Genomic DNA, 71,738 nt, shown 5'->3' with positions numbered 1-71,738 from the left:
TCCGTCATGGGCACAGCATACCGTCTGTTTCCTCCAGACAGGGGAACTTCCTGAGGAGCAGGAAGAAGCGGAAAAATTAGCCCGTCGGTCTGCCTTGTACCAGTTCGTCGATGATGTCCTGTATAGAAAAAGACCGAACGCTATGAAATTGAAGTGCATCCCCCGGGAGGAAGGACCGGAGCTGTTGGCAGAGATACATGGAGGCATATGTGGCTCCCACATAGGGTCAAGGGCCCTTGCCGGCAAGGCATTCCGGCAAGGCTTCTTCTGGCCCACCGCCCTCCAGGATGCGACAGCACTAGTAACCAGGTGTGAAGCGTGCCTGTTCCATTCGAAGGAGCTTCATCAACGAGCTCAAGCCCTTCAAACAATCCCTCTCTCCTGGCCGTTTTTGGTCTGGGGGCTCGACATACTGGGCCCTTTCCCTCGCGCTGTCCGGGGCTTTAAGTACTTGTACGTTGCAATCGACAAGTTCACAAAGTGGCCGGGGGTGTTGGCAGTGAGGAAGGTTACAGCACAGTCAGCCGTCAAGTTCTTCAAGGGGCTAGTCTGCCGTTTTGGTGTACCAAACAGGGTCATCACTGACAACGGCACGCAGTTCACAAGCCACACCTTCATGCAATACATCCAAGACCTCGGCAGCAAGGTCTGTTTTGCTTCCGTGGCACCCCCCCCCCCCGGAGCAATGACCAAGCAGAGAGGGCAAATGCTGAAGTGTTGCGAGGCCTGAGAACGAAGACTTTTGACAGGCTGCACAAGAGCGGAAGGCGCTGGATTGATGAGTTGCCGGCGGTTCTTTGGTCGATCAGGACGACACCAAATCGAGCCACCGGCCAGACACCCTTTGCCCTAGTATATGGGGCAGAAGTTGTTCTCCCCACGGAACTCATATATGGGTCACCTCGAGTGCTCGCATATGACGATCTTGAGCAAGAGTAGTTGCGGCAAGATGACGCAACGCTCCTTGAGGAAGATCGTCTTCGGGCGGCTGTGAGAGCAGCGCTGCTACCATAGCCGCAAGATTCATGCCCGAAGCTTTGAGGATGGCGACCTTGTTCTTCGGCGTGCTCAGTCGGCCAAGAATTCCAATAAGTTGACGCCGAAGTGGGAAGGCCCTTATCGGGTAATACGAGTCACTAGGCCCGGCGCAGTCCGCCTGGAGACCGAAGATGTTGTCCCAGTGAGCAACTCCTGGAACATCAAGCAACTTCGCAAGTTTTACCCATAAGGCGCGGCTTGCCGGGCTCCCCGGCAAGCTACCTTTTGTACAAGCTTTGCCGACAAGGCATGTAACCCTCTGTACAAAGCCAGGCGCACACCCTGAGCATAAATAAACGAAGCGCTTGCGCCCTAAGTTATAGCATGCATGCTAGGTTAAGTCTCTCCCTCGGTTAGGGTTGATAGTGCTTAGCGGTGACTAACCCCTAGCCTAGAGGTCGAGTGTGCGTCTTTCTGTTCTCTTTGGTTCGCAGGGAACGCGGACACTTCTGCTGAGCCGCTTGGGAAAAAGAGAACTTGAAGATACAAGGATCCAACCACGGCAAGCCAAGGTTGCCGGGGGTTGCGGATTCAGATAAGTCTTTCATCCCCCTGTTATGCGCTTCCGTATAGAACTAGGATATGTGAAACCTCGTTTATGTTCTTAGAACCACCGTGCTCCCCCTTTCCTGTACCCAAGAGCTACCTCTTGGGTCTGAATCTGGTAGTAGTCGTTGTGGCGAGGAGATGAACGAGGGGCCTAAGTCTACTTCGCCCCTGCCTCCGCCAAGAGCGCGAGAATGGTCGACTGAAGTGGGGGAACGGCAAGGCCTGTTACCGGGCGACCATGTTTATCTTAGAAATAACAAGGATTCATCCTTGGCATGGGCCTCGCTCACGCACAAAGAACCCGGAAAGCACCCTCTTCATTAAAAACATCCCATACAGGTACAGTTCGTACGGAATTAAAAACATGAGCAAGGGGATTACAGGTGTTAAAATTAACAAGTGCCCGCAGGCTTACAAACTGAAAAGAAATAAGGTGCCCGTAATCCCTTTCTTGTCCCTCTCCACAAAAGGTGGAACAAGGCAGCAGGAGGGCAAAGAGAGCGCCTAGGCAAGGTATGAGGAGCAGAAGGCACCAAGAGAACATCTTGGTGCCGGGAAAGGAACTGGAAGACGAGGCAGCGGTCCGGCAATACGCGACGAAGGCGTCGGTGCCCGCGTACTCCAATTTGACGGCCGCCACCCGCCTTCTTCGCCTTCTCCGGCCCTCCTACGCCAGCCGCCCAAGGAGATGACGGGGAGCACCCCGATGGAGAGCTTGGCGAGGATGGCCCTCGGCAGGGAGCGTGGCCGAGGGAGTGGCGGCGCGGTCAGTCAAAGTCGGAATCGGCATCCTGCCGCTCGACTCCCTTGTCGCCGCTGTCACTGTCCTCCTCGTCACTCCCGCTTGAGGAGGAATCTTCATCGTCGGACGAGCTCTCCATGTAGCACTTCAGGCGAGTGCCAAGATCTCGGAAGACCTTGACGGAGAGCAGGCCGCCCTCCATTAACTTGAAGTAGAGGACGAGCCCCACCGTCAGGCTATGGATACGAGCAAATGTCTTCCATCCGCGACGGAGATACATAACATGAGGAGCGGGGAAGTCGACGTCGACCCGCGTGCCGCCGGTCCCACAGCCCCTCATGTGCAATCTGAGGGTCTGGGGCGGATCGAGCTCCTTCTCCTGAGCGAAGGGGGTGGGGAGACGGAGACGACGACGCGGTGGCCGGCGCAGCCTGATGAAGAACTCGCGGGGCTGGTCCCCGACGTGACCCTTCGTCGCGGGAGGCACCGCTGGCGGAGGCACGGCCATCGCGCCGCCTCATCCCCCTCTCCCCCGACCGCCGCGGCGACCTCGGCCACGCCCCCTCCCCTTCCTCTCGTGGCCCGCTCCGCCGCCGCGGGCTCATGGGAAGGGGGGACGCGCTGACGAGCAGCAACCCTCGCCACCACCGACGAAGGCCCAGCACCTCCTCTCGCCATGGCAGGTGGAAGAAAGGAGCGAAGATGAAGGAGGATGGATACTGAAGGAATGTGGGACGACGCCCCCTCCCCCTCCTTATAAAGGGGCGGGGTCGAGGCTCGGCTGCCCCACTCAGCCAATCCAGCCATCGGGGGCGCAGGGAATCAGGACCAACCCGCTGCCCCAATCAGCGACGGCCCGGTTTCCCGCCTCCACCGCCTGCCACTTGCATGGAGGGCGCGTGGCGAGCGAACAGGACCGAAAGGACGGGTGAGGCGACCTTTCCCCGCCCCGTGATAACGTGGCGTGGGCGCCTTGAAGACTGTGACCAGAGTCCACCTAGTAAATGAGTCGCGCCTCCACGCCTCCCTCTTTTTATGGGGAAGGCGCGAGCCGCCTCTTTACCATGATGTGACGCATGCATGCGGAAACCACCCCACGCATGACCCCCACGTCACGCACGACCCTCCACGTCGCGCGCAGATCATGGGGAAGTGCAGCGGTAGAAGAGTTACTACGGTAAAAATCCCGCCCCGACTGCCCGCGCGCCGTTTTAGGCCTGGCCCAACAACGTGTCGCGCTTATGTGTGGCCCAGGCCCGGGGGCTCCTGTCGGTGTACAAAAGTAGGGGCGCTCCTTTTTACCCCTTTACTTGTGCACGGACGGTCGGAGCCGCGCCGGCGACCACACTAAGCTGGGCAGGGGAGGGAAGCCAGAGAAAAGCCAAAGGCACAAGACGATCAGAGGCAACGCCAAGACCAGAAAACGAAAAGAGCAAAGGGGGCAAGGTGGACTCCCCCGGCAAGACCCTTGCCGAGGCGGTCTCCACGGCCCCGGCAAGAGCCTTGCCGGGGCAACTTGCCCAAACACCAACAGAGCGAGCCACCCTTGAGCCCATAGGTTCCAACACAACCAGCTACATTGGGACCAGGGCTAGGGAGGCACCTCCGTGGTGGCATGCAGATCTTCGTCAAGATCATAAATACACAAGATCAGATGAGGATCAAAAGATGACAACCCACGGCGAGATCCTCACCAAGGAAATCCAAAAGACCCCCGGCAAGCGTCTTGCCGGGGACGACTGCAATGCCACGGCAAGGCCCTTGACGAGGGCGTCAGTGGGGCCACTGCCAGGCCCACACCAACCAAGACTCCGACGCCGTTCGCATGCAGCTGCCAGCCCAACCAGCTTGGCAGGCACCTGCGTGGCAACATGCAACTTCCAGGCCAAATCAGCAAGCACCTGCGTGGTGGCATGTAGATCTTCGTGAAGACCCTACCACCACGCCACCTCAGCTGCCTGCCCGCCTACATGGCGCTGCATGCATTGCTGGCCAGGGCGCGTGTCGAAGCGAGGAGGAGTGGCGACGGACGGGACGGGCCTCGTTCCCGTCCCCGATAAAGCTAATGGACACCTAAGTAGTGCATTTAATGCGCCTTGTCTCGTAACACCGAGCGACAAGCTTGCGCACTGTACCCCTTTCCACCTCTTGTGTGCCATTGTGGCAACCCCTTTTGGACTATAAAAGGAGGCCCGACGCCTACTGCAGGGGGATTCGGCTTTTTGGAACTACACAGCCACCATAGCTAGTTTGAGAGCTCAAGAACACTCAATACATCCACCAAAGCAGGACTGGGGTTTTACGCGTCCTCGCGGCCCGAACCTGGGTAAACGATCCGTGTGCTTGCTCCTAAACCTGCTCTTCTCACGACCCCGCGCCCGCCGACCGTAGAAGGGGTCCCGGTGATCCCATAGGTGTCGTTCGCACCGAAACAAGTTGACAGAAATCCTGTGTTCACAAATGCTCTGTTTCCCATGTGCATTCCTATCCTATTCCGCTGTTTTCCTATCCCAACGTTTTTAGAATCATGCAAGCCAAATGAGCCCTTATAGAATTACTTCAGTTACAGGTAGGTGTCGAAGAAAACTTTGTGTGGTTTGTCCTGCTCCTGCCACGATGTCGTCCACCTCACCAGAGCTGCTCCATCGACAGAAGCATCCACCAAACCAGACATCACGACTCCTGACCATCTTTCGCCGCCTCAGATCTCCTTCCCTGCCGCCGGCACCCACCGCAATGGCATCACCATCATCGACTCAGCAGATGAACCTGAGGAGTACACAGGTCCACAAGAGAGGTCGCACTCTTTTGTTTCTGCTTATGTTATGCATTGCTTAATATTACCTGCTACTTTATTGTCCTGTTCACCTCTTAGACTCCAAGTCAGGTCCAAATTGATGTTCAAACTTGAGTTCGAAATTAGTAGTGGGGCACATATCGAGGCAGCAATGAATAGTATCTTTGTCTAATATCTGGTTCACCTAGGGTATGCCTATGTTGTTCATCTTGGGTGGGAAACAAATAGTAAAAAAATCATCATCTGTTTTTTATTAAATTAAAGCGATCATCAGCCTGCTACCATTATTTTCGGATCCATCCACTAGTTGTTACCATTACTCTAGATTTCTGCATGCTCTCCTTACATAATCTCACTATATTTTTTTTGTATGTATGTCAGATATTGTACACAATCATGCTGAACATGTAGAGAAAAAGAGAAGAGTTTTGCGCGGCAATACAATGTCATGCAGACATCGCTCCATGGTGGGTTCAATGGAAAACCCTCCCCCCCTCTCCAGATTGTAATCCAGAGGAACATATCTGTTCTGAGGCGGATTCATACGTAGCTGACCACTCCTATTTACCCCCCCCCCCAAGGTGTTTGCTCTAACTTGGCATGATGATGTTAGTCATATCATGCATATGTTGCCTTGCGGTGCCTACTTTCGACATCATATATGTCATCTTCTTAGTTTAGACATGTTCTGTAATGCCACCTGTTTAGTTTCAATATCATATATGATAATTATGCAGTCTCATGTCTTTTAGCCTCCCATAATATATGTGAAATGTGCAATGCCATCTTGTTTAACCAGGCATCATATATTTGAATGATATCTTGCCCATCCTTTTCTTCATTACATTTCCATTTGTCGACAATGTTTGTACATTAAACTACTCTTCCTGTGAATCAGCCATTTGAGCGGGTGATGGAAAAATCTGGAGTGAAAACAAGGCCTTCAGAGCACACAATGCTACATGTCGAAGCAGATCTCTTGTTGGGTCCCGATAGCTCCTCAGAGATGGATTCAGAGACAGATGACAAGTCCTATTCCCCCACTGAGGTGTATGCTCTAACTTGGCACGGTTATACTGCTCATATCATGCATATGGTGTCTTGCATTGCATAGTTTAGACATCATATACACAATATTCAACACCATGTTCTTAGTTCAGACATCATATATGCGAATGCCCTCTGCTTAGCATATAAATCACATATGTGAATTAAATCATGCGATCCTGATTACTTAGATAACATGTATGTCAATAATATCATGCGAACCTGTTTAGTTAGTCATCATATCTTTGAATTATGTTATGCTATGTTATCCAGTTTAGATAGACATCATGTATGTGAAATTATGTCATGCTATCCATTTAAGTTAAACAATATTCATGTCAACTATTTCATGCCCTCTTTTTCCACACTATTTATTGCATCTGTCTCTCATACAATGTTAGTACATTCAACTATGTTTCCTGTTTATCAGCCATTTGAATTAGAGCGGACGATGGCAGTATCTAGCGGAGTAAAAACACGGTCTTCAAATAAAACAGTGCTACCTCTTGGTGGAGATAGCACCCCGGTTGTACATGCACGAGAAGCAGCCCTACCACACATAACCCAGACTCTCGCAGATTTTACACCTACTGCGATGGACAGAGAACCAGCTTCACCCAATCTAACCCCAACCCCAGCAGATAGTAACCCAGTCCCTATTGACACAGCACCATCTCCACCACAGAGCTCCCAAACAAGAGTAGTTAGTAAGGCAGCTCCAGTGCCCAAAGCGCCAGTACTACCACGGCGAACCCCAACTCCACCAGTTAGTACACCTATTCCTGTGGAGGAAGCACAACCAGCCATTCATAGTTTAGCATCTATCGCATTTGATGTTGTTAAATCCTATGTGCGTATCTTCCCATCATGGAAATATTATACTGAGGATAAAGGAAAATGTCAGTTGTAGGTGTTTGTCCAAGAGTTATGTGTAAGTAATGTTATTCATGGCAATTACTTTGCTTTGTCCCATACATTCTACCTCCATGATGGTTATAATATAGCAAATTTTTCCCATTTTTCTCTATAGAGAAGGACCGATTTGGAAACTCGGGATGAGGTAACCTGTGCTAATACCTCTGCTATCTTCAAGAATGCTTGGTGGCAGTATCGGAATTACCTGAAGAAAACGTACTTCACTAGCAAAGAAACTCATCAAATTCCCTTACGTTCTCCTGAGACACATTTACTGGACGATGACTGGGAACGCCTTCTTCTTTACTGGTCCTGAACCAAGAATGTGGTAAGGTCTATGAGCTCATTTTATTTTAAGTACTATATGCTTGCGTCTTACTGTACTTTGTTCATGTAGAACAAGTGATTAAACGTGAAGAACAACTGTTCTCATTTCAGATTCCATTGCTATCGTGCATACTGCTTTACTCTTGTATCACTGTATTTACTCATACAAACTTAATTTTAAATTGAACGATCCAATGGAAACTCCAATGGCACAACAGGTATGTTTACGCATGTTTCTTTAATAGGTTTGCTCTTATAAATAGCTTTGTTGATTTCAATTCCAATTGTGTACACAGTTGACTTCTCATATCATGCACATTACTAGCATCACAACAGGGCCAATAGTGTTGTTGTACATGTAGACCCGTGGTACCCATCTGAAATCTTGTTGTGTCGTGTAGTTTCCCACGCTTTATATTCTTTCAGTGCTGCTTTCTCTTGAACTGATATGATTTCAATCATGTCTCTATTTTGATTTGGCAAGACAATGCAGTGACCATAGGACATAGATATATGTTTGATTGATGCTTTTATAATGTACTACTTGGCAATAGAAGACTTGGTAGTTTAATATTGTCCACCTTACTAATGAACAGGTTCACCGAAATGAGTTTCATATACTAGTACGTGCTAAACCTGTTATGTGTCTGCTTGTTTCTTCTTTTAGAATGCTGACAGAATATTGGGGAACAAGGCCTTATTAAGCAACGGTAAAGGAAGTAATGCAGATAAGGTTCAGGATAGTGAGACATCCTTGTTGGTCTCCAACAAAGCTGATAAAACAGCTAAGGAAAACTATCTTGAAGACAGTGAGACAACCCCAAAGTCCTGTCTTGGTTTAGTGTTCGAGTTACTGGCCACTACCGCTGGCACAAGCTATTCAAACTCACTGTCTGAATTAGTTCGGTTTCTTGAGTCTCAACTACAAGCTGAAAGACATCTATCAGTTGTGTTGCGACAAGAAGCGGAAGGACTGCGAAAGTCCCTGGAGCATTCAGATGCAAACTTTCTGGTGCAACAGCAAGCATTGGAGGATTTTAACGCCAAACAGGACAAAGCTAATAAGCTTGATAAGCTTATTGCCAGCATGGTGGATACCCGAGATAATGTTTCTTGAGCTCTTCTGAAGTTGTTTCAGTTATGGACTTGTTTTGTTGTCGCATGTATTTGCACTGGTGGCCAATTTTCACGGCCAGTTTATGTAATATGTTGCTTTGTTCCTTATATTCGCACTGGTGGCGAACTTTGATGCCCAGTGGATGTAATATGTGTAATAGCTGTAATAGGCTAGCGTTAGTTGCTTGCTTATTTATTTCCTTATTGTATTGTTTAGTTGTTTGTTTGTAGTCACTGCAGTTCTTTTTTCGCGTTTTCCTAGTGGCCACATTAACCTATTTTTGGTAACTAGGTCACAATAATCATGGCAAAACACGGACTGTTGTAACCATGGGCCTCCTGCGGGACGTAGGATCCACGGGCCTTCTACAGGTTGTACGATCCATGGGCCTTCTACGGGCCGTATGATCCATGGGCCTTCTACGGGCTGTATGACCTATGGGCCTTCTACGAGCTGTAGGATCCATGGGCCTTCTACGAGCCGTAGGATCCATGGGCCTTCTACGGGCCGTAGGATCCATGGGCCTTCTACGAGGCGTATAATATTTTCGCCAAACATGGGCCTTACTATTCATGGACCATAACGGGCCGTTAATAGGCCGTATTTGATAACGCTATGAAAACAGCCCAACGTGTTAACGGGCCACAAACGGGCCGAATGTAACCACGGGCTGAATTTGGCCCACAAACGGAACATGCGAGTAACGGACCGTAACTAACCGAATTCTAGAAATGAGCCCAAGAATAAATGGGCCCTTAGAAGGCCGAAAGTTAACACGAGCTGGAAACGGCCGACGGAATAATGGGTCGTTAATGGGTATAAAGCGATACACTGTTCATTATGGGCCAGTTTTATCTTGGGCCTTTAATGGCCCAGAGTTACAAAGGGCCTCATATGGGCTGAAAGACATCATGGGCCATACATGGGATGGAAGTCACAACGGGCTGGAATCATATTGGACGGCCCAGATGAAGCTACTGGGCTTAATTCTGATAGGCCGTAACGGGCCGGGAGTTAGTGGGCCATAAATGGGCTATATATGAACAGGCCGTTAACACGCTTTCCGTGGGCCGGCCCGTTACCTTTTGACCAAGTCAAACGGGCCGGCCTTTTCACCGGAATGGGCCTCTGCTGAGCTGTGCCATGTGTCGACGTATCATAGGCGCCTCCTGTCCAATGAGTGGATGACATCTGTCCCAACGGTGAGCCAACACGTGTGTCCTCTGGCCAATGAGAATTTTACACGTGGAAAATCCCCATTGGTTTGGGCTATTAATGGGTTATCGGATCCAAAACCAGACCCATAGCTTAACGGCGACCCGTTATGGTGGATGCCACATGTCGGTCACCGTTGACGAAAACACTTCCATGACGCGCCATTTATCGTCATGGAAGTGGACACTTCCGTGATGATAATTTTGGTAATGTCATGGAACACTTCTACAATAGCACAGGTATGACTATCTTGATTTTGTCATAAAATCGTCATGGATGTACATGCATGACAGAAAACGTGACCTACTGTGACAAACACGTATCATCACGGAAGTGTATTTTTTTTGTAGTGACATGACACTTCACCATATTTGGGCCTAAGGGAATGCATTGTGGAGTAGCAATTAGATGGTGGGTTGCGAGAGTGACAGAAGCTTAAACCCCAGTTTATGCGCTATTTCGTAAGGGAACGATTGGATCCAAAAGTTTAATGTTATGGTTAGAATTTATTCTTAAAACTTTTCTCATAGTTGCAGATGCTTGCGGGAGGGTTAATCATAAGTAGGAGGTTTGTTCAAGTAAGAACAGCACCTAAGCACCGGTCCACCCACATATGAAAGTAGCGAACACAAATCAAACCAAGATGATGAAAGTGACTAGATGAAATTCCCGTGTACCCTCAAGAACGCTTTGATTATCATAAGAGACTGTTTTGGACTGTCCTTTGCCTCAAAAGGATTGGGCTACCTTACTGCACTTTTGTTACTATTATCGTTACTTGCTCGTCACAAATTATCTTGCTATCAAACTACTCCGTTACTTACAATTTCAGCACTTGCAGACATTACCTTACTGAAAACTACTTGTCATTTCCTTCTGCTCCTCGTTGGGTTCGACACTCTTACTTATCGAAAAGAGCTACAATTGATCCCCTATACTTGTGGGTCATCACAAGCCCCTAGAGCTTGGTACAAATGCATAACGAAGTTTCTTCTTGAGAAAGGCTTTAAAACCGGGAAAATTGGTTCAACCTTATTCACTAAGAGAGTTAAGGGTGAACTATTTATATGCCAAATATAAGTTGATGATATCATATTTGGATCTACTTCCCTCTCTTTAGTGAAAAGTTTGGAAGGTTGATGTCAGAGAAGTATGAGATGTCTATGATGTGTGAACTCAAATTCTTCCTTGGTTTGCAAATCCAGCAAACTAAATATGGTACCTTTGTTTCTCAAGCAAAGTATACCAAGGACTTATTCAAGAAGTTCAACATGCAAGAGAGTAAAGGTATGAAAACTCCCATGCCTACTACTGGACATCTTGACTTGACAAAGGATGGCAAACACGTTGATCAAAAGGTTTATCGATCCATGATTGGTTCATGGCTATATTTATGTGCCTCCCGTCCCGGCATTATGATAACTGTGTGCATGTGTGCACGTTACCAAGTGTAAGTGCATCAAGTGCCCCCTTAGTGGTTTTGGAGTATTGAAGACAAATAGGTTAAGGGACTAATGTGTTTGTGAGTGTTCATAGGTGTTATAGTCCCTGAAGATTTGGTTTAACACATGGAAGATGACCCCTAAAAATGTATTTCTTCAACTAAAGAAATTGATGATGAAATTGGTACGACCTTCGGCGAAATTGATGTGAAAACTTTCAAGCTTGATGAATTTTGTTTTCGCAGTTTCATTCTTCTTATTTGGGTCATAGGAAAAACCATACTATTAAAGGGGGTCTAGGTGAAACATATTTCACATTTCCAAAGTGATGCTCAAACATGCTCAAAACCTATAGACACACACCGCTTCGAGTGAAGCCTTTAGAAATCTCCGAGTCAGCTGATGCATTTGTCGAGTGGCAATGACGAATTTCATCTGGTCATTCGTGTATTCATAGGGATCAATATGAATGTCCACGGTTCCGCTATTGGTCATTGAACGAAAGGGAGTTTCATTCATGTCTATGTTTTACCGAACCTACATGGTCACGGGGTTAAGGGAATCACAATCTGTTGAGTGTTAGTGGAGTAAGAGTTATGAAAAAATATTCAAGAAATAGTTTTGAGAGAAACCGAAGGCATTTCGGGGTTATGGAAGAGTTTCGGAGAATACCGAGAAATGATATATAGCTTGTCATTGTTCTCCAAAATCTCTCAACTAAAACAACAACTAACTTTTATATTTTTATTCCGGCAAAGTACTTCTAGTTTTATTCTCGCAAAGTAGTTTTACTCTTGTTCTCACTAGTGCAGAACCTGGCATTATCACCGGTTCGTAAGGCCCTTTAGTGTCGGTTCTGTAACTGGCACTAAAGGGTGGGGACTAAAGGTCCCCCCCCTTTAGTACTGGTTCAACATGAATCGCCACTAAAGGGCCACCACGTGGCACGAGCCAGCATCGGGGGCGGGGAGACCTTTAGTACCGGTTTGTAACACCAATCGGTACTAAAAGGTTTGGGGGTTTTGGTTTTATTATTTATTTTTCCTTTAATTTTGTGTTTTCCATTTAATTTAGAGATTGTTTTTATATTATAATGAGTTATTAAATCACTAGGTGAAAGAACCGCGGATTAGTTTTAAGTGGATGGATCCTAAGTGATCAAGTAATATGGATTATTGATAATCCATATTACTTGATCACTTAGCTAGGATCCATCCAGTTGAAACTAATCCGCGGTTCTTTCATAAATGATATAATAACTCATCATCATCATATTAATATAAAAACTCTTGCACCATATCATCACCAACAACACTAGCTAATGATCATCATAGTCATTACCACTATTTAATCATCATAGTCGTTACCGCTATCTAATCACCACCAACACCAGATTAAAGAAGAAACATTCACTTGTACCAGAAGCAAAGATATCATCGAGTTCAACATGGTCATGAGATTATAAGCATTCATAAGACCACAAAAGCAAATCACTTTGAGATTAAGTTCAGGACGAAGAACACGGACATGAGAGGACAAGTACTAAGAGCAGGAACTAGCTAATCACTCCTGCTGCTCTCCCTCAGGTAAAATAGCATAGAACATTTGTAGCTCTCCTGATTCATCATATTGGAGCATGCAGATGAACCTGTCTCCTAATTGTGGGTTGCGCTTCTGATTGCTTCCCGCTAGTACTTCTCTGCGATCCTTCACAATTTTGCTCCAGTCTTTCATTATTAAGCATTCCTCGGTTTTAGAAATCCTGAATGCACTCATGTGCGATGTAGGATGTCTTGGCCGTAAGCTAACCATTGACATGCGACCTTTAGTCTTGATCCACTGAGGCACAACTATCATTGGGAGTCCCTGTTGAAGAACATCGTATAGTAACATACTTAGCAATGAATTTTAGCTTAAAAATAATGTATGCAAAAGATGCACTGAGGACAAATAGTAAAAATTTTACCATCTTTCCTAAATAGATGTGACCGTAGTTCAATACGAACACTATTGGTCGCACGTCTTGAGTACTAAGATTTGAAATTCTAGGAATTAATTTCTCTTGATAGCATCAAGATCCTCAAGCCATGAAACATAATGACTTATCTCCTCGTAGTTTAGTTCAGCCCCGGGACAATGGACGGTCCTGTCTACCAAGCGACGGACATGTTTGCTTGAATGGAAATAAGCTGTCAATAGAAATTAGTTGTCAACTATTTTTGAATAAACAATATCGAAGACATAAATATGGTTGAGAAACTCACATAATGGTAGAACTGGAGGCGTCTGCACATCGATCCAGATGTCGATATTACCTTCAATATCATCTTCCGGACGAATATCAAAGGAGATAACCATATCAGGCTCAAATGCATAAGCCTTTCATAGTGCTTGCCAAGTTTTACATTCAAAATAGGTGTAGGTGTCTGCATTGTATAATTTTGCGTCGAAAGTATAATCATGCTCGGTCTTCAAGTAAACTCTCTTTACCTCCATAGTTTTCATAGGACTGAAACCTATCTTATCCAAGACAAAAATTCTTGCATGGCAGGGGATACGCTAGTAGAATAGTAAAATTTTAAAATTATAAGTTGAAGCAAATGAAGCATAAGTCATGCTTAATTATGAAAAAAGACTTGTCATTGTGACTTACTGTATCCACTTCAAAGGTCTCATCGAGCTTGATGCTAAAGCGCCTACCATCAACTAGGAAATTTCTGTCGCACAGGCCGCACTCGTCTTTGCAGTATTCGCACATACCGAAATCCTTTTCATCGTCAGACATTTCCTATGTTCATAGTTGAAACATTAATTGATAAACACTTACTAGTTCTATTAATTCAACTAGTTCTATTAATTCAACTAAGCACTTACTAAAAATAAACTAGTTCTATTAATTTTCTTACTAAAAATAAAGTAGCTAGTTCTATATAGTAAAATTTTAATTAGATCATCAAATCTCATATACCTAAATTTTCTTACTAAAAATAAACTAATTCTATTGATTCAACTAGTTCAACTAAGCACTTACTATAAATAAAAATAATTAATTTTCTTACTAATTCAACTAAGCACTTACTAATTCAATTAAGCACTTATTAATTTTGTTACTAATTCGACTAAGCACTTACTAATTCATCTAAAATTAATATATCAAATTCATCTATAACTAAAAGTATAAAAAAACTAACTCATCTAATTAACATTAATTAATGTCTAGCTAATTCATCTAGTTCATCTAACATTTGACATTAATATCTAACTTTTCTATCTAATTCATCTAATATTTGACATTAATCTAACATTCTTATCTAGGTAATTCATCTAATTAACAATTTGACATGCATTAACTAATTCATTTAGCTAGCTAAAACTTTGACATTAATCTAAAAACAGAAAACAGAAAATAAGTTTAAAAAAATGTGTGTGTGTGTGGACGCGCGCGTGTATGTGTGTGTGTGTGTACGAGCGGGGGCTCGATCGGAGCGCGACCATGGCGTGCGTAGGGGGCTTACACCGCGGGGCGACCGCGGCGGCGATGGGAGGCGGCGATCGACCGGTGCGGCGACGGGGCGGCGGCGTACGGTGCGGCGGCGCGAGACGCGACGACGGGGACGGCGACGACAGGTCTGGGCGGCGACGAGGACAGGGGCGGCGACGACGGGGACGGAGACGGCGATGGCACGTGGCGGAGGCGGCGATGGGCGTCGGCGCAGGACGGGGGCAGCGTACGGGGCGGCGGCGATCTCGAAATAGATTGGAGAAGTGGGAGATGAAACTGGAATTTTCGTAAGTGCTATATATATAGGAGGGGCCTTTAGTACCGGTTGGTGGCACCAACCGGTACTAAAGGTCAAATTTGGCCAGGCCAAACGGCGGGAAGCGACCCCCTTTAGTACAAGGTCGTGGCTGCAACCAGTACTAAAGACCCCCCCCCTTTAGTACCAGTTGGAACCACAAACCGGTACTAAAGGGGGTGCGGAGCCACCCCGCGGTGCACAAAATTTAGTCCCACCTCGCCGAGCTAAGGGCAGTCGCACTGATTTATAAACCCAATCGTGGCTGCTCCTACGAGCTCTTCTCTAAAGCAGGCTTCTGGGCCTACATGTGTTGTGCTGCCCTGTTGGGCCTATTGCGCTTGCGAGCCTGCATCTTGGCCCAACTATAGGTTTGGTTTCTAGTCGTATGCGGGCCGTTGTGGCCCAGTAGGCGGGCTTTTTTTTTATTTAGTTTTTTTCTTTTCTACTTTATTTAATTTCATTTATTTATTTCTGAGTTGTTTTTTGCTGTATTTAGAGTTTTTTTGTGAATACTTTTGCTTTAGGTACAAAAAATTACAAACTTCTGTTAGTGCCAGTAGTTTTCAAATTTGAATAGTTTAAATTTAAATTATTTGAAATTTGTGTGAATCACTAGTTTGTGAATAACTTAACTTTAAAAATAGATTTTTTAGTGATTCTTTTTCTTATTTTTAATATTAGTGTGTTTTATCATTATATTCAATTTGGAAATACTTAGGTTATTTAAAAACAAATGAAATGCCTTTGTAACAGATGAGTTTTTGTCCGAAACCCTCATACTTCGAAAGAGATCGTCCATTTTGTACACGAAGTGCATCCAGTTTTTGTCGTAACCCTTTCTACTTTTTTGCACATGCTATGTGGGTGAAATGATGATAGCATGCCAACTTTCAACCTTTTCAGAGTTTATTTGTAATGCTTTTCAATTTCAGGGTCATTTAGCTAAAGAAATCAGTAAATGCATGAAAAATAGCAAATGAAGTCAGAAAGGGTTGAAAATTAATGACGTGGCTCTGAATGGTGCATACTGAACGCACAAAAAGTCTGGAGTTGTAATAGATTTAAAAAATGAAATGCCTTTGTTACGGATGAGTTTTCCTCCTAAACCCTGATACTTCGAAAGAGATGGTTCATTTTGTATACGAAGTGCATCCAGTTTTTGCTGTAACCCTCTCAACTATTTTGCACATGCTATGTGGGTGAAATGATGATGCCATGCCAACTTTCAACATTTTCAGAGTTCATTTGTAGTGCTTTTCAATTTCAGGGTCATTTAGCTCTAAAAAATTCACTAAATGAGCTGAAAAATAGCAGATGAAGTCAGAAAGGTACACGTTTGTCCGAAGCACGAAAGTACACGTTACAAATGCCAAAACACATAAGCACCCTAACTATTACAAAGATTCCCTACGGTTTGTTCAAAGTGGGACTTTCCAGATATACAAGTCCGAAAACGCACTACAGAAGAAAGTGATGACAGTGAAGCCGATCACATCCCAGAGTGGGATCTTTGTGTGTGAAACTTTTTCTTCGTGTGTGTGTGTCCCTTTGCGCCATAACCATGGACAATCTTCATCATTTAACTAGATGCTCGGGTCAATATTCACTCTGAATGGAGCAATTTCATCAAACTTCTCATAATCTTCTGACATATCTGTCTTGTCATCCACTCCCACGATGTTTCTTTTCCATGAAAGAACTATGTGGCGCTTTGACTCATTGTATGATGTATTCGCATCCTTATATTTTTGTTTTTCTCGTCTTGGTAGACATGTCCTTCACATAGAAAACCTGCGCCACATCATTGGCTAGGACGAATGGTTCGTCTGCGTACGCAAGATTGTTGAGATCCACTGTTGTCATTCCGTACTGCGGGTCTTCTGTTACCCCGCCTCGTGTCATATTGACCCATTTGCACCGAAACAAAGGGACCTTCAAACCACATCCATAGTCAAGTTCTCATATGTCCTCTATGTAACCATAATATGTGTCCTTTCCCCTCTTGGTTGCTGCATCAAAGCGGACACCACTATTTTGGTTGGTGCTCTTCTTATCTTGGGCGATCGTGTAAACTGTATTCCTATTTATCTCGTACCCTTTGAAAGTCATATATTCGAAGATGGTAACTGGGACAGCAAGTACAGGTCATCTTCAACAGCGGCGTCATGCATGGCACATGTTTGCAACCAACCGGCGAAAGTCCCCGTTTGTTCACGTGTAATCCAGTCATCAGACTGCTCTGGGTGTTTGGAGCGTAGAAAATTCTTGTGTTCCTCCATATACGAAGCCATCAAGGCAGAATTTTGTAGAACTGTGTAGTGTGGTTGTGTGAGAGAATGCCCGTCCATACATATTATTTGATCCGCTCCTAGCGTGCCTTTTCCACCCAGACTGCCCTTATGCCGCGATTCAGGAACACCAATCGGCTTAAGGTTAGGAATAAAGTCAATACAAAACTCAATGACCTCCTCATTTTCATGGGCCTTGGAGATGCTTCCTTCTGGCCTAGCACGGTTATGAACATATTTCTTTAAGACTCCCATGAACCTCTCAAAGGGGACATATTGTGTAGAAATACAGGACCCAGAACGTTAATCTCTTCGCATAGGTGAACTAGGACGTGCGCCATGATGTTGAAGAAGGATGGTGGGAACACCAACTCGAAACTGACAAGACATTGCACCAAATCATTCTCTAACCTTGGTATGATTTCTGGATCGATTACCTTCTGAGAGATTGCATTGAGGAATGCACGTAGCTTCACAATGGCTAATCAAACGTTTTTCGGTAGAAGCCCCCTCAATGCAACCGGAAGTAGTTGCATCATAATCACGTGGCAGTCATGAAACTTTAGGTTCTGGAACTTTTTCTCTACCGTATTTATTATTCCCTTTATATTCGACGACAAGCCAGACGGTACCTTCATACTGAGCAGGCATTCAAAGAAGATTTCCTTCTCTTCTTTGGTAAGAGCATAGCTGGCATGACCCTGATGTATGCCGTCTTTTCCGTGAATACGTTGTTGGTTCTCCCGTGCCTCCGGTGTATCTTTTGTCTTCTCATACACGCCCAAGAAGGCAAGCAGGGTCACGCAAAGATTCTTCGTCATGTGCATCCCGTCGATTGCAGAGCGGACCTCTAGGTCTTTCCAATAGGGCAGGTCCCAAAATATAGATTTCTTCTTCCACATGGGTGCGCGTCCGTCAGCGTCATTCGGAACAGGTTGTCCGCCAGGACCCTTTCCAAAGATTACCTTCAAATCCTTGACCATATCATGTACATCAGCAACAGTGAGGTGGCGAGGCTTCGTCCGGTGATCCGCCTCACCTTTGAAATGCTTGCCTTTCTTTCTTACGGGATGCCTGCTCGGAAGAAATCGACGATGTCCCAGGTACACATTCTTCTTACAATTATTCAAATTTATACTGTCGGTATCATCCAAACAGTGCGTGCATGCGCGGTATCCCTTGTTTGTTTGTCCTGAAAGGTTACTGAGAGCAGGACAATCATTGATGGTCACAAACAGCAATGCATGTAGGTCAAATTCTTCCTGATCGAGCTCATCCCATGCAGGTACACCTTTTCCATTCCACAGCTGTAAGAGTTCTTCAACTAATGGCCTTAGGTACACATCAATGTCGTTGCCGGGTTGCTTAGGGCCTTGGATGAGCACTGGCATCATAATGAACTTCCGCTTCATGCACAACCAAGGAGGAAGGTTATACATACATATAGTCACAGGCCAGGTGCTATGGTTGCTGCTCTGCTCCCCAAAAGGATTAATGCCATCTGCGCTTAGACCAAACCATACGTTCCTTGCGTCAGCTGCAAAGTCCTCCCAGTACTTTCTCTCGATTTTTCTCCACTGCAACCCATCAGTGGGTACTCTCAACTTCCCGTATTTCTTACGGTCTTCTCTGTGCCATCGCATCAACTTGGCATACGTTTCAACCGTGGTATTATAGGAGCATACCACATCACCTTGGCAGGAATCTTCTTCCTGGGGCGCTCGCCCTTGATATCACCAGGGTCATCGCGGCTGAACTTATACCGCAATGCACCGCATACCGGGCACGCGTTCAAATCCTCGTACTCACCGCGGTAGAGGATGTAGTCATTAGGGCATGCATGTATCTTCTACACCTCTAACCCTAGAGGGCGGACAACCTTCGTTGCTTCGTACGTACTCTTGGGCAATTAGTTGTCCTTTGGAAGCATCTTCTTTAACATTATCAGCAACTTTTCAAATCCCTTGTCAGATACACCATTCTCTGCCTTCCATTGCAGCAATTCCAATGTGGTGCCTAGCTTTTTCTTGTCAGCTTCGCAATTCGGGTACAACAATTTCTTGTGATCCTCTAACATGCGCTGCAACTAATTCTTCTCCTTTTCACTTGCGCAGTTTCTCTTTGCATCGGCAATGGCCCGACCTAGATCATCAGCGGGCTCGTCTAATGCCTCTTCTTCAGCTTCTTCCCGCATTGCCGGCTTAGCTTCTTCCCCCATTGTTGTACCAACGTATTCAGGGAACCCATGGCCAAGATAGTTGTCGTCGTCCTCTTCTTCTTCATTGTCTTCCATCATAACCCCTCTTTCTCCGTGCTTGGTCCAAACATTATAGTGGGGCATGAAACCAGACTCAAACAGGTGGACGTGAATGGTTCTTGACTTAGAGTAATTCTGATCATTCTTGTTTGCCTCGGCCGCAAGCAGAAAAGTTTGCACGCCATTAACGAACTGGGGAGAGCATCGCTCATCATACATCCATTGCCGGCTCATCTTCATTACACAGCACCGAATAGACCAAATTAATAGAAGTTCATACATAAAGTTCATACAACACTTAAATGCAACATGCAAATAACTCTCTAGCTAAAGCATTTAAATGCAACAACAAATGCGATCAAGATCGCAACTAAGGTAACAATTGATCCAACAGCATAGTGATACCAAGCCTCACTATCAATGGCATATTTTCTAATCTTTCTAATCTTCAAGCGCATTTTCTCCATCTTGATCTTGTGATCATCGACGACATCGGCAACATGCAACTCCAATTCCATCTTCTCCCCCTCAGTTCTTTTCAATTTTTCTTTCAAATACTTGTTTTCTCTTTCAACTAAATTTGACCTCTCGACAATAGGGTCGGTTGGAATTTCCGGTTCACATACCTCCTAGATAAAAATATCTATGTCAACTTGATGGGCATAATTTGTCATAAACACCAAATGCAACAAATAGTTATAAAAGAGAATATACCACATCTGAATCATAACCCGGACGAGGGCTGACGGGGAAGGATATCAAAACCATGGCACTATGTATAACAAACAACGTATGGGTAAGATAATTATACGAGTAACTATATATCTAAATCACACACACATGATTTTTTTTATATAAAAAAAGATAAGAACAAGAGGCTCATCACAAGGTGGTGCCAGCGACGGGACAGTGCGGGCAATCGACGGTGGTTAGGACGGAGACGGGAAGGCACTAAGTAAACCACACACACATATGCAAACTAAGTGTTATATATTTTGACCTCAAATTGCATATAAATCAAATACTACCACATATAATTCCTCCCAAAATAAAACCCACAAATCACTATACTTATAGAGCATTGCAAGAGCTAATCTAGCAATGAGAGATGAAAGGACACAGTTTATAACCTTTGTGATCACTTGGATGGATGGGGTGCCTTCAAATCCTCACAAATTTTGGCAAAAATGGAGTGTGAGCTCGAGAGGAAGAGGAAGAAAACAGAGGAGAGGGGAAGAACAAAGTGCTTCGGCTCGGGCTGGACGAAGCACTATATATAGTGTGACCTTTAGTACCAGTTGGTTATATGAACCGGGACTAAAGGTTCGTCTCTAGTTCCGATTCGTGGCACGAACCGGTACTAAAGGTTCGGGTCGGGCCCCAGCCTGACACAAGCCTGCCACCACCTCATTAGTACCGGTTCGTGGCACGAACCGGTACTAATGAGCACCGCCTGCCTAGCCGTTGGAACCGGCACTAATGGTCACATTAGTGCTGGTTCAGTTACAAACCGGGACTAATGTGCTTCACATTAGGCCCTTTTTCTACTAGTGTCTAGGTAAAGTGAGTGTTAGCGTGCGTAGAGTTGTATCGATGGTCGACGGAACTTGAGAGAATATTAATTCTACATTTAGCTCCTCGTTGGGTTTGACACTCTTATTTATCGAAAAATTTACAATCGATCCCCTATACTTGTGGGTTATCAGTCTTTACCAAGCAAAGACTTCAGCAACCAAGAGTAATTGTGGTTCGCGAAGCAAGTCTGTCGAAGGTTTGGAGATCGTCGATAAGCGTCTACCTTGAGTGAAATCGACCAAGTCTGATCAGCTTCGTGTTGAAGGAGAATAGGATGAGCAAAGGTTTGGTCCTGTGTTCAATCACAAGTCCCTCCAACCAGACGTATCTCTTTTGCAGAAGGGTGAACTGGTCTACCAAATCATCTATCACCATCTAGCACCACTGGTCGTTTCTTCTCTACTACAATTTCTTTGGTACTTTATTTTCTATGCTTTGTGTATAGGTATCCACGATCACTTATGTTTCACTGATCTTTATGTGCACCCTGTCTATCTTGTCTAGTATATTTCAATTCGTTGTTCTCAAAGTAGTTTGTATGTATGCTCGTCTGCTCACCCTTTGGCGCTACTTTGTTATTCAACCGAGCTATGTCCTGATGAACATCTCTTGATAGGATTGTTATTCGTCAGGTCTATTTTGTTCATACTTTCAACTTATGTTGTTTGTCTTGCTTCCATTATGTGTCAGCATTGTCTTCGTGAAAGTTCTCTGTTACTACTCGAAAGTTTATCGTTGTTTTCATCAAAAGTTTTGCATAGTTCTTCTTGTTTAGTTTTTTTATCTTCGTGTGTTTGTGCTCATTTACTTTTAGTGTTCCTATTCTGGTTCTTTTTTCGCTGCTTTTTGTTGAGAGGTTTAAAGTTTTGAAAGAAATTTTAAATCTCCCATTCACCCCCCCCCCCCCCCATATCAGTCGATATACTCTCGGTCCTAATAGAGACACCTCATTGTGGTCCTTCTGGGTCGCGTAGAATAGTTGCAGCCTCAGGTTCTGCATCATAGAGAGGCCAAGGAGCCCTTCATTGTTGGAATATGGATGTGCCAGTACGACCTTGCCGCTAATCCTTTGCCACGCCTTGTATTGTAGCATTGATGTTCGGATCTCCCATCTGATACCATCGTTTAGATCCAAGATGTCGAAGCCCCTGCGGAGGTCCGGTGCAGCTCGTTGTTCCACCATATCCCTCCAGGCTTCCAAGTCATAATTGCATCTCTTTAGTTGGTGGTTGAACTATACTAGCTTGTTGTCTGAAAATGCCTGCTAGAATGATTTGTTTAAAAGAAAATCTAGAATATGAATCCTGACTTTTGAAATAGGATGCATCCATGTGATGTTTTGAAAATAAAAATTAGTTTACTATCTTGTCATGAACTTTCCAGTCAACAAAACAAAATCTTGTGAGTGAACTCTTATGTTGTGTTAATGCAACGAAATAGAACAATTCTGAAATGAATTGAAATTCACAATTTGAACTTGTAACATTTGGTGCCATGTCGTGTGGAGATGCATAGATGCTACCTAGAGCAAAGTGTAGAGATGCAACTAACGGTACAACAGGTTTCGCAAGTATACTAAGACATTTGCAAGTAATATAACAATACTATTTCTCAAGTTATGCCTAGCAAACAAATAAATACAGTCACTATGATGACATACCATCTGCACGTAAGCTATATATGCGGGAAGGTTCAATTTTCAAGAAAATTTATTGCATCAGGTCAAGCAATTATCTTGAATAGAGAAACAATAGGGAAGAGATTAGTTGTTTTTTTCTTACCGGAACGGAAGATGTTAGGTTAGTTTAGCATTGAGAGGTTTTAGACCTTCAGATTTTATCGTTAGATTGTCCAGATGATGATTTGGATTTATTTTCTCGTGTTTTCATAGGGGTAGTAGATACTCGTCCGAGAGGATCAATACAATCCTCCAACATATTACACCAATCTCATACTCTAACAGACTTGCACTTGAAACTTTTTGGTGTTAGTGTTGTTGTAGTGTACTCTTCTTCCCCTACTAATGAGATGAAATACACATCTATGTAAAAAGGACTGACAAGTGGGCAAAATTAATATTCAACTATGGGCTTGGTAAACCCTGAATATATAAGATAATTAAAGTGGCTAAGGAAGGCCTCCTCTCATGAGTTCCCAATGTTAGCTAGCACTCTCTCTGACGTGGACACGTGTCCTTGGTTTTTTTTTTCTGGTCCACCGTTTTTTCTTCGATCTTTTGGTTATTTTGAACTTTTTTACTGCCGTGTGGACCAGCGTCAATGCAGTTGCTGACATTGGTTTTTCATTTTGTTCATTACTCGGTTTTTCCATTTGTGTTTGTTAATTTTTTCATACAGTACAATGCAGATGCTCCCGTATATGCATAGATACTCACCCCTATAAACACATGTAAGATAATTAAAGTGGCTAAGGAGGGCCTCCAGTTCCCAATGTTAGCTAGCACTCTCTCTCCGTGGACACGTGTCCTTGTTTTTTCTTTCTGGTCCACCGGTTTTTCTTCGATCTTTTGTTCTTTTTGAACTTTTTTACTGCCGTGTGGACCAGCGTCAATGCAGTTGCTGACATTGGTTTTTCATTTTGTTCATTACTCGGTTTTTCCTTTTGTGTTTGTTAATTTTTTCACACAATACAATGCAGATGCTCACGTATATGCATAGATACTCACCCCTATAGATACATGTACGCACATCCTGTAATTACGAGAACCTTCAAGATATTAAGCTGATAAACAACATCTTGAGATCGTCGAGGCCACTGCAGTGCCTTCGTAGTGTACAAGAACGTCTCCTCTCACTGAACGGATATCGCCAGCTACTGAGGAGCATTGATGCCATGCGTTTGAAGTACTTTGGCGTAAGTGCTTTCCTAACTGATACGTATTTTTTTTGGATACTACTGGGTTCTTTCTTTTGTGTCTGCTAAACATGGTACAACATAGATGCTCACAAACACTCACCTCTATAAACACATGCATGTACACTATGCCCCTATAACGCTATTTGGAGCGCCTGAAATAAATTCAGAAAAATACAAGCACCAGTGCCAACACAATACAACATAATACGCGCACCCCTATAAATGCACACACGTACACCCTATCCATATAACTTTGAGTGGTACAAGGTGTAAGCATTCTTTGCTCATTCTACTTTCTATAAAAAATTAAGATAATTGTGATGCGATGCCTAACAACTTTTTCTACAGGACACCATAGACTAAGCAAATCAAAGAAAATTATGTACCTTTGAGTATCCATTTAGACTGTGAGAATTATGCTAGATTTTGATTGATAATGCATCTCTAATTCCGTTACTCATGCGTGCTATTTCTCACGACTAAGGGTTATAGGATGCAACAAATATTACTTAATATATCATGTATAAAGAAATCATCAATACACTGTCATGCCAAAGATTCTATCTTTTTACTAGAGTATTTTTCATTCAGTTTTTACTGTTTTGTGAACTAAAATTTGTATGCATTGCAGGAAAGAATCACATAGTTGTTTTTTTTCTTCATTGGGCTGCCAACACTGAGCCTAAAAGAGTGGACCTTTGTATAAAGTTTAATCCTTTCTATTTTCTAATCACTTTTTTGGTGTTTTTCCTTCTTCTGTATCTTGCTTCGTCCACTAATGCAAATTTTCATCTGTTGTAGGATGGGGTATTATATGTAAAATGAGATATTTAAAATGTATAATAGACAATTTTTCTTTGGTTCGAAGTAAGCTTTATTTCGTACAACTTTTAGTTGAACCAAACGATTTTCAAACTTTGGCGAGCATGGTAGGAACAACTTTGGGTGAAACATTTAAGATATAAAGATAACTGACTGTAACCATGGGTGAAGTGTTTTTTTAATACCTTTCGGTATTTATCTAAGTTATAAATTGGCTTGCACATTATAAACTGTCAGCTCGCTTACCCACCGCCTTCTTTTCTTCTATAAAACAACAAAACCACATACACACGCTTCACAACGGCCGCGGCATGACGCCGTGCCTCCGTCTGCTAGTTTAATATTGTTTTTGCACGCAGATGCTGTCCGAATTGGGATTCCGTGTGTAACTATGAATGGAATTAACAAATAAATTGCTCATGTGTGTGATCAAATAAAGAAGATATAGAAGATTCAGACAAGTGAACCATCTCAGTCATGAAAATTAAACCATGCATATATAGCAACAAGCAAGCTGTCCTGAAAATCATATCCACACTGCTCTGCTCAGCTCAGAAAGAATACCGGCCAGGTCGATCCTCATCTCCAAGAGTGGAAAATGGAAAACAGAGAAACACCGACATGCAGTACAGAACAACCAACAGTTGTGGGGTGCTTCAGATGTTTCTCATTTACGCACCTAAACAACAACCTCCTTAGACTAGGAAGTAGGAATCTTTTAGAGATGTTAATAAGGACTACATATGGATGTATATAGACATATTTTAGAGTCACTCATTTTGCTCCGTATGTAGTTTGCATTGGAGTCTTTAAAAAGACTTATATTTAGCAATGGGGGAGTAATATATATGGTTCATGCATGCCAACAGCACAGCCAGCTACAACAACTGGTCGACAGCACACCCTACCAATCACAATCAGGAATTCAGGATCGGTTAATCATATATAATCTGCAAGCTCAACAACAGCTAGCAAATAGACATACGCCGCCGACTAGACGAGTTCAGTTTGGCTGTTCATCCAACTAGATGACTCGTTGCGCCCATGACGCAAAGGGCGAGAGGGAGACAACTATTGTGAGAATATTCAGACACCCAAGTATTTACTATTGATACATAGATGATTAGTTACAATGTGGTACACAAAGAAAGTAGATAGGAAGGGATAGATTATTAGCTTATGAAAACCAAACGTGGCCAACACTGCCGCATCCTCTGCTTGGAAGCCGCCTTTTCTCACCGGATCTAACACAGATACATGATCACAAAAGGAAGCAAGACCATCATATATAATGGTCTGCTTACTCATTCAGGTTAGTGATCAGGTGGCTCGAGCCGCAAAGTATAATGGGGCTTGACGGACAATAAAAATAGGTGTTGCTCCTCGTCTCCTCCTCCTCCTGAGTCTGGATCGAGGCCTCGCTCCTCTCTTCTCCTGAATGACAGCTTGAAGGAAAGGACACACAAAAGCGCAGTCCTATACATTGACTAACCTGACAGAAAATAGAGACAAATGTAGATATGGTTATCTATTATGCCGCTGATAAAAAAGTAAAACACTAAACAGAGACAAATAGAAGAATAGTGAGGACTGGAGTAACCTCTACATAATAATTCAGATTGCATCACTGAACATATGAATGACAGAGAGCCCCAAAGAAATTGGCTTTATCAGGTATATCAATGACATTACAGAGAGAATTACCAAATTATCAGGTAAGTGACATGATAGAAAGAGGAAGGTGCTCCATGCTTGTTGCTTGAAACTCCATCAACTACCAGTGCATACACTACATAGGTTAATAATAAACTAATCCTTGAATTCCTCTCATACTTTTTTGTGTGGCTAGTGGATGCTGGAATTTTGCTACTGCGACGCTGCAAATCTTGTTTTGTTTTTACCGAAGGACCTTATTATGGTTTGAAATGTAGTAGTATAGTACTTCGCTAGTTAGCATCCTCTCCTCTCCTCTCAAGAGAAAAAAGAGAGAAGAAATGGGTAGGTGTCTCAACTGGACATCTGAAGAGGATCTGACCACCACGCTTAAATCAAACAGAGTGGAAGCAAAAACAAAACAAAAAAACCTTAATTGGCCTAGAACCAGACGGAGTTAACACAGAGGTTAAAGAGGTGAAAGGGACCTTGATGAGCACAAGAGCGGTTTCGGCTGTCAGCGGTGGGGAAGGAGCTTTCTTTGGCTATCAGCATCGTCCTGGTGGATGGCCGCTGTAAATTTATAAAAGAATGTAGTATAAACACAACTGAAAATTCTGTAACATAGTTTAGAAGATACCATATTAACAGCAAATACAATATAAAAAAGAGCCACTGGAACTGTAAGGCATAATGGTGATTCAGTGCTGGTTTTCAAATAAACGCAAACAATGCTACTACCACCGCAAATTAAGGCTCGCAATATAAAACAGAGCAATTGCCCAAGTATTTATTTGTGAGTGGCGAAGCATGATAAATGTGAGCGAAAATCCTGTCTTATGAATGAGCAGTTCGATTTTCTCACATGATATAGTACCTGGTGCACCAGTGATTGGATTACTGCTTGTTGGTGGGAAAGCAAGCATAGCGAAGCTTCAGAAATACCACTATAGGGATCGCCATATTTTACAAATAAAATTTTCACTGTTAGCCTGTCCACAAAGTCGACAGAAAAAAATCAGTGTTGCTTCCAAAATCATACCAGCAACTTTACCATGTTATACAGAGAACCTAAAAAACATCAGAAAATAAGTACCCAAATATAATAACAAACAAATAAACCTACTCGAGAAATTGTTTCCCATGCTACCTATATGCCCTGCCTAAGAAAAAGAAAACCTACCTAAGAAATTGTTTCACACGGCTCCTAAAATCTAAATCCAATGGGTTGTGACCAAACTTATCTGCACCATCAAACCATTTTAAAAGGTCAAACAAGCAGTCACATTGTTCCAACGGGCCATTTAGCTCACTGGCAAGTACAACCTCTCAATAACACCTAAGAGACTCAAGACAAAAGCTAGCCCAACGTTCCTCGCAGCTAATAGAAACACCATGAGAGAACTGTTCTGCAACAAAAATGAAAATAGCAACCATAGTGATAGTAGCAGGGTTCAGAAACCTGCTTTGTTTTTCTACAACCAAACAAACATTGTTTTCAACAAGTTTCAGAGTCTGACATGTAATATTTTATGAAGTGTAAATTATATTTGAATTATTTTATAAGAAGAAACTCCAGGAGAAACAAATATCATGCAGCTCTTCTTTTGTGTTTTTTACGTAGATAAAACCTGTCCAAATCTATGTTTTTGGGCCTTCAATGCCATTATTAAGAACAACACAACTACAAAAGCTTCTGCCTTTCCACAACACTTTCCTCCCAACTTCACTAAATCATAGAAGAATATAATTTTTATAATCGGCAATAGCAACCATAGTGACAGTAGCAGGGGCGAGTCCTCTCAACTATATATTGCAAAAGAAATTAGGATTGTAGCAATCTCCGGCTTGGCTGGTTTTACCTTAAACAAAATTCAGTCTCATGAAGCTGGAGCCCAAAACTTGGATCCCGGAAATCACGATCTATGACAAGAAGCTGAGACAATGTCAACAAAAGAAAGAACAATAGTTAGCAAACCCACTTGGCTAAACAGTGTATCGTAGATAGCCATGAGGCCACTCTGGCCGACGGCAGCGCAGGCCTTCCCATCCAGGTCCAACTGTGGGTTTTGCAGATCGGCAAAACTTCAAGCAAGGAGAATTATCAGCACACAAGCAGTGACGATAACCAGAGGCAATGACCGTCAGTAAACTGCTGTGAGAAAAAACTCTCTGCAACATGGCTGTTGATGAGCTTTCGGTACTTGAGCCTCTGCCTCCCGATGCCAACGGCGCCGGAGGCGAACAGAATCACCTCATACCCCTGGAAATTAAGCTTCTTCACCTAAAACAGTTCCACATATTTACCGGTCAGCAACTGTCAGAATGATTTTTTATAGGTTTAGAAAGCTCCTTGGTCAGAAAATTCAGTTACCTGTTCGCAGAGGGCTCCGAGCCTGCCCATGGCCAGTCGGCCATTCTGCCCGGTGACAACAGCAGTGCCGACCTGGATGCACGAGAAAGTGATTAGATGGACCCAACGAACAGAATACCAATTTACTTAGCGAATAAGCAAATTATTTACTTGATTTTTTTACTTTGCAAGACAACCAAAATTGACTAACAAGTTGTAAACTAACTTTAGAAATTTCATGCTGCGTAAACATACGAAGTAATTCCTCCTCTCCTCTTCTCCTCCATTTTTTCACTCAAGAGTAATTCACATGTTTGTCAAAAAACCAAAAGGAATCTAACCCAAGGCAGAAAATAGCTTGCAGCCACACAAGCATTTTATCGAGCAGGTCAAGAGCATGGGAAAAAGAGAGAGGCTCGCCTAGGAACAAACACAGTGAGCAAACGCATAGCAGAAGACGAGGCAGCAAATCGCACAAATAAGATGCAAGGGGCCCGCAAGAAGGCACTTATCTCACGAGAACACCAAACCGCATGATCACCACTCAATAACCTCACAAGAACAGAGGTTCCCATCTACTATGTATGTCTTGGATCCTCAAGAACCACTAAAATCACTGAACCTAAACACCGAATTACCCAAGCATCCAAGAAGCAAGAGCAAAATCACAATTTTGCAATAATGGACAACAGGGGTAAGGTAAGACCCAATTTCCCAAAGCATCAAAGAAACGGCAGAAATCACAATCAACATTCATGGACACCGGGGGTAGGGCCAAGAACGGTGGAGGATCCCGGCACAATTGCACGCATCAAGCAACGAATTACAGAAAGGGGGCGCTACGATTCCGCAGGGACTCGGCGGCAATGCAAGATCATGACGCACACAACCATGTCATACCAAGAAATAGGGAGGGGGACGAGGGCGGGGGATGGGGGCGCACCAATATGCATGCGCTTGCACCCGGAGCACTTCTTGGTGCCGGTGGCACTGCACTCGGCGCAGGGCCCCAGCTTGGCCCCGACCTGCTGGCTGGGCCCCTACAGCAAGGGGGGCTGCTGCTGATCCCCCTGGGGCGGCATCGCGTAGGCGGTGGCGAAGCCCGTAGTGTCGACGACGAAGTAGCGCGAGGCGGCGCTCCGCAGCACCAACGCCATGGCTGGGCCAAGCCGCCTCCCTGGCTCCCCACGGTGCCCCATCTGAAACCACGGAGCCGCAGCCAACCGCCCGGTCCCGCCCAACCTTCCCAGCACATGCCGACGCCGGTCGACGCACCTCCAGCTACTCTTTCCTCTCTCTTTCTCCCTCCTCTCCTTCCTTCTCTCTCCCTCTCATCTTCTCTCTCTCCTACAGCAGGGACTAATCCATGGCGCTGCATCATCCACATCATGAGTTAATGACAAAGCATGGAAGACCCAAACAAAAATTGCAGTTTAAAAGAAAATGAAGCAGTTTGCTAAATTTTAAGAACATGGAACAACAAAAAGGACTACAGGATAAACACTTGGTGCTGCTATTTTCATGGTATTATCTAATCTAGAATGAAAAGTGTTTATCCTAAAAAATTGTGATATACAAAGATGATAACTTTACCTCATCACCACATGAGAGAACATCAAGAACAGCGTGTGTAGTGCATTGCTTAGCCCCATTGGTCGCTAGCACATGATCTGGGCTATAGGTTAGACCATTATCCTCTGCATATCGATAACCGAGCAACAAGAAAGTCAATTAGACTACTTATTCAATATGGATATTCTGAAAATAAGAAATGCATCCGTGTGCACGTACCCTGAAGCTTGTTGCAGATAGCCTTCCTGAGCTCCATACACCCGGCATTAGCGGTGTAGCTTGTCCAATTTGCTACACCTACAGCACACGTGCCTACAGAAAGTAAGAAAATTACTATAAGTCTGAATGATACAAAGGAATGCCTGAAGCTAAACTGACAAATTGCCAGGGAAATCTGAAGAATTTTCTTGCTACAACTACAGCACACGTGCATGGGATACAAAGAGAAGCCTGCACATTTTTCTTTGTCGCTCAGTACAGCTAAACTAACTGGCAATTTGACTGTTTAGAAGAAAAAAATGAGATTGAGTCGAGAGAAACAGTGAGGGGCGGCGATGCGCATCACAAATCCTCTCCTCGTCCCTACAGAAACCCCAAAGCACCCCCTGCAGGCGGAAGGATTGGATTCACAGAACACGCAAAATCTGGTGGTTGAGGAGCTCACCAAGATCCGGGAAAATCCATGGGAGGGACAGGGAAAAAGAAAGATCAGACGAATTCGATCTCACCTTCTCTTCTCGCTTGGCGTCGGCGGGGACCAAGGAAACGGCGAGCTGCTGCTTCCTACCAGCGTCCTCTAGGCGACGGCGACGGCGTCACGGATGGCTCGAAGGCAAGGACGACCGTGACAACACTGCGGACTGCTCTACAACGGGAGAAGAGTTTAACCTGCCGCGGCATCCTCCTCTACGCACCTCATACACCGCGACGTGGAGCCGCCCCTCCGGCCACCGCGGCCACGGAACGCCACGCCGCCCTCGTCTTGCCTCCCCAGCTTCTTCAGCAACACCCGCTCTCTCCCGCGCCTCCACCCCCTTGTCCCGTCTTGGCAATAGGCACGACGCCTCTCTCCATTGGAGGAGGGGTGGGGGAGTTGGAGGAGTTGGAGGAGGGGAGTGGGTGCAGCAGCTCGCCCCCGCACCCGGGGCGGACGAGATGCTGGGGAGGGGGGGAGGGGGTGGGGGGGGGCGGAGGAGGAGGGGCGGCGATGGGAGGAGGAGGGGGGCGACGAGGAGGGGGAGGCGAGCGGGACGGGCGAGGCGAGCGGCTGGGAAGGGGGCGAGCGGGACGGGCGGAGCAGCGGGGTGAGTGGGTCGGGCGGGGCGGCAGATGGGGAGGCGGCTAGGGTTCTACATTGCACGGGAGCTGCTGAGATTTATACCAAAAGGTGAAATGACTAAAATGCCCTTGGCGGCACAAGGAATTTACTGGCATGAGTATTTAAAGGCGACATGGCTGGCTTCATCCTGCCTAGCGGTTCTTCAAGGGTTATAAGTTAAATTGCCACCAAAATACATCATCATACTACCAACGCCACACACATGTTGCTGTCCTTCCATGCATCTGTAGCAACTTGCCAAAAAAGAAGCAGAACGAGTTCCTCCTCATATATGTTACTACCTCCATAATTCCGAAATCAGTCCCTCTTTCCATGACTCCGCCGTGAAACCAAACTGATCCAACACATCAACTGCAGCGTATGTCACGCTTGTACCCCTGAAACAACGAAATCAAAGATGCACAACATAATCATATAAGCAGCAGCAGCAAGAGGAAACTATATACTACTATAAAACATGGAACTGATAGAAAGGGATTCCTTTTGTTTGCAGATTGTGCATTTTGTTTCACAAAGTAAATAGTTCCTGCATTTCAGCTTCTATAATAAAACAAGGTATCCACCCAATTTTTATGACAGTCTTACTCATTACAAGTACTCTACCACAGACGCATTTCTTCTTTCAGTCAACAACCCCCTTCTTTGAAGATCCTTTGCATCTAGACCGAAAATAATAGTCCCGAAAGAGATTCTGATTATTGAGCTACATGAAAGGTAGCAAGTTGACAAGATAAAAGGGATGGATTATTGACTGGATGAGATGACCCCATGTAATGGAGCGGAATACTTGACTAATACTGCATGGGAAGGAAAGACTACCCAAGTACCCATATATAGCTTAAGAGAGTGAAAGTTCCTCACAGGCGACAAATTTAACAAGTAGAATCACTGAGGAAATTATAATGTTGAAACTTGCGACATTCCTTGTTGTAATCCTGAGATAAGAATGCTCCAGAAAACACAACAGCCAAATAAAAATGCACCTGGCTAGAGGACACATTTCAAAGTGCAATGTGTGCTTCAAGGTGCTTTAGACGGGCAATAAATTAATGAATATCAACTTCTATATGTGTCTTAACATTACTGTTTCACTATAAAATGAACTGAAACTGCATAGCTTTCTGGTTTCAACTCGTGCATTTTTCTCTATTGATTGATCGGCTTAGTTAGCTATTTTATACTAATAAAAGAAAGTGCTGATATCAGCAAATGACATTTAAAAGCCTGGTCCACCAACCTTTTAAAAGTCTATTTGGGAGAAACAGGAACAGGGTTCCTTTCTTTCCAGATTATTAGTACTCCCTCCGTAAAGAAATATAAGAGCGTTTAGACCACTAAAGTAGTGATCTAAACGCTCTTATATTTCTTCACAGAACAAGTACTAAATTGCCTGGTCTGCCAACCTTCTTCATTTTATCTAATAATATCTACTTTGCTCTACACTGTTAGAAGTCTAACTTGTTGTAGAAGGGCAACTATAGAGTCCCTTGCCGAGTAACCACTATGGGAGAGCAATTAGGGGCTATGTCGCCTATTAATTAAAATGATGGTAATGTGCAAATAATCATATGGAGCAGTCACCCATACAAGAATCAAGAGCAAGGCAACTAATTAGAATGGTGGCATGTGCAAATAATCCTATGGAGCAGTCACCCATATAAAAAACAAAAGCAACGCAACTAATTAGAATGGCGGCATGTGCGAATAATCATGTGGAGCAGCCACCCATATAAGAAACAAGAGCAAGCTAGGCAACTAATTAGAATGATGGCATGTGCAAATAATTGTACGGGACAGTCGCCCATATAAGAAACAAGAGCAAGGTAACTAATTAAAATGATGCCATGTTAATCGTATGGAACAGTTGACCAAAAAGAAGGCATTGAACATCATGTGCACCTGCTCTTGTCCTCGGAGACAGCTTCAATGAACTCAACTAGATCCGCTGCTACCTTCAACCCAGATTTTCGGTCTTTTATACCCCTCAATATGCCAGAGTAAGCCTTGCATATTCCCTGTCTAAGCTGGTTACCGTAATCAACCTTATCCTCATCATAATATCTTGGGTTAGCAGCTTCTTTCAGCTCTTTCCTAACAGCCTGCAGGTACTTCTCCTCAAAAATCTTGCCGATAGCAAGAGCAATCTCTCCAAAGCATGCCAAAATCTGAGGTTTAAGCTCGGGTTGTGAGAGACCTTCGTAAAGAACATCCATCATATGATCACAGCATGGCAGGATTTCATCTCCCAAGGCATGAAAGATAGTGCCAATCGCCTCTAAATAGATTGGGGAGAACAGCTTCACACTGTAATACTGCAAAAATATTGGCATGAAATCCAGAAACTTTGGACCGACAGCACGAGCGAGAGCACCAATGGTGAGCGCTGCTTTATCACGTGCAGTAGAGCAGTCGCAGGTCAGGACACGGCAAAACTGAAGCAACATAAACGGAGCAGACTCCCTAACCTTGTCCCCGTGAAGTGAATTGCCCAGTTTTTCGATTATGGCGTGCAGTACGTCACAGAGCAATGCCTGAAGATCGTGCTTGTTAGTCTTGTCATCTGATGAAATTGCTTTGGCATCAAGCACGGTGTTTAATCTTCTCATGATACGAGGCATTAAAACTATAATAGCTAGTACAGCTTTCAAATCCCATATGTTGCTTACTCTCACAACCTCAATCAATGCGCCATAAGCAGATGCAGATGCTGGAAGCCCGAAAGGGGTCTTCATATCAAGTTCTGAAGCAGAAAGGAGAGCATCAATAACACCACCAAGAAAAGGTGAAAGCTCAGATGAGATTCGCTTTTTTGAATGGTCCACCTCAGATGAGATTGCCACATCATAACCTCGGGCAAGAAAATATATAGCTCCACAGACTTCCTTGGACACTTCTGGAACATCTTTACCACTCTTCGACAACGCAGCCATGATGCGAGGAAAGTCTTCATTTGTGAAAAATCTTTTATCAAGAGCTGGAGAATGCCGAAGCTCAAGCACCCGCCCCAGAGTGCATGCAGCGGTGCCTCTTACCTCCATGTGTGGGTCTTCCATCCTGTCCATCAACAAACCGACCACGGGAGCGAGTTTCTCAATAGAGGGCCCTTCAAGCATAACGCCTAGTACAGAAATAGCTGTCTTGCGACTACGCCAATCTGCCACTTTGATGTTACCCTCGACAAACTGCATTGCAAGTGGGACAACTGCATCCCCGATAGTTCTAGCGACGAGGCCTAGGCATGCCACAGCACTCATGAAGATGTTCAGTTCATCAACATCTCTTTCTTGGTGTAACGACAGAGTTTGTAGCAGAAGTGGAACAAGCAAACAGAGGGGCTTCTCAGTAAAGTGACAATCTGCACTCGGGATAGCATGAGCAAAACGCTTTTTTCGTTCTCTGAGTTCAATCACTTCTCCACAAATAGTACTCCAGAACTCGATACATTCAAGTGCAACTGTTTCCACACCTCCTTCCAAGCCCAAAGCTTCAGTTGTACGGCTGAGTGTGGTTTCCATGTAAGGTTCTAACTCCATAATATAATTGGATGCAATTGCAGTAAGGCAGACGAATGCTGCATGCTTGATCTCCGCTGCTTCATCGTGTTTAGCTGCATCACAGATTGCAGTCATTATACGATTTCTGCAATCATCATCATTTGCGAAGTTAGCAAATGTAAGAACATTCCGTAGAGCTTTGACCGCTGCAAGCCGGACTTCAGAACTTTTCTCTGCCTGGTGGTTCATTGCCCGGATGACGGCATCCAGAACACCATTAATTGTGTCCTTGTCGAACCACAAGTTCTCCTCCTCAAACACATACTCCAGCGCCTCTAGAGTTGCTTGCTTTAGTGTAGGAGATGCACCCTGCTGTGCCATGTTGCCCAGTAATCTGCCAATGAGATCTTGCCATCTCTCGGAGGGTGTCTCAATATATGCAAGCCTGCCAATAATCTGTGATGAGGCATGCCTCGCCTGAGGAGCCGAAGATCCTAGTGTTATCAGCAATGACTCCTTAATCTGGGATTTGATACATGGATCCAGGTTGTTCCATTGTTTGATGAGGAGGCTGTTATCTTCAGAATACTTTCCTTCCAGAGAGTTCTTCAGGATAATGCCAGCAAGGCATCTGCACTCGGGTGGACTTGCCTCACTCGAGAGCTCTGCTGATAAGGACAGGAGGAAGTTGGAACGATTACGCTCTTGGAGCTGCTTGAGTTTGCCTTCTGCTGCTAGCCTTATGTTGTTATCCGGATCCTGAGCATCTTTTAGAATTGGAGTGATATTATCCATAGCTGGCTGTATCAACTGTCCGTCCTGGCAAACATGCAAAAAGCATCCAGAATGGTTCAGTTAGAAATAGAAAAAAGGGAAAGAAAGCAGCCTGGTTACACACAAACTAACAAAGAAAACGGTCACAAACCGTCCTAAGAAAGGGCCACTAGACAAATTTGACATATATAGCTTAGTTGGACTTGTGCAATGAGAACCACGCAAGGACAGGACTGTTACAAATTATTAAGCTACAAGAGATGTGTCTTGCAAATTATAAGGATGGATGGATGTAAAGAAAAAATCAGCAGCAGGATCAAGTGGCACCAATAGACCACCATTGCTAAGCTAGTTAATTAATATTCTATACCCGGCAAGTAGGGATTTAGCTATCCCAAATTAATCCTGGCTGAACAGAGCCATGTATATAAGCTCATACATAGCCTGCTGAGTATACGGTAAGGTAAAGAGCGTAAAAATGCAAAGACTAGGAAAACTGCTGACACCAGAACAGAGTAAAGAGAGGAGGGAGTTTCTGGACCAAGCTGCATGGTCCTAATATAAGCTCTGATGTAACCCAAGAACTTACTGAAGCATGGATATACGTTCGGGCCTAATCAAGGTGACTAGGTGAGATTGGGATTAGCTAGCTAACAGCCTTTGTGTGTTTTTACAATGTTATATATACCCAAAAAGTGCTTTGGAACATTAACTGCGAAAAATCCTAGCTAGCGGAATAATACCAGCGTACGAAAACACAATATATATACTTTGAACAGTGCATTCTTTCAACATGTAAAATAAAATAGTATATTAAGCTGAAGCAGCAGATTAAGAAAAAAAACTGTACGTATGTACATATATGCAGATATATACAAAGAAAGAATGGATTCAACCAATGAGGACAAAACCTAATCGAAATTAAAGTGTTTCTTTATATATAGATTGAGAAAGTAAATAAATTCCTTGGTGAAGTAGTACAAGCAAGCAACAGAAAGAGACAAGATTAACTAATTTCCTTGTTCCATAATGATGATGATGAAATTGAAACTAAATTAAGTAGCACCGTGGTGTGGTGTGGTGTGCGTAGTCAGGGTACGTATGTACTGTATATAACCAGAAGGCCCTTTGACTAGTAAATTTAGGGATTCTGCTGTGCTGGACTTTGGGTCTAATCTAATGCATGTAGTGTTTAATTAATCAATCAATTAATAATTGTATATGCTTCTCCAATGGGGAGAGAAGGAAGGAATGTCATCCATCCCCATGCGTGATGGACAAGGATGTAGCTAGAGAGAGGGAAAAGTTGGGTTCTTCCGGGAGCTAGCGTCAAGCCAACTTGGGATCTCCGGGACCGAAGGGATTCGAGAAGATATGGCGACGGACCTCCAAGGGAAGGAGCTTGAGGAGGCGGGCTAGGGTTAGGGTTAGGGATCGAGCCAGAGCCAGAGCCAAAAGCCGAGAGAGGTGGGGAGATGGAGCAAAACGAACGAAGGAAGGCGCGCGGATCTTACCAGCGGGGCGGGATCTCCGCTTGCTCCCGGTACCGGTGGAGGAGAGGCGGTGGCGGCGAGCGGCCGGCGGAGCGTGGCTTCTCCGCTCGCTCCCGCACCCGGTCCCGGTCCCGGTGGAGGAGAGGCGGTGGCGGCGAGCGGCGAGCGGCGTGGTTTCTCGTTTTCTTTTAGGCATTGGGATCGGATCGGGCTCGGGATGGAGAGGGGAACTCCACACCGCAGTAACTATAAATTCAATTCTAATAAAGGTCGGCCGACAACGCCTTTACCACCTCAACTACAACCAAATTACCCGCAGCTGCCATTGGTATTCCCTACTCGGCCCACTGCAAGTGGATGCGGGCTGCCCACGTAAAAGCCCTCTTAAGTTATTCTCTGCAACTCCAATCTTTTAGCTCTAGAGCTGGAACCTTAAAAAAAAGTTATATGGATAGCCGAACCTTACGATATATGTAAACTCACCGTTTGTACTGTTGTGCATCATAATAACTGAATTACCTTGATAAAAAAAACTGAAGCACCAGTGGTCTAGTTGGGAGAGTAGAATGCAGTTGTTGTTTCAACAATGACGAAACACCTATACGTCGCAAAAGAAATATCTGGCATGGAATGCTAGGCATTGCAATCCATGGCAGGTTTCAGCTTTAAACCACCAGGTTACCCGATCATCCAAATTGCACATAAAAGCAATGCAATTAATTTATTAGCCATCATAACCATTTCTTTAAAAGCATCATACACATTATTGAATAATAGAGAACAAGATTCAGAATAAGCCAGGTCATTGACATAATTTCAATGAATATTTTTTTTTCCATTCCATTACTGAAGACATGTAAATCTTAGGATTCCCGTGTGGAAAGAAGAGTTTAGGCAGACAAAGCTAAACATATATTGGACCAAAATTTATACGAAACACTAATCTGCATCACTAACAGTTGCTACTTCATCAATGACAGACCAAGAAGGGATAACATAATTTGAGGAGAAATTGTACTCTATTTAACGTCAATGACTGAGCATATATTTTAGTTAAGGGACCATTTCTATACTTCTAAAAGAGTTCAGGGACAAAATATATACTTTTCCCAGCTAGAATTGCTAATTTGGATGCTTTTTGCATGACGAGAGCATATGCTGGAATTGCAAGTTTTGCAATAGTGTTTTTGTTTGCTCGCTGAATGAGTTGGTTCAGTGACATTGTTTTGTTCTTCAGTTTTGACAACTCGTTTATGCAAAGTCGTAATAAGTCTGAAATAGATTATTTTTTGAGGGGATAAGTCTGAAAAACACAGTTAATTTCAAAGTTTCATAAGTCTGAAATAGATGAATGTTATACTGTTTATACTTCCTTGACTGTTTTTTCTCACAACTTGGTTAGTGAAACCACAGTTCTTTAGTTACCCTTTGTCGAGCAGTGACGATCGCTACATGTTGGAGGTGGCGACCTGCCTACATAGTAGCAGTATTCATTTTCTAGATAACGACGAAACTTTCTCCTTGACAAGGTGAGTTAATTCACTCTGCTTATTTTTTTCTCTCAAGAGAGCATTGCTTTAGTTGTTGTTTCATGTGCTATCAATTGGCCGTGCCTGTGGTGTTCTCCCGACTTATTTGGGCTGCATGTCCCCAAGTGCGGCACAACCCAAGCATGTTTTTTTGTCTAATTTAGATATGTTAGGGTTCTAAAGTGAGCGAATGACCTTAAATGTGGGTGTGATTTGGGTTGTGAGGCTAGTTGGATTTAACTTCAATATAGAATGCATATAATGTCCTCTGAGTTCTGTGTAAGTCACAAGGTTTTAGCTATAATTGGAGCAATTATCAAACAGTATCAAGTACAGTATCCAATGCATGTGATGCATTTTTTTTAATTAAACTTGGTGTCATTTCTGCAAACATTGGGGATAGATTCGCAAGAACCCTTGTCACTAGTTATGTTTATTTGACTTGTATGATATTTATTGTAAATATCAGGTTTGATCTATAGTAAATGTGCATTACTTTGTGTTAGTTATGCTTGTTAGAGCTTGCTATGTACTCTTGATATGGCTATGATGATTCTCTACTTTGTTGAAATCGAATATTTCATGGTCCCCTTGGTACACATTCAAGCTGTCAATCTGCATCGACTACACCCATTTCCGCCAAAAAAAATCAATGAAATTCAGTAGAAAACAAGGTTTCTATCGCTAAACTGCACTAAAATGATTTTGGTACCATTCTGCAACAAAGACTCCACCATATCTTTCAAACTGGAAAAGCTTCAGATGAATTCTTCTCTTTTCGTATCGAACCAGGGAGGACCATCAGATTCAGCTCAGTACTTAGGCCATCATGTTGGCCAATCAAACCAATGTTCATTGTAGCTTATTACCAAGGTTGAGTATGAAGTAGGTCAAAGCAATGTCCCTTGCATTTTTGTGATGTCACTCTTTTTCTGGTGAACATATTGCAAGGCCTAACTTGCCTCTCAACGTTGGGACTCAATAGCTCCCATTTGATGATATCATTGACATTGCCATCTGGTCAGATTGATTTGTTGATAGTATTTTCCGGCCAATTCTTCCAGAAGAAGTTATTATATTCTCTAACTAAAAGGTATGTTTTCCTAAACCACTGTGATGCATTTGGGATTTGTCGAACCAGACAATAGCTAGTATTAGTTTACCTCTATTCTGCATTTCTCCTTTGAATGGGTGTAGTCTTTGTTGAGTGGTTCAGTTCAAGTACTCATTTCAACCTGTTTTAGGTCCCTCCCTGAGACTGAGAGGACCTTCTGAGGCGAGGATTCCATATAGTAACAGTCTGTTTCATACTACTCCCTCCGTCTAGGTGTATGGACAACTAGAGTATTCCTAAAAGTCTTAGGCACAATACATTAAATTCCTTCCTCGTTTCTCTTCTAGCCTCGTACCGCTGCCCACGAAAACCAGAAAGAGGAGGCGCCCGCAAGGAAAGGACCACTGCATGCATCGTGGCTGGGTGTTGATTACGCAAGAGATTAAAACGGTTTTGCATGCAGTACATCAAGGTTTGATTTTGTGTCGATCTGCTCTCCGACGGCGAGGAGCAGCGCTGCTTGTCCAGAACCGGAGCAGCGGCGAGCCAGAGCTGGGCCTCGTCGAGGAGGTCGGCAACTCCAAGCACGAGAGCGGTCATGACCGGACCGGATCCCACCATCACCATCAGCCACCACCTCGTCCATCTGTGCACCAAACTACTCCAGCTGGTGGGATTACCTGCCTTAATGCCATTGCAGTGTCAATACTCCGTAGAAATCAGCGTTGCTTGTCCCATATGCAGGCTATGAACTACTAGAGTAGAAACATTGCTTGATGTGCTTGGTCTGTACATATGATAAGGTCACATGGCTACTCACCTACAGTAAATGTGAAGTAAGGTTGCAGTGGCCTACTTCCTTAGTTGGCTGGAGATTTTAGGTGCAGTTGGAAAGCCCATGGAAATAACACAAGTCCATACCCAACATCAATTACACAACAAGAGCATTATTTCCTTGTGTGAATGAATTCTCATTAGAAAAGGATGTACAAATGCAGTGCAATTCTGGCAAGAACTGCAAGTTCTGTGATCTGACCTTCAAAAAACTGTACAACTCATGGTTCAGTATTTGGCATTATTGCAAGAGTTTTCAGAGATGCAAGGAACCGCAAGTAGTTGGCAGAAGAAAAATGATGCCTTTGAGTTTTCTATTTCATATTGGAAACATCACTCCAACTAACTATCATGCAGTGTGTCTTGTATTCAAGGTAGATCATTGTCAACATGCAAAAGGAACACATGGTACAGGGGATTCTGCCATTTCCTTCTACCGGACTTTACAACCTGACTCTGATGCACACTACATGCATGGCTTTTACATTGATTGGGAATTCTGCTACACATGGACTGGTCGGATTTTACCTCACAATTTTTCACATATGCTACATTTTCAAACCCTCGGTTGGATACCCAAGCTGTGGATGATCTCCTTCATGCCTCCATGATGCAACACACTCGGGGACAAGTGTGATCTTAGAAAGAGGGAATTGTCAGGACCCAATCCCGGCGAGCTCCTGAAGTCTGAAGATTCTGAAGAAATGTCACTTATACTGTTCACCTGCAGCTCACTTACCACTTCGCTGCAGCACCGTCCAACTCTAATCCAAGGGTGCACAAGCACCTACTGTTTATCTTCTTTCTCTCTTGTTTCTGTGGTGTTGGCTATAAAGCTGTGTAAGCCCAAGGGCGGGCATATCTTATCTCTTGTATTAGGGTTGAACCCTAGCCGCTGCCATGTTCTGGCCGGCATAAGCTTCCTTGTAATTCCTAAATTCTAATAAAGCTTTCCTCTGAGAGTAGTGAATCCCTGTGACATGTTGAGATTCCTCTGTTCCTTTGCGCTTCATCTCTGAATCCCTCTCGGTTCCCTCAAATCCCTAGCCAGGGCCTGTCACATTGATGCCTTGATGTATCATCTTCCTTGACACTAACAATCAGTGGGTCTTACAAAAATAACAGAAAAACTGACAATGTAGTGACTCAACAGGATAAACCTGATAATGTTTGGAAAACATATACACTAACATTCATTGGGTCTCATAATGTTTAGGAGTATATATCTTGCATGTAGCGACTGTATGTTCATCTAATTCGAAGATAAACTGAAAACTGGAGTAGGATCAATAGATGTCCCTAATTCCTGAATCAACAGAAGTAAATACAAGTTGATAATTGAAAATGAACACTGTTTTGTCAATCAGTCAACAGCAAGCTTCAGCTAGACATTCAGTGTAATGCTAGAGCTTGTTAACATTTTTCGTATGCATCTTCCTTCATAAATCTACACAACATACCTATTTCGCCCTTGTTTTTGGAATTAGTTAAAGAAAGAATGCCAGAGCTTTGTCTTACTCAGCTCAATGACTAGACTACCCTGCAAGTTTTTGTACAGAGAGCATATGTAGAATTACCAGTTCAGAAGGAATTTCAGACATGGAACAAGCAACACATAATTACCTCCTTCTTCCCGGGGAACACGAGCAGCACAAGGAGCATGGCAATCTCTGTTTCTATCATGTAGTGCCACATGTACATTGTTTTCTTATCCATCTAAATTTTAGTCTACTGATTTGCCTGAAGCAATGAATTTATGGTTGCAACTTAACACTACTCATTATTAATAGTAGTAAGTTGTGTATATGATTTGCCTGGTCGGAATTAATAGTAGTAAGTTGTGTATATGGTATTATGACAATTGCTGTAGTACTGCTTTTGCGGGACATTATATTTGTTTCTTTTTTAAACTTTGTTCTTATCTACTCTAGGGTACAAGCGCAAAGGAACACATGAGCTCTGGGGAAATTCTTGTGTGAGACAAGTTACAACAATTTCAATTGCCTGTGCAAAATAGCCTTTGGAACCTCAAATTCTACTTGATCTATATGATTTTGACATCCTTTTATTTTTATCTGAAGAACAAGCTTACTACAGACAAAGCGAACAACAGCACAAGGATGAAATTCGCAAAAGCAAGTACACATGGATCTCGGCCAAATATACCTTCTGCTCTTTCTTATGTTTCCGCTCTTGCTCTAGGTCCAGCTCCCTGTGGTAAAGCTGTTGCTCGTATCACCAACAAAAGAGAGAGAATAAACAGAACGCAAATTGGACTGCCGTCACGTAAACTTCCGCAAATTGTTTTGTATAATACTCTCAGCAGCATTTCATGCACGCTTGATTTTCTCAGCCGATTCTTAATGCCCCGAGGAACAGAAAGTCAATTAGACACTTGCTGCAATGTTATCCTATATTTCTATGTGCGGCTAAATTTTCATGAGTCAACCACCTCCAAGGTTCTATCTGGAAGAGCATCTTTGGCAAACTTATGCATATCCAATGCGTCACTGGGCATGTCGCCTGTTGGGTTCCTTGCACTGAACATGTCAAGCAGTGATATGCCAAGACTTTACAGCATACCAAAGTGAACATTTTCAAGATTGAAAATTTCCGTGCAGTGAAAAAGGTTGAAATTTTCGCTGAAAGGCTGAAATTTTCACATTTCAACCTTATTCAGAAAACGCAGTGGAAGGAACATTTCGACCTTATTCAAAAGATTGTAAATGTTCACTTTTTCAACCTTTACGCACAAGACTTTACAGTAAGGGTATATGGCAAGATTGGGTTCCTTGCAGCGAACATTTCAACGTTATTCAGAAAAGGCGGTGGCACAGCACTTTGCTTCTTTCTACTTACAAACATACCATCGTTCATTTGTGAGAGCAAGATAACAAATTTGGGACAACAATGAAGAAAAAAAATAACCTACTTAACATCCTCGTATTCCTGACCTACAAAAAGTAATACGAGGATCTAAAATATTTGATTCCTGACAGTGCTACCCATTGGCAAGAAAGAAACAATACTTAGGACAATTGCCTACACTTGCAGCCTACAAGCACATGTAGTAACAGGCACTACTACCGGAATATGTGCATGACAAAACAAAATACAGGAACCAATTGGATTTAAACAGATAAATTACTTGGGATGAGTAAACACAGATACTCCATGACTAGGCATCACAAAAAATTCCCCCAAGTGTAAGAACTGAGGGCATTAACAAGAAACCTTACATGGCCTTGACACTATGTAACCCTCTATAAATTTCAGTTTGAAACAAAACACGACTTTTGCATATGCCACAAACACGGAATTACTAGCAAGAACTACTATCTTGAAGAAGTAATCTTAATGACTTGATGAGGTTCACTCCATGACTACTGTCTAAAAGAGGAAGTAATCTTAATGACTTGATGAGGTTCACTCCATGACTACTGTCTAAAAGAGGACCATGTCAGCACAACCACAGGTTTTCAGGCAGGACTCTTTTTACCTAACTAGGTGTTTACTGACCCTGCACAGGAGGAGGTGGATGCTGCCAAGATGCACCAATAGGCAGCTACAGAGTAGGGGGGAAGCTGCTGCCACTGCTGTTGGTAGTTTCATAGGCAAATGAGTTAGGGGCAGGAACTTGGTAAATGGCTGGAGCGCCTGAAATCATAGGCACCCCAGCTTATAGTAAAATGATGGGATCATTGCTGAAATTGGCGAATAGCTATCAAATTATAGAATGAATTGATCTAAATTGGATCATAGCTGCACAGGCCTTAGCAGAACAGAGTTTCCATATAGAATAATAAACGGACAAATAATATTTGCAGCCTTGTGATAACACTGTCATATTTCACATATGATTTAGCAGGGTAGGTCTGACCCTCTCACTAGACTCCACCGACAAATAAACCGAGACTTGTGACTGCCGCAAGAAAGCTACATTTTAAGTGCACTAATACACATCAATCAAGGAATCGAAGAGATATCACCTGAGATAAAGTGCAAGATTGAAGTATAAAATTTTGTCTTAAGAAATTTCAATTAATTCCTAGAAGGGGAAGACTACGGATCTTGGGTCTGGCTGCTCCTGGACAGGTAAGACCTCGAATCTTGTACCTATCTGCTCCTGGTCAAATATATATAAAGACATATATACAATAGGTATAGAAAAGACTGCCAACAATAGATAGATAAAATAAAAAAGAACTTCTACAGGCATAAATAATAAATACTACTCCAACAAATAATAGTTATTCCACAGCTAGCTCAACTTTATGAGCAAAATTAAGCACTAGTAAAGTTTTCTTGTCAAGCCTTAATGATTAGCTACAGGTAGCAAATGTTTGGGATCATTAATTTAACAAAGTTCACCAGCCATTACATACAGGCCAAATAGTCTAGATAAATATAAGTTTCACCACCACCAAAATACAACTAATATAGTCTAGTCTAGATAAATATAAGTTTACACCACCAAAAAATACAACTAGTTGCAGCTTCCAAAAGATGCCATGCAAGGAAGGTTAGAGGTTACAAACATTACATACTGGGAACATATAAATAATAATAGGGCAACAGTGCTCATGCATGCATCCATCGCAAACAAGAGCTAGCTAGAGCGCAAAGCAGCATCTGATATCAACGGCTTCCTTGTGATGTATGAAACGTGTGACACAGTCCACAGGGGTAACTCCCACTGGCTCCCTTTTCTTGTTGCTGGTTGTTGCTTTAGTCTTAACCTGGACAATGGTGATCTGTACATCATGCTTGGGCGGAGGATATCCACCTAGCAGCATATACGTCCGTACACATATGTTAGTACAATCCATGAACTGACTGATCACAAAAACCATGCAATGCATGCATAAATGACATTGAGATCGAGAAAGACAGATAAGTATCTATACTCACTTTGCAGTTGCACCACGTAAAACAAAATAGCACCAGAGTCCACATCTTTGCCAGCATAATCCAAGCACATGTCCTCACCCACACAATCATCTACAAGCCATGAGAATCGCAAAAAGATGGGCTCGCTGAGATACACAGAATGATCTTTATCAAACAGTTGATAAGCAGCAAGCCCTCTATCTCTGCATGTGTAGATAAAGCCATCGACAAATACACATCTACCATTTAAAGGGCACTTTGTAGGGCTAGTCCTTGGCAAGTCTTCTGAGAATGCGGCCCAAGGCATGACAACACGCCATTGCTTGGCACACAGGTCAAACAAAAGACAGGAACCTGTGAGAGCATCAGAGACTATAAAGGAATCGCCATTCACTGCTACATATCCAGATATCATGACCTTCCTCTCGAGAACATGCGATTGATCTGCCTTGCATCGCAGCCAGAAGGTGGATCCATAACTGAACCCTGTCTGATGATAAACTTCCAGAGTATCAGTAAGAGCAATGGTCTCTCCACCAACTGTGATAAACAAAACAAAAGTATCAGCACTTGGCAGCCGCCGTACAGATAGACGATCCATAGCCAACGTACGGTCCTTGTTCAGACTAAACTCAAGCATGCCATCTTTTTTCCTCGAAACAGCATGTATTTTTGAGGCACTGTGAAGGAAAAAGTGCCAATTGTCACCATCACCGACATAAGGTGCAACATAGCACGACGTTTGGAGAGGCTTGCCATCATCTCCACCTTGTAACAGTGAAGTCTCATCCATGACGCCCGTATGGTAGATGACTAGTTGTGAGCCAGCTTGGCAGATGATAAACAGATCTTTATTGATACTTGTTGTAGCAACCGGACGCCTTTCGAAAGGGACTCGGTGTTGCATTGAAGCACGGCCAACCAGCGTGCGGGGGGGCATTGCCGGCAAGGGCTCATGTGGCGGGAGAGAGCACTCGCGGGCAAAGTGACCGTTGATGCCGCAACGAAAGCAAAGGCGTGGACAGTCTTCCATTTTGATGAAGTCTCTGCATGCAAGAACCAAAACGTGTCATGCACTCACCAAGAGAAACTTACTAAGAAAGATGTAAGCTAGGTTAAACATGAAGGTAAATTTGGATCAAGCAAGACCTGCAACAATCAAGCTTGTTGGAGGGTGGTTCGTTGACGTGCTGCTGGGAACTGGTTAGATACTCCTCTTGCCCTTCTTGGTGTTGCAGCAGCACCTGGGAGTCCATGTCCTCGTACTCCCTAATTGATCCATGATTAGTTGACAGTAGACAAAAAATACGTAAGCAAGGCGACCAAATAAATAAATGGTCGAATAATCTGTGGAAAAAGTAAACTAACTATTTTGTTGCTTACTGTAGAAAGCAGAATTCCTGGTCCTCTGGATTGGGCTCCATGTCTACCCGGCGGAAAGAGGAATGCAGCACCTGTATTCCCCCCTGAGCCGGGTCATGGAGGTTGAAGGTGGTGACGATGGCATGTAGGTTGTCACACTGGCATTGATCTAACTGTTCACGTGATGCCAGGCTGATCCAGACGGAGCACATGAGCCGACCATCAAGACGGGTGAGGAAGCCACACCCATTACAGGAATTGAAAGGAGATACAGAGTCGATGGTGATGGGCGGATCCAGTCTCAGCCTCACCCTCCCCTGATCATCACCATCACCCTGGTGTATGTAGCTGAGCTTGTAGGCGTAGATGGTGTTACCACGGAGCGTGTAGATGGCCTTGTCTTGCTCCATGTACACGGCGCGGCCGAGGATAGGGATGTAGTCTAGCGGTGGCCTTGTTTCATCGGTGAGCACCGGGGTCCAGTCGCGGGAGCCGGGGGCGAAGGTGAAGAAGAGGCCGTCTTGTTTGAAGGAGACAAGGATGAGGGGGCCAGGGAGCACGGCGTAGCCCTGGAGGAACCCGCCAGCCAACCACGGGTACTCGCCCTTGTCATCTTTGTGTGGGCAGCTGTTGCCGACCTGCTCCCATTGGCCGTCCCCGGGGAGCAGATGCAGGGGTCGCATGAGGAGGCTCAACTTGACGCCATATTCCAAGATGGGGCACAGAGCCCAGATGTAGCCGCCGGCGGAGATGGGCATGCAGTTACGACTCCTCCCTGCTTGAATCTCCGGCAGAGGAAGATGCAGCTGCAGATCCGGGGATGTGTGGGTCTGCGGCTGCTGCAGAGTTAGGTGCAGGGCATGGGGTTGCTCACCGGCACCGTCATCCTCCTGGCGCAGAATGCAGAGCGAGCGGCCGTCGGGAGCCATGGCGGCGCTGGCGTCGAACGTGCCGCCACTCGTCGTCTTGATGTCGTGGAAAGCCTCGAGCGCGTCGTCGCTCCGGCCAAGGATCCGCCCGGATCGCGCCACGCGGAGGCGTTTGAGCCGTAGGAAGGCGCCGTCCTTGAGGCCGATGAGCAGCGACCAGGCGGGCCGATGGTCGGCGCCGGCGGGGATGGAGGAGTAGTCCCTCCCGGGGGCGACGCGGGGGATCCGGGGGGAGCAGAAAAGACGCCAGCTGCACTCGCAATGGCGAAAACGGCACTTGGACTCACGCGCCAGCTTCCACTCCTCCTCCTCCTCCTCTGCCGCCGCCATTATCGACCGCGAGCCCTCCCCCTCCCCCTCCGCCTCCATCATCCTCCTAGCTACGGTTAGGGTTAGAGTTAGGGATTTGCTCTCGCTGGGGTTCGGTGGGGAGATACGACTGGGATGGGATGAGGAAAGGTGGGGTACGAGGGGAGGACTAAACCCCATGGGCCGTTCGTTTTGGGGCATAGTCTTCTGTTACAACATTTTGGGCCCAACTTTTGTTACATCCATTGCTTGCGTTGCGTCTGTTCTATGTTAAAAAAAAAAAACCTTTGATAAACCTCCTGATTTCCTGGGTCCTTTTATTGTAATTAAATAAAGTTGCCGAAGTTCAAAAAAAATCTCTACTCGTAACTAGTACAACTAGTGGGCCCATTGCGCCAAATGACTAGAAAACATGGTGGATTGTTATCTATAATGAGATGTATATACATATTTTAATTTGATAGCACGAAATTCTTGCTACCATCGCATTGAGAACATTTGCATTTTTCACTGACTTTTTGTTTGAGCAGAAAATGCATAGGCTCTTGTTTAACAATATATGTACCTTTAAAATCATGAGTGCTTTCAAAATATTTTCATTAGGAACTTTAAGTTTGAGCAAACATGTATGATTGGAGCTTTAACTCTTCTGTATACAAATAATGAAGGAGCATCAAACATTGGATAGCAGATGAACAACAGTTCGAAACGTCTCCGCAATAGCAGTAGCTATCGTCTATAACATTTGTTTCATAACTATGATACATGCCTAAAACATCATTTCTACTGAATCCACATAACAAGTATTTATGGTAAGGGACACCATCATGATGCGCGGGGCCAACAAAAGGGGGATCCAAGCGGTAGCGTCGAGGCCTGTTGCACCAAATGGCTCAGAGACCCACTAAACCCATGTGTGCTTTGAGAAAAATTTCATGTATTAGCATATTTACTTGTCACCAATCACGTACATTGCTCTAAACCCCAGTTTCAGAATCATCCATTTTTTTTCAAACCATTCAGTGGACTACATATATTACAAAGGAGTCTTTACACGATCAGGAATTATCAAACGACCTAAGCTCACACCAGCGTGAACACACAATCAAAGCCTGCTGTCTTGCTCCCTCCATATGCTCCAAATGACAGAGATGACTAGAGAGATAAAAGCATTTATAATTTCATAATTTTATTTCGCTCACCTTACATTCTTGACCTAGCATCCACTACACCATTGTGACGCCCGGATAATTAGACTACAGAAATTATCTGCTAATCATGCCACGTCACCTCTGTAACTGTAGTTAGTCTCGGGTTAGATCAAAACCGATTCAAATTCAAAATTGAATTAAAGTCAAACAATTAAAGTTTTCAAAAGTCAAACTAAAATGTTCTTAATGTGACAAATAAATCATGAATAATATTGATGGAGAAACAACATCTTTATAAAATAACTAAATACCCTAAAGTAATTAAAACAGCAGCAAAAACAAATAATTATACACCTATTATACTTTATAAAATAATAAACTATTTTAGCTAGGTGCCAAAGTTATTGTGCCAGTGGTATAATTAATGTTACTATTTTAGGGGCTAATTGAATATTTTGCAAAACAAAAACAATTTGGGATATAAAATTAAAATAAAAAACGAAAATAAATAAAAGAAAAGAATAAAGCCGGAGAACAAAACAAAAGAGAAAAGAGGAAAGAACCCCCGCTTCCCCCACTGGGCCTCGACCCAGCCGGCCCAGTCCGCCACCCCACCAGGCCGGCCCAACACCCCCACTACACCTACCCCCCCCCACTTCGCAGAAACCCTAACCCCCCACTTCACACGACAGCCACTCCCTCCCCCTCGTCTCGATCTGGATCGGGATCGACCCTGATCCCGTCGCGCCACTCCCCCCCCCACGTTCGCCTCCACTCCCCCCACCCCCGATCTGGATCGGGGGGGCAACTACTCCAGCGCCCAACGCTCGCCGCCTTTGCCGGACCTCACCGTCGCCCAAAGCCGCCCTCTCCGCCGCCTATCGTCGTCCTCGCGCCACCGCCCGCAGAAGCTCCTACCATGTCCACACCTGCCTGGTCCTCCGCGTCCGTGCCGCGCCAAGCCGCCTCTTCGCCGGAGAAGGACGGATCCCGGAGGCCCCGTCGCGGATCCGGCCTCCCTCGTCTCCTCCTCAAGCCGCTCGCCGGAGCCGCCTCGCCTTCCTCTTCGTCGTCGACCGCGTCCCCGTCACCCACCTCGAGCACCATTTCCCCGTCCCTACGAACCCGACATGAGCCGCACCCCTCCTCCTCTCCCCTGTCCCCATGCACACATACGTGCATGCGCTCATGCGCCGTCGCCTCTCGCCCGTGGTCGCCGCGCCGTTGGCGCCGTCCGGCTTCTGCGTCCGCATCCTCGTCCCGGCCAGCCACTGCATCACCGCGGCCCTGCCTCCGCCCCCGCTGCCGCGTCGGCCTGCAGTGGCCTCCCCCCCGCCTCCTGCCGCTGATTCCCTTCCACGGCGGCTACGACCGTTTGCTGCGGTGGCCACCGGCGCCTCGCCGCTGCCGCGCCCAACTCCGGTGCCCCGCCGCGCCTCGGCGGCCGTCGCCCGCTCACCCAGGTTTGCCCTGTCGGGCGCGCCCGCACCCGCAACCGCCCGAACCGCTATGGCCCCTCTGGGCCACAGACATGTGGGGCCCAGCCCCAGAGCGATTTAAGAAAATAAATAAATATATAAATTTTAAAAAAGATAAATAATAAATAAAATATTAATTCATTATTTAATTAATCTTATTTAATTAATCTGATTAACTTGTTAGTTTAATTAAATAGTAATTAGTTTAGCTAAACCCTAATTAACCTAAACAGAGTATGACAAGTGGGTCCCACTGGACCCACACGTCCGTTTGACCAGTCAACACCTCTGTTGACTGCTGACGTCATGCTGACATCATGATGACGTCAGCATGCACTATTCTGGATAATGTTGAATTAAATTAATTAAATAAATTCTAAAAATGATTTAAAACTTTAGAAAATCATATAAAATAAACCATAGCTCAGATGAAAATACTTTCTACATGAAAGTTGCTCAGAACGACGAGATGAATCCGAATACGCAGCCTGTTCGTCCGCCACACGTCCCTAGCATAGTGAACCTGCAACATTTCACCTCCAGTTCATCTGTCCGAAAACGCGAAACACCGGGGATACTTTCCCGGATGTTTCCCCCTTTCGTCGGTATCACCTACTACCGCGTTAGGGCACACCTAGCACCACGTATTACCATGTTACGCTTTGTGATGCTTTGATTGCTCTGTTATTTATTGTGTTCCCCCACCGTTACTTCTTTCTGGTAGACCCCGAGACTGCCGGCGACCCCAGTTCGACTACGGAGTTGACGACCCCTCCTTCTTGCCAGAGCAACCAAGCAAGCCCCCCCCTTGATCACCAGATATCGCCTATCCTTCTCTCTACTGCTTGCATTAGCGTAGTGTAGCATGTTACTGTTCGGTTAATCCTATTCTGCTGCATAGCCTGTCATTGTTGCTACAGTTGTTACCCTTACCTGTTATCCTAATGCTTAGTATAGGATGCTAGTGTTCCATCAGTGGCCCTACACTCTTGTCCGTCTGCCATGCTATACTACTGGGCCGTGATCACTTCGGGAGGTGATCACGGGCATATGCTATATACTTTATACTATTACATTACTTATGATACTGTTCAGAGATGGGGGCTGAAGGGGCAGGTGGCTCCATCCCGGTAGAGGTGGGCCTGGGTTCCCGACGGCCCCCGACTGTTACTTTGTGGTGGAGCGACAGGGTAGGTTGAGACCACCTAGGAGAGAGGTGGGCCTGGCCCTGGTCGGCGTTCGCAGATACTTCAATTAACATGCTTAACGAGATCTTGGTATTTCATCTGAGTCTGGCCACTGGCCTATACGCGCTAACCAACTACGCGGGAACAGTTATGGGCACTCGACATCATGGTATCAGCCGAAGCCTTCGTGACGTCAGCGACTGAGCGGCGCGCGCCGGATTGGAACATAAGCCTGCTCTTGTATTAAGTGGGCTAGTTCTGCTTCCGGCCGCCCAGGCAACGTGCAGGTGTGCAATGGGCGATGGGCCCAGACCCCTGCGCGCATAGGATTTAGACCGGCGTGCTGACCTCTCTGTTGTGCCTAGGTAGGGCTGCGACGTGTTGATCTTCCGAGGGCGGGCATGACCCAGGAAAGTGTGTCCGGCCAAATGGGATCGAGCGTGTTGGGTTATGTGGTGCACCCCTGCAGGGAAGTTTATCTATTCGAATAGCCGTGTCCCTCGGTAAAAGGACGACCCGGAGTTGTACCTTGACCTTATGACAACTAGAACCGGATACTTAATAAAACACACCCTTCCAAGTGCCACATACAACCCGGTGATCGCTCTCTCACAGGTCAACGAGGAGAGGACCGTCGGGTAGGATTATGCTATGCGATGCTACTTGGAGGACTTCAATCTACTCTCTTCTACATGCTGCAAGATGGAGGCTGCCAGAAGCATAGTCTTCGACAGGACTAGCTATCCCCCTCTTATTCTGGCATTCTGCAGTTCAGTCCACCGATATTGCCTCTTTACACATATACCCATGCATATGTAGTGTAGATCCTTGCTTGCGAGTACTTTGGATGAGTACTCACGGTTGCTTTTCTCCCTCTTTCCCCCCTTCCATTCTACCTGGTTGTTGCAACTAGATGTTGGAGCCCAGGAGCCAGACGCCATCGTCGACGACGACTCCTACTACACCGGAGGTGCCTACTACTACGTGCAGGCCGCTGACGATGACCAGGAGTAGTTTAGGAGGATCCCAGGCAGGAGGCCTGCGCCTCTTTCGATCTGTATCCTAGTTTGTGCTAGCCTTCTTAAGGCAAACTTGTTTAACTTATGTCTGTACTCAGATATTGTTGCTTCCGCTGACTCGTCTACGATCGAGCACTTGTATTCGAGCCCTCGAGGCCCCTGGTTTGTATTATGATGCTTGTATGACTTATTTTATTTTTAGAGTTGTGTTGTGATATCTTCCCGTGAGTCCCTGATCTTGATCGTACACGTTTGCGTGTATGATTAGTGTACGATTGAATCGGGGGCGTCACAAGTTGGTATCAGAGCCGACTGCCTGTAGGAATCCCCCCTCCAAACTCCTTGGCCGAAGTCGAGTCTAGTCACTACAAAACTTTACTAACATGGCTGTGTGGCTTACGGGCCCACGTCGCCATTGGGTGGTATTAGGATCTTTTATTCCTCGTCCTTACTCTGGGATTCTGATCTCTCTTCTATTCGGGTTTAAATGAAATTACTAACTCTAACATTAGGGTCTCGTGATCACATCCACCCGGAGAGCCCCTTGTTACAAATGATTGCCTGCTGCACCGAAGGATTCCGAAGATACTCTCCGATGTTCTCTCGAGACTTTGTGTTCATTGCTTTTGCAATTCCCTACCAGCGAAATATCCTATGGATAAATACTTACACCTGTCGTTCTTACTTTTATCCCCAGTTGTTCAAGTGTTTCACAAAAGTCTTCAAAATACTATTCGATCATCCGAAAATCCTTAGCAGCTCTATTGCTCTGCAAATACTTGTCTGCTTGCATTATGGATGCTTGCCATATGGCTGGCAATATTCATTAGTCTCCTTTGACACATTCATTTTGATCCTATTGATTCAACATCATTTTGATCCTATTGATTCAACATGAGTGCGAAGGCACGCAATCATCGGTTGATCCTTTTAAATTATCTTTTCGGCTCAGATGTCATTTTGAACATGAGCTGGTTATCGGCCCATCAAATTGCCGTCGATTTTTACCCCTAAGTCTATTCGACTTATCCATTCTAAATCAGACCTTTGGCTTCCGATCCCTTGATTTGGGAATGATAATTTATTTGCATTTGATCTTTGAATTAGTTAGTTGTTTCTATAATCCGATGCCCTTTCGTTCCTTCTTCCTCTGGTAGAGTACCGATACTCACATCAGCTCCGTTGTAGACCACCAGACCTCTTGTTGGATTATTATCCGACAGTGTCCTTCATATTGAATAACCTTGTGAGCCTTTCCATGGGTATATAATGCCTGTGGTAAATTGTATCCTCTGGTTGGTGAACCATGCTCTACTTTCGAGCTTGTGTTGTTTACTCCTGAAGTTTGTGGTATATGTTCCTAAGAGGCCCAGATGGGTTGAACCTATGCCTTTTCGAATCTGTGTGAACCCGGAAACTACTACGGGTCATACTCTACTTGTGTTATGACAGATAAAATTTCAATATTACAACTTCTTCGAAAATGAGAAGTGAGTGAAAGGTTATGCATTGGAGAAGTGGGAGTCGACCTTGAACTTTGTGTTCATGCCCATGGAAACGATGTTGAGCTTATCATGATAGCTTCTCGTAAAAATAATTATTCACTTGACATAATTTGATTTTGTATCTATGATTTTGTCCTTTGCAATCGTGGTTCCGACCGTGATTGTTCTTCTTTGATCCCATTCTCGGACAAGTTAAAAGTACTTGCCTTCTGCAGATCATTACGTCTGCCCAACCTCTATTTTGATCTACCTTCGAGTATTACCCCCTGGTATCTCGAGGATATCAACCCATTACACTACATCTTATGAATTTCTGATGAAGTAGTAACTTTCTCCGTCATGGTCACTCCACGGGTTCTGGGTTGTCGTCAACCGAGAACACCGATTTGTGAATCAAATCAACACTGTGATTCAGTACTTCCAGTACTTTGATGTTGAGGAATTTAATAATCCTTCAAGTCATTCCTAGCTTGATCAGCTATATCCTTATGGTGCAACTTTTTAACTGTGCTACCTGGTCCTTATTCCCGGAGCACCACTTTCGACGATGAGCTAAGCTTACGTCAATTTTCGTCGTCATATCATTTCGCCTTGAACAACAAGCTTGATTTCGAGTTTGTGTCGTACTCGTGGTTCCAATATCTTTCGCTTCATCATTCCTTTAACTTGATGTCATCGCCGATCGATTACACCTTCGTGAAATCTCTCGACAATTGTGTCGTGATCATTATCAACATTTTGAGCTCTTCCAGGATATCGATTGAATTCATGAAGAGAAATACCATCCTTGTCCTCGATGATTTGTGCTATCATCGACCACTTTATTGCCTTCCGTTCAACACAAACTATTAGTGTTTCGTGTTATACCTTGAGTTTATTTCTATCCAGCTTGTGTTAGGATCTACCTTGGAATATTACCATCTTTTATGTCAAGAATGTCATGCGAATTTCACCATGTCTTCAGAATCCTTGATACATAGTGATACTTCTCACCATCACCATTATTCCTTGTTCCCCGTATTGTATTTTTAACCGGAATACCGACAATTAAGCTATGACGTGTGAATTCAAAACTTCTAGTAACCCTATTGCTTTGAAGTGAATGGGCGATAGTTTCATTCTAAGTCTTTCGATAATTGAATCACCATTCTAACATTGGTCGTGCAACTCAGCCCATATTTCGGGTGCACCTTTCAACCAATGTTTAATTATGTATGTTTTCCTCGAGCATACCTCATCATATCATTGATCTGACAAATGTTATCTCCTTGTTCACATAATTGTGGAAATCCATCTTTTGGAAATCTCGGTGAGTTGTCGCTGAGTTCATCAGCCACCTTCTCATCCTCCTTGGTTTAATGATGAACTCTTGTTTTGGAACTCGCTTCCATAGTTCATTGCCCGAGAATCTTATAATGTCATCTCGTCAATTGCGTTGCACCTTTTCTTCTCGGGCATCCTGAGTCTGAGGTATCCTGGCACCAATCAGATCTGAATCTCGGTCAGATATGATGGCTGGAACATTTTCCAAGAGTTATAACATTGGTCTCTATATGACCCGGTAAGGTGATGTCATGCCTAGCACACCTGGCCGGAGGCCCTATTGTTATAGATTCCTTTTCTGCAAGGTTATCCATTCTTTCATGAGGAAATTGTAAGACTTATTCTACAAGTTATTCCCGATGGATCCTTTGTGTTTCCAAAGTCTGACCTTTGCTTGAAGACTATGTCCATGCTATCTCGAAGCGTGTCTCTGGTACTCCAATTTTACAATAAGAAAATTTGTAGCACAATGCTAAATGTTTCTCGATCTATTACCCAAACACCGTTGTTTGGGTAATGTCATGAACTTCCTCTCCCCTTACCTAAATGGTTTTCTACAATATATCTTGTCATAGATATCATGCTCTGCTGGTTCTTGGGAAGGATATACCCCTGAAATTTGTGTTTAAACACATTTTCCTTTCCATTGTTCTGTTTAATCTGAAGATCACCTTTTCCTTTCCATTGTTTTGTTTAACCTTTCTGGTGTTCTATATGATCTAAGCAGTAATATTCTTTGGCTTATAGGTGTACAATCGTGTCAGTAAGACCCTATTACTTTTGTTGATGACATTCCGGTAACCACCGATGGGCGAGAACTTTGCCTATTGGTCCGCCTCGTTCAACGAGCAGGAAGATGGTTCTCTTCGTCCCTCGCCCTGGGTACCGATGTTGTTGCCGACATAACCGACAGACTATCCTCTAACATGTCTTGCTCACATGATTGTGCAAGATGTCATCGCCCTTCATACTTTTAACCCACATGGTGGGCCCATAACCCACAGTTCCACAGGATCAAAAACTGACTCTCCTGTACACCTTATTGACAAAGTTATCCCTTACTCTTGGTTTCGTAGGTAATTCGCGAGCCACCTTCCTAGTGATCTATACTGGTATCAGACAGAATACTTATTCTGATTGCTTTGAACCCCTTTCACACTCTGTTTCAGGCATGGAACGATTGCCTGCCGCTTGAAACTTCTCATGACACCTTACTTTGTTCTCGATATTTTCTAAAGGTTTTTAATTCGAGAGTTACTTTTCGCCACCTTCCCTGGTGTTATCTACCAGATAAGCGACCTTCTAGAGGCCAGTTCTTCCGAAGATACCCATTATCCTTTTTCGTAAGTACGATGGAACCCCCCCGGAGAAAGGATGACGACTTCATTATGATGCCCTGAAACAGAGAAATGAAGACATCAACATAATGGATCGACCTCTTCGAGAAGAGCAACCAAGACCGAGGACACCCGTTAGAATTTTGTAACCAGAACTTTCCCCCTTACTCCCCTCTTAAATCTCGGGACGAGATTTCTTGTAGTGGAGGAGAATTGTGACGCCCGGATAATTAGACTACAGTAATTCCCTGCTAATGATGCCACGTCACCTCTGTCACTGTAGTTAGTCTCGGGTTAGATCAAAACCGATTCAAATTCAAAATTGAATTAAAGTCAAACAATTAAAGTTTTCAAAAGTCAAACTAAAATGTTCTTAAGGTGACAAATAAATCATGGATAATATTGGTGGAGAAACAACATCTTTATAAAATAACTAAATACCCTAAAGTGATTAAAACAGCAGCAAAAACAAATAATTATACACCTATTATATTTTATAAAATAATAAACTATTTTAGCTAGGTGCCAAAGTTATTGTGCCAGTGGTATAATTAATGTTACTATTTTAGGGGCTAATTGAATATTTTGCAAAACTAAAACAATTTGGGATATAAAATTAAAATAGAAAAGGAAAATAAATAAAAGAAAAGAATAAAGCCGGAGAACAAAACAAAAGATAAAAGAGGAAAGAACCCCTGCTTCCCCCACTGGGCCTCGACCCAGCCGGCCCAGTCCGCCACCCCACCAGGCCGGCCCAACACCCCCACTACACCTACCCCCCACTTCCCAGAAACCCTAACACCCCACTTCACACGACGGCCACTCCCTCCCCCTCGTCTCGATCTGGATCGGGATCGACCCCGATCCCGTCGCACCACTCCCCCCCCACGTTCGCCTCCACTCCCCCCACCCCCGATCTGGACCGGGGGGCAACTACTCCAGTGCCCAACGCTCGACGCCGTCGTCGGACCTCACCGTCGCCCGAAGCCGCCCTCTCCGCCGCCTATCGTCGTCCTCGCGCCACCGCCCGCAGAAGCTCCTACCGTGGCCGCCCCTGCCTGGTCCTCCGCGTCCGTGCCGCGCCAAGCCGCCTCTTCGCCGGAGAAGGATGGATCCCGGAGGCCTCATCGCGGATCCGGCCTCCCTCGTCTCCTCCTCAAGCCGCTCGCCGGAGCCGCCTCGCCTTCCTCTTCGTCGTCGACTGCGTCCCCGTCACCCACCTCGAGCACCATTGCCCCGTCCCTACGAACACGACGTGAGCCGCGCCCCTCCACCTCTCCCCTGTCCCCGTGCGCACATACGTGCACGCGCTCACTCGCCGTCGCCCCTCGCCCGTGGTCGCCGCGCCGTTGGCGCCGTCCGGCTTCTGCGTCCGCATCCCCGTCCCGGCCAGCCACCGCATCACCGCGGCCCTGCCTCCGCCCCCGCTGTCGCGTCGGCCTGCAGTGGCCTTCCCCCCCGCCTCCTGCCGCTGCTTCCCTTCCCCGGCGGCTGCGACCGTTTGCTGCGGTGGCCGCTGGCACCTCACCGCTGCCGCGCCCAACTCCGGCGCCCCGCCGCGCCTCGGCGGCCGTCGCCCGCTCACCCGGGTTCGCCCTGTCGGGCGCACCCGCACCCGCTATGGCCCCTCTGGGCCACAGACATGTGGGGCCCAGCCCCAGAGCGATTTAAGAAAATAAATAAATAAAAATATAATTTTTTTTAAAAAAGATAAATAATAAATAAAAGCTGTGACGCCCGGATAATTAGACTACAGTAATTCCCTGCTAATGATGCCACGTCACCTCTGTCACTGTAGTTAGTCTCGGGTTAGATCAAAACCGATTCAAATTCAAAATTGAATTAAAGTCAAACAATTAAAGTTTTCAAAAGTCAAACTAAAATGTTCTTAAGGTGACAAATAAATCATGGATAATATTGGTGGAGAAACAACATCTTTATAAAATAACTAAATACCCTAAAGTGATTAAAACAGCAGCAAAAACAAATAATTATACACCTATTATATTTTATAAAATAATAAACTATTTTAGCTAGGTGCCAAAGTTATTGTGCCAGTGGTATAATTAATGTTACTATTTTAGGGGCTAATTGAATATTTTGCAAAACTAAAACAATTTGGGATATAAAATTAAAATAGAAAAAGGAAAATAAATAAAAGAAAAGAATAAAGCCGGAGAACAAAACAAAAGATAAAAGAGGAAAGAACCCCTGCTTCCCCCACTGGGCCTCGACCCAGCCGGCCCAGTCCGCCACCCCACCAGGCCGGCCCAACACCCCCACTACACCTACCCCCCACTTCCCAGAAACCCTAACACCCCACTTCACACGACGGCCACTCCCTCCCCCTCGTCTCGATCTGGATCGGGATCGACCCCGATCCCGTCGCACCACTCCCCCCCCCCCACGTTCGCCTCCACTCCCCCCACCCCCGATCTGGACCGGGGGGCAACTACTCCAGTGCCCAACGCTCGACGCCATCGTCGGACCTCACCCTCGCCCGAAGCCGCCCTCTCCGCCGCCTATCGTCGTCCTCGCGCCACCGCCCGCAGAAGCTCCTACCGTGGCCGCCCCTGCCTGGTCCTCCGCGTCCGTGCCGCGCCAAGCCGCCTCTTCGCCGGAGAAGGATGGATCCCGGAGGCCTCGTCGCGGATCCGGCCTCCCTCGTCTCCTCCTCAAGCCGCTCGCCGGAGCCGCCTCGCCTTCCTCTTCGTCGTCGACCGCGTCCCCGTCACCCACCTCGAGCACCATTGCCCCGTCCCTACGAACACGACGTGAGCCGCGCCCCTCCTCCTCTCCCCTGTCCCCGTGCGCATATACGTGCACGCGCTCACTCGCCGTCGCCCCTCGCCCGTGGTCGCCGCGCCGTTGGTGCCGTCCGGCTTCTGCGTCCGCATCCCCGTCCCGGCCAGCCACCGCATCATCGCGGCCCTGCCTCCGCCCCCGCTGTCGCGTCGGCCTGCAGTGGCCTTCCCCCCCGCCTCCTGCCGCTGCTTCCCTTCCCCGGCGGCTGCGACCGTTTGCTGCGGTGGCCGCTGGCACCTCGCCGCTGCCGCGCCCAACTCCGGCGCCCCGCCGCGCCTCGGCGGCCGTCGCCCGCTCACCCGGGTTCGCCCTGTCGGGCGCACCCGCACCCGCTACCGCCCGAACCGTTATGGCCCCTCTGGGCCACAGAGATGTGGGGCCCAGCCCCAGAGCGATTTAAGAAAATAAATAAATAAAAATATAATTTTTTTTTAAAAAAAGATAAATAATAAATAAAAGCGTTGACGCCTGGATAATTAGACTATAGTAATTCCCTGCTAATGATGCCACGTCACCTCTGTCACTGTAGTTAGTCTCGGGTTAGATCAAAACCGATTCAAATTCAAAATTGAATTAAAGTCATACAATTAAAGTTTTCAAAAGTCAAACTAAAATGTTCTTAATATGAGAAATAAATCATGGATAATATTAGTGGAGAAATAACATCTTTATAAAATAACTAAATACCCTAAAGTGATTAAAACAGCAGCAAAAACAAATAATTATACACCTATTATACTCTATAAAATAATAAACTATTTTAGCTAGGTGCCAAAGTGATTGTGCCAGTGGTATAATTAATGTTACTATTTTAGGGGCTAATTGAATATTTTGCAAAACTAAAACAATTTGGGATATAAAATTAAAATAGAAAAAGGAAAATAAATAAAAGAAAAGAATAAAGCCGGAGAACAAAACAAAAGATAAAAGAGGAAAGAACCCCTGCTTCCCCCACTGGGCCTCGACCCAGCCGGCCCAGTCCGCCACCCCACCAGGCCGGCCCAACACCCCCACTACACCTACCCCCCACTTCCCAGAAACCCTAACCCCCCACTTCACACGACGGCCACTCCCTCCCCCTCGTCTCGATCTGGATCGGGATCGACCCCGATCCCGTCGCGCCACTCCCCCCCCCACGTTCGCCTCCACTCCCCCCACCCCCGATCTGGATCGGGGGGCAACTACTCCAGCGCCCAACGCTCGCCGCCGTCGCCGGACCTCACCGTCGCCATAAGCCGCCCTCTTCGCCGCCTATCGTCGTCCTCGCGCCACCGCCCGCAGAAGCTCCTACCGTGGCCACACCTGCCTAGTCCTCCGCGTCCGTGCCGCGCCAAGCCGCCTCTTCGTCGGAGAAGGACGGATCCCGGAGGCCCCGTCGCAGATCCGGCCTCCCTCGTCTCCTCCTCAAGCCGCTCGCCGGAGCCGCCTCGCCTTCCTCTTCGTCGTCGACCGCGTCCCCGTCACCCACCTCGAGCACCATTGCCCCGTCCCTACGAACCCGACGTGAGCCGCGCCCCTCCTCCTCTCCCCTGTCCCCGTGCGCACATACGTGCACGCGCTCACGCGCCGTCGCCCCTCGCCCGTGGTCGTCGCGCCGTTGGCGCCGTCCGGTTTTTGCGTCCGCATCCCCGTCCCGGCCAGCCACCGCATCACCGCGGCCCTGCCTCCGCCCCCGCTGCCGGGTCGGCCTGTTGTGGCCTTCCCCCCGCCTCCTGCCGCTGGTTCCCTTCCCCGGCGGCTGCGACCGTTTGCTGCGGTGGCCGCCGGCGCCTCGCCGCTACCGCGCCCAACTCCGGCGCCCCGCCGCGCCTCGGCGGCCGCCGCCCGCTCACCCGGGTTCGCCCTGTCGGGCGCGCCCGCACCCGCTACCGCCCGAACCGCTATGGCCCCTCTGGGCCACAGACATGTGGGGCCCAGCCCCAGAGCGATTTAAGAAAATAAATAAATAAATATATATATATTTTAAAAAAGATAAATTATAAATAAAATATTAATTCATTATTCAATTAACTTAATTAATCTTATTTAATTAATCTGATTAACTTGTTAGTTTAATTAAACAGTAATTAGTTTAGCTAAACCCTAATTAACCTAAATAGAGTATGACAGGTGGGTCCCACTGGACCCACACGTCAGTTTGACCAGTCAACACCTCTGTTGACTGCTGACGTCATGATGACGTCAACATGCACTATTCTAGATAATGTTGAATTAAATTAATTAAATAAATTCTAAAAATGATTTAAAACTTTAGAAAATCATATAAAATAAACCGTAGCTCAGATGAAAATACTTTCTACATGAAAGTTGCTCAGAACGACGAGACGAATCCGAATATGCTGCCCGTTCGTCCGCCACACGTCCCTAGCATAGTGAACCTGCAACATTTCACCTCCAGTTCATCTATCCGAAAACCGAAACACCGGGGATACTTTCCCGGATGTTTCCCCCTTTCGCCGGTATCACCTACTACCACGTTAGGCACACCTAGCACCGCGTATTACCATGTTACGCTTTGTGATGCTTTGATTGCTCTGTTATTTATTGTGTTCCCCCACCGTTACTTCTTTCTGGTAGACCCCGAGACTGCCGGCGACCCCAGTTCGACTACGGAGTTGACGACCCCTCCTTCTTGCCAGAGCAACCAGGCAAGCCCCCCCTTGATCACCAGATATCGCCTATCCTTCTCTCTACTGCTTGCATTAGCGTAGTGTAGCATGTTACTGTTCGGTTAATCCTATTCTGCTGCATAGCCTATCATTGTTGCTACAGTTGTTACCCTTACCTGTTATCCTAATGCTTAGTATAGGATGCTAGTGTTCCATCAGTGGCCCTACACTCTTGTCCGTCTGCCATGCGATACTACTGGGCCGTGATCACTTCGGGAGGTGATCACGGGCATATGCTATATACTTTATACTGTTACATTACTTATGATACTGTTCGGAGATGGGGGCTGAAGGGGCAGGTGGCTCCATCCCGGTAGAGGTGGGCCTGGGTTCCCGACGGCCGCCGACTGTTACTTTGTGGCGGAGCGACAGGGCAGGTTGAGACCACCTAGGTGTGATGCCTAGATAATTAGGCTACAGTAATCCCACGTTAATGATGCCACGTCACCTCGATTACTGTTGGTAATCTCGCGTTAGTTCGAGACCGGTTCGAATTCAAATTCAAAATCAAGCAAACAATAAAATATTTTCAAATATTAAAACTAAAATGTTGGGGTGTTGCCGAATAATTCATGAGTAATAATGGTGGAGAAACCAACATTTCTTATAATATTTAAATTCACTAAAATAACCAAAGCTTAGGGCAAAACAATTAATTTAATGCCTTTTATAAAGTTATAATAATATAACTAAATTAGTAGTGTGCCAAAATAATTATGGCAGTGGCCTAATTAGTAATACTAATGTAGGTGCTAACTTGGTATTTTATAAAACTAAAATAATAGAAACTATAAATGAAAACAGTAAAGAAATAAAAGAAAAACAGAAAAGGAAAAGCAAATCAAGAGAAAACAAAAAAGGGAATAGAGGAACCCCCCTGCCCACCTGGGCCTCAGCCCAGTCGGCCGGCCCAACCCCACTTGCCTACTAACCCCCCCGAGGCCGAAACCCTAGCACCACCCGGTCCACTTTACCCCTCCCCCGCATGATCTCCACCACTCTCCCCCACTCGCTCGGTTCCCCTCCCCCGATCTGGATCAGGAGGCGCACGCCGCTCGCCCCGGACACCATTGCCGGACCGCCCCGCCTCATACCGGCGCTCCACCGCCACACCAGCGCCGCCCCGTCCTCACCTCCTCCCGACTGGCGCCCAGCGCTCGGCGCCCCCACCCCGTCGCCGCTCGACGCCGCCGCCTTCGGATCGCCCGCTACCTCGTCGGCGTCGCCTCCCCGCCGGACTGCGTCGTCCTCGTCCCCTCCCCGCGCCGCTTCTCCGAGCCACGCCGCCCGTTCCCTTGCTGCGTGGGTGAGGAACCCTCTCGAACCGCCCCCCTTTCTCCGCCCGGTCACCGCGGCCGAGCCGCGCTCGCCCGTCCCTGGACCACGCGTGCGCCCGCACTCAGCCACGTCGGGCCTCACTCACGCGCGCGCGTGCCTTGGCCTGCTGCTTCCCATATCGCCCGCCTTCTGTTGCCGTCGGTCGTCGTTGTATCGGTCGACACCGACCACCCCCGGCTGTGCCACCACCACCATGCGATGCGCCGTTGCGTAGGTGTTCGAATGGACCCATCCGCGCCGCGTACGGCTCCCCGTACGCCGTTTCCGGCGAGCTCCTATGCCGCTGTCGTTCTGTAGCTCGTCGCCGGCGCTAATCCGATGACGTGGTTGTCATTAGCCACTAATACCCCATAAACACGCACTGACGCCGGGGGCCCACCCACTAAACTAACACTGTTTTGAAAATAAACCTATTAATAAACTAGAGTATAACATGTGGGCCCCGCCAGCTAATTAGAGGAACTTTAAGAGAAATACCTGTTAAATACATGTGTCACTGACAGGTGGCCCACCACCTGCCTGTTTGACTGGTCAATGTTGACCTATTGACCACTGAGTCAGCATCCTCCTAGTCCACCCGTCAGCCTCTGCTGACTGGGTGCTGACTGGGTAGTTGACTTAGTCAACTGTCCCCACCTGTCAGCCTGTGGTGCACACTTCTGGGTACACTTCCTGTGTACCCATAGCATTTAAATACTAATTTAGTTTCGAATTAAATTAAACCCAAAATTAGAAAATCATTTAAAAACTTTGAAAATTCATATAAAATAAACCGTAACTCGGATGAAAATACTTTCTACATGAAAGTTGCCAGAACGACGAGACGAATCCGAATACGCAGCCCGTTCGTCCGCCACACATCCCAAACATATCGAACACGCAACTTTCCCCCTCCGGTTCATCTCTCCGAAAACGCGAAACACCGGGGATACTTTCCCGGATGTTTCCCCCCTTCGCCGGTATCACCTACTACCGCGATTGGGCCCCACTAACAACGCTCATTGTCATGTCATGCATCGTCATGCATATGTTTGCATTATATTTATTGTTTCTTCCCCCTCTTCTCTCGCTAGACTCCGATACCGACGCTGCTGCCCAGTTCGCCTACGGAGTTGACGACCCCTCCTACTTGCCAGAGCAACTAGGCAAGCCCCCCCTTGATCACCAGATATCGCCTATTCTTCTCTAATACTGCTTGCATTAGAGTAGTGTAGCATGTTACTGCTTTCCGTTAATCCTATCCTGATGCATAGCCTGTCCTTGCTACTACTGTTGTTACCTTTACCTGCAATGCTACATGCTTAGTATAGGATGCTAGTATTCCATCTGTGGCCCTACATTCTTGTCCGTCTGCCATGCTATACTATCGGGCCGTGATCACTCGGGAGGTGATCATGGCTATATACTTATATACATGATATATGATACCTGTGGTGACTAAAGTCGGGTCGGCTCGTAGGAGTACCCGCGAGTGGATCTTTGTGGCGGAGCGATAGGGCAGGTTGAGACCACCTAGGCGAGAGGTGGGCCTGGCCCTGGTCGGCGTTTGCGGTTACTTTAAAATAACACGCTTAACGAGTTCTTGGTATTTGATCTGAGTCTGGCCATTCGGTCTATACGCACTAATCAACTACGTGGGAAAGTTATGGGCACTCGACGTCGTGGTATCAGCCGAAGCCTTCGTGACGTCAGCGACTGAGCGGCGCGCACCGCATTGGACCGTAAGCTCGCACTTGTATTAAGGGGGCTAGGTCTGCTTTCGGCCGCGTACGCAATGTGCAGTTGTGCAATGGGCGATGGGCCCAGACCCCTGCGCGCATAGGATTTAGACCGGCGTGCTGACCTCTCTGTTGTGCCTAGGTAGGGCTGCGACGTGTTGATCTTCCTCGGCCGGGCATGACCCAGAAAAGTGTGTCCGGCCAAATGGGATCGAGCGTGTTGGGTTATGTGGTGCACCCCTGCAGGGAAGTTTATCTATTCGAATAGCCATGTCCCTCAGTAAAAGGACGACCCGGAGTTGTACCTTGACCTTATAACAACTAGAACCGGATACTTAATAAAACACACCCTTCCAAGTGCCAGATACAACCCGGTGATCGCTCTCTAACAGGGCGACGAGGAGGGGATCGCCGAGTAGGATTATGCTATACGATGCTACTTGGTGAACTTACCATCTACTCTCTTCTACATGCTGCAAGATGGAGGTGGCCAGAAGCGTAGTCTTCGACAGGATTAGCTATCCCCCTCTTATTCTGGCATTCTACAGTTCAGTCCACCGATATGGCCCTTTACACATATAGCCATGCATATGTAGTGTAGCTCCTTGCTTGCGAGTACTTTGTTTGAGTAATCACGGTTGCTTTTCTCCCTCTTTTCCCCTTTCTATACCTGGTTGTCGCAACCAGATGCTGGAGTCCAGGAGCTAGAGATCCCGAGGATGATTCTACGTGGAGTTCGGCTTCGAGGAGTAGTTAGGAGGTCCCAGGCAGGAGGCCTTGCCTTTTCGATCGTTTCTACTTTTGTGCTAGCCTTCTTAAGGCAATCTTGTTTAACTTATGTCTGTACTCAGATATTATTGCTTCCGCTGACTCTTGTGTTTTCGAGCTTATGTATTCGAGCCTTCGAGGCCCCTGGCTTGTAATATAAAGCTTGTTTTATTTTAATTTGTGTCTACAGTTGTGTTGTGATATCTTCCCGTGAGTCCTCGATCTTGATCGTACACATTTGCGTTTATGATTAGTGTACGGTCAAAACGGGGGCGTCACACTAGGAGAGAGGTGCGCCTTGCCCTGGTCGGCGTTCGCGGATACTTCAATTAACACGCTTAACGAGATCTTGGTATTTGATCTGAGTCTGGCCACTGGCCTATACGCACTAACCAACTACGCGGGAACAGTTATGGGCACTCGACGTCGTGGTATCAGCCGAAGCCTTCGTGACGTCAGCGACTGAGCGGCGCACGCCGGATTGGAACGTAAGCCTGCTCTTGTATTAAGGGGGCTAGTTCTGCTTGCGGCCGCCCACGCAATGTGCAGGTGTGTAATGGGCGATGGGCCCAGACCCCTGCGCGCATAGGATTTAGACCGGCGTGCTGACCTCTCTGTTGTGCCTAGGTAGGGCTGCGACGTGTTGATCTTCCGAGGCCGGGCATGACCCAGGAATGTGTGTCCGGCCAAATGGGATCGAGCGTGTTGGGTTATGTGGTGCACCCCTGCAGGGAAGTTTATCTATTCGAATAGCCGTGTCCCTCGGTAAAAGGACGACCCGAAGTTGTACCTTGACCTTATGACAACTAGAACCGGATACTTAATAAAACACACCCTTCCAAGTGCCACATACAACCCGGTGATCGCTCTCTCACAGGTCGACGAGGAGAGGATCGTCGGGTAGGATTATGCTATGCGATGCTACTTGGAGGACTTCAATCTACTCTCTTCTACATGCTGCAAGACGGAGGCTGCCAGAAGCGTAGTCTTCGACAGGACTAGCTATCCCCCTCTTATTCTGGCATTCTGCAGTTCAGTCCACCGATATTGCCTCTTTACACATATACCCATGCATATGTAGTGTAGATCCTTGCTTGCGAGTACTTTGGATGAGTACTCACGGTTGCTTTTCTCCCTCTTTTCCCCCTTTCCATTCTACCTGGTTGTCGCAACCAGATGTTGGAGCCCAGGAGCCAGATGCCATCGTCGACGACGACTCCTACAACACCGGAGGTGCCTACTACTACGTGCAGGCCGCTGACGACGACCAGGAGTAGTTTAGGAGGATCCCAGGCAGGAGGCCTGCGCCTCTTTCGATCTGTATCCCAGTTTGTGCTAGCCTTCTTAAGGCAAACTTGTTTAACTTATGTCTCTACTCAGATATTGTTGCTTCCGCTGACTCGTCTATGATCGAGCACTTGTATTCGAGCCCTCGAGGCCCTGGCTTGTATTATGATGCTTGTATGACTTATTTTATTTTTAGAGTTGTGTTGTGATATCTTCCCGTGAGTCCCTGATCTTGATCGTACACGTTTGCGTGTATGATTAGTGTACGATTGAATCGGGGGCGTCACAACCATGACACTACATTCCCTGCCGACGTGTGTTCGTAAAAGTCACTTTTGCCGACCGACTGTTGGAACCGCTGCGGAGTAACGGACGGTCGGTCGGGAATACACAAATCTTTGCTGTCTCATTGTCAGTCGGGAAAGGTCATATGGCCATCCAATCATCGGTCGATAAAAAAGGCCTACCAACCACTCGTCGCTAAAATAGGCCTTCGCGCACAGATGTAAACCTCGGCACCCAAAACTTGGCCCAACCCGCGAAAACTTCCCAAAAACCTAACACTACCCACGATCCATTCCTCTGGATCTCTCCTTACTCGATCCCCTCTCTCTCTCCCGTGCGATGCAAGGGATCTGATTAACACCACCGCCGACGACCACCGCCAGCCACCGCGGGGGTCGTCCCTCCTACCACCATCAGCCACCTCCGGGGCTATCTGTCCTTCTACCGAACATCTCTCCACCTCCGATAGGTCGACCGCTGCCTTCCCCATTCGCGAAAGTGCGACCCTGCTCCTTTCACCGGTCTCCCAGTGAGGCGATCTCACCCCTCCCTCTCATGGCGCCACCTCCCCAACCCATAACCGGATCCCTATCCTCTCCCTCCCATGGTACCAGATCTGAATGGAACAATGTCGCTTCGGTCCTGGTGGTCCGTTGTGGGGTAGGACGCCTCTACTCCCCCCATTTCATGCAACTAGGAGATAGGTACCTCCATCTCTCCCAACTAACTTTCAATGACCAGGAGCTAGCCATCCATGGCGATGACGACATTGGTAAGATCTCTTTTCCCCTCCTGCCGAAATTTCCCTGCCGCTCGACCCACAACCACCTCCTAAAGAGACTAATTGGTTTAGAAAAATCCTTCATGTTTATTCTAATTCTTTTAGATACTATTTACTCTGAATTTTGATTATTATGCTTGCTAGAATCTAAGTGTACTTAGTAACAATTGTATTTCATTTGGCCAACCATTTGGGCATGATGTTTAGCTTCTTTGGAGGTGTTCCTTACGCTATCTTTGTTTATTTGCAGGTCAGTATGGACATGATGTTGAGCAGGTAAACTGTTAGCTTATTCAGTGCATTTCTTGGTGCCTCTAGGCCTTTGACTATTGTTAGCATTTCTGGGTTTCACTAAAAAACTATTTATTGGCTGAGGCTAGATATTTGCTCCTGTATGTAAAACGTTTAGTTGTTAAACATGTATCTGTAACAAGTGACTTATCCATCATTGACCATGTAGGAGTAAAACATTACCTCCTGGGTGGAGTTGCAACAACAGGGTATTCTTTGGTCTATTTGTTTGGTGACCTTTGCCAGGGACACTTTCAGGTAGAAAGAGCCCTATAAACATAAAGAAACTTACATATTCGTTTGGAAAATGCAAAGCCTAGCCACTGTCACATGCTGATGCTACCATTGTTGTCCATAGCTTGGTGTTGCCCATCTCCTCTTTTGTTTTGCTATGGTTATCAAATTTGGTAAGTGAAAGTGCTAGTTATCGACTAGAGGGGGGTGAATAGGCGATTTCCTTTTCAATTAAAGTCTTCAAAGACAGGCAATGTCTTCGAAGATGCGGAAGCGAAATAGTAACTAAACAGGATACAACAGAATACAACCTACACTAGTCATGTTAGCATATGAATACAATTGAATTTGTAAAGCAGGTGCAAGCAGAAGACTAGGCAAAATACAACAAATCATAGAGATAGAATGAAGACAAACAGATAATCAGAGCAAATGTCTTCAAGCAATGTCTTCATAAAGGATGAGCAAGAAAAGACTTCACGAAACTAAATAATAAGTAAAGGAGTGAAGTGATAGAACCAGATGCTCGCTGAAGACAATGGTTTGTTTGACCAGTTCCAGTTGCTGTGACAACTGTACGTCTGGTTAGGGAGGTTGAGATTGAACTCATAGGACCTTGTCTTCACCTTATTCCCCTTGAGCTAAGACCCGCAGATCTCGCCCAATCACTCTCGTAATTCTTCAAGGTAGACTTCCAAACCTTCTTCATAGACTTCGTTCACCGACAATCCACAATGATTCTTGGATGCTCAGAACGCGATGCCTAATTGACTGGAGGATCACAGTCCTCAAGTGTAACAAGTCTTCAGTTCACTTAGAACAGAAGGGCTTCAGTGATGCTCAATCACAATTTTGGCTCTAGGCGTTTTGGGTTTGTCCTCGCAAGGATTCTCTCTCAAAGGCTTCGGAGGTGGGTTGCTCTCAAACAACAAAAGCCGTGTAATAGCTTGGAGCAACCAACCAACAAGTGGTTGTAGTGGGTGGCTATTTGTAGCCAGGGGCAACCCGACATGATTTGTCCGAAATGGTCCTGGGTCAGTGGATAACCAACATGTGTCCAACGGTCAGATTTTGAACACACACAATAACTTTAATTGGGCTAGAAGCAAAGCTGATTCAACCAACTCTCGAAGAGATTTACGCTCATTGTCTTCACTCGAAGACTTAGGATTTTTCGGTTGAGCATCACGTCAGTTTTCTGACTTCGTTTACCTCGACCCCACTTGACAGTTCGATGGTTCCTATGACTCAAGAAAGAAGAAAATGGAGCTACCAAAAGACTATGTCTTCGTGCTCCATTATCTTCGGATGAATGTCTTCATGTCTCATTGTCTTTGACATGAATGTCTTCGTGAACCACCATTATATTCAATGGCTTCACATTTTTAGGGGTCATCTCTCATGGGTAAACTGAATCAATAGGGACTATTACCTATGTTCTCCTGTGAATCTCACAAATGTTGGAAATATGCCCTAGAGGAAATAATAAAGTGGTTATTATTATATTTCCTTAATCATGATAAAGGTTTATTATTCGTGCTAGAATTGTATTGACCGGAAACTTAAATACATGTGTGGATACATAAACAAATATCGTGTCCCTAGTAAGCCACTACTAGACTAGCTCGTTGATCAAGATATGGTTAAGGTTTCCTAACCATAGACATGTGTTGTCACTTGATAACAGGATCACATCATTAGGAGAATGATATGATGGACAAGACCCATATGTTTTTTGTGACCGAGAAACAATAGGAAAGGCTCCTACTGTGAAATTATATTTAAAGTAACAAGATGTACAGTGTTACATGGTTAATTACAAGCTGCCCAAGGCCCCATTTTGGGTGCCAGGTGGGTAGAGAAAAATAAAGTCCAAGTAGACTAGTGAAGTGAGTTAACAAAGGAAAGCACTAGAGGCCATCTGTTAGCTTAGCATATGATCGTTCAGTTTATTGCTACTGCTTTCTTAATGTCAAATACATATTCCTTTGACCATGAGATCATGCAACTCCTGGATACCGGAGGAATACCTTGTGTGTTATCAAACGTCACAACTTAATTGGGTGATCATAAAGATGCTCTACAGGTATCTCCGAAGGTGTCTATTGAGTTGGCATGGATCGAGATTGGTATTTGTCACTCCGTGTATCGGAGAGGTATCTCTGGGCC

General features: G+C 45.6%; 3 protein-coding genes across 6 annotated transcripts; all 3 read right to left on the bottom strand.

Annotated features, from left to right (window-relative positions):
• Positions 1-25,750: 25,750 nt before the first annotated feature.
• Positions 25,751-31,366, bottom strand: LOC123119314 (uncharacterized). 2 transcript variants are annotated; one of them, XM_044539071.1, is made up of 9 exons: positions 31,115-31,366; positions 30,606-30,683; positions 30,408-30,511; positions 29,758-30,186; positions 28,836-28,907; positions 28,324-28,745; positions 27,339-27,453; positions 26,950-27,034; positions 25,751-26,300 (listed from the first exon to the last, which is right to left on the bottom strand). In XM_044539071.1, the coding sequence occupies exons 2-6, from the start codon at positions 30,640-30,642 to the stop codon at positions 28,566-28,568; spliced, it is 822 nt and encodes a 273-aa protein (XP_044395006.1). In that variant the 5' UTR covers positions 30,643-30,683; positions 31,115-31,366; the 3' UTR covers positions 25,751-26,300; positions 26,950-27,034; positions 27,339-27,453; positions 28,324-28,565. The 2 variants fall into 2 exon arrangements, with proteins under 2 accessions (XP_044395006.1, XP_044395005.1); XM_044539070.1 differs by having other exon boundaries at positions 25,753-26,300; positions 30,606-30,698; positions 31,115-31,361.
• Positions 31,367-31,760: 394 nt separating this feature from the next.
• On the bottom strand, positions 31,761-37,733 carry LOC123119313 (importin subunit beta-1). Of its 2 annotated transcripts, none has more exons than XM_044539069.1 (3): positions 37,508-37,733; positions 33,625-36,038; positions 31,761-32,102 (listed from the first exon to the last, which is right to left on the bottom strand). In XM_044539069.1, the coding sequence occupies exons 2-3, from the start codon at positions 36,012-36,014 to the stop codon at positions 32,003-32,005; spliced, it is 2,490 nt and encodes an 829-aa protein (XP_044395004.1). In that variant the 5' UTR covers positions 36,015-36,038; positions 37,508-37,733; the 3' UTR covers positions 31,761-32,002. The 2 variants fall into 2 exon arrangements, with proteins under 2 accessions (XP_044395004.1, XP_044395003.1); XM_044539068.1 differs by lacking the exon at positions 31,761-32,102 and adding an exon at positions 32,190-32,428.
• Positions 37,734-45,285: 7,552 nt separating this feature from the next.
• Positions 45,286-48,518, bottom strand: LOC123119312 (uncharacterized). Of its 2 annotated transcripts, XM_044539067.1 has the most exons (5): positions 47,177-48,518; positions 46,943-47,062; positions 46,037-46,839; positions 45,815-45,904; positions 45,286-45,689 (listed from the first exon to the last, which is right to left on the bottom strand). In XM_044539067.1, exons 1-5 carry the CDS (start codon positions 48,454-48,456, stop codon positions 45,517-45,519), a joined length of 2,466 nt encoding a protein of 821 aa, XP_044395002.1. In that variant the 5' UTR covers positions 48,457-48,518; the 3' UTR covers positions 45,286-45,516. The 2 variants fall into 2 exon arrangements, with proteins under 2 accessions (XP_044395002.1, XP_044395001.1); XM_044539066.1 differs by having other exon boundaries at positions 45,815-46,839.
• Between the last annotated feature and the right edge of the window lie 23,220 nt (positions 48,519-71,738).

The sequence above is a fragment of the Triticum aestivum genome, chromosome 5D (assembly GCF_018294505.1).
Source record: "Triticum aestivum cultivar Chinese Spring chromosome 5D, IWGSC CS RefSeq v2.1, whole genome shotgun sequence".
Taxonomy (NCBI): domain Eukaryota; kingdom Viridiplantae; phylum Streptophyta; class Magnoliopsida; order Poales; family Poaceae; genus Triticum; species Triticum aestivum.
The sequence above is the reverse complement of the archived record's forward strand: the minus strand, read 5'-3'. Positions and strand labels throughout refer to the sequence as shown.

What these genes read in the sequence shown, in the direction of transcription:
- LOC123119312 (XM_044539066.1), bottom strand. Translation starts at nt 48,456, where the DNA reads ATGATGGAGGCGGAGGGGGAGGGGGAGGGCTCGCGGTCGATAATGGCG. An exon ending in AACAAGCTTGATTGTTGCAG is followed by an intron (nt 46,840 to 46,942) that starts GTCTTGCTTGAT and finishes TCTTGCATGCAG; the next exon opens with AGACTTCATCAAAATGGAAG. An exon ending in TTACGTGGTGCAACTGCAAA is followed by an intron (nt 45,690 to 45,814) that starts GTGAGTATAGAT and finishes ATATGCTGCTAG; the next exon opens with GTGGATATCCTCCGCCCAAG.
- LOC123119314 (XM_044539071.1), bottom strand. Translation starts at nt 30,642, where the DNA reads ATGGAGCTCAGGAAGGCTATCTGCAACAAGCTTCAGG. An exon ending in GTGCAAGCGCATGCATATTG is followed by an intron (nt 28,908 to 29,757) that starts GTGCGCCCCCAT and finishes TCGTGCATCCAG; the next exon opens with GTCGGCACTGCTGTTGTCAC. An exon ending in TCGGAGCCCTCTGCGAACAG is followed by an intron (nt 28,746 to 28,835) that starts GTAACTGAATTT and finishes GAACTGTTTTAG; the next exon opens with GTGAAGAAGCTTAATTTCCA.
- LOC123119313 (XM_044539068.1), bottom strand. Translation starts at nt 36,014, where the DNA reads ATGGATAATATCACTCCAATTCTAAAAGATGCTCAGGATCCGGATAAC. An exon ending in GTCTCCGAGGACAAGAGCAG is followed by an intron (nt 32,429 to 33,624) that starts GTGCACATGATG and finishes CCTTTCATGTAG; the next exon opens with CTCAATAATCAGAATCTCTT.